The sequence below is a fragment of the Phragmites australis genome, chromosome 9 (genome assembly GCF_958298935.1).
Source record: "Phragmites australis chromosome 9, lpPhrAust1.1, whole genome shotgun sequence".
Taxonomy (NCBI): Eukaryota; Viridiplantae; Streptophyta; class Magnoliopsida; order Poales; family Poaceae; genus Phragmites; species Phragmites australis.
The window spans coordinates 19,813,517-19,885,605 of record NC_084929.1 but is presented as its reverse complement, the minus strand read 5'-3'; the positions used below and the strand labels follow the sequence as shown (position 1 = coordinate 19,885,605).

The window sequence follows — 72,089 nt, the reverse complement described above, 5'->3', positions numbered from 1 at the left end:
ACTTAATCCAAATTCAAGTCTAGTAACTGAAAATACTAAAGACATACAAGTCAAAGCTCAACTACTATGATTATCTTACAAAATGAGACGTAATACAAATGTATCAAAAGTAAGATACAGTATGTACAACTGCAACTCCCCTTCACACAATGCTATAGGGATGGCACACTCCAAGCTATCCCCTCAAATAGGTTTGCATCTAGAGGATTAGTAAAGATATCGGTAAGTTGGTGTTGGGTATCTATGTATCTCAAGTCAATATCTCCCTTTTCATTGTGGTCTTGTAAGAAGTGGAATCTCACATCTATGTGTTTTGTTTTAAAATGTTGGACTAGGTTATTGGCTAAGATGATGGCACTGGTGTTATCACACAAAAGTGACACACTCTTAAAGTCTAACCCAAAATCCCTCAAGGTAGCAACCATCCACAAAATTTGAAAACAATAGCTAGCGGCAGCAACATATTCAGCTTCACAGTTGACTGCGCAACACTAGACTAATTGTGAGAAGATCAACACACAAGATAAGTACCCAAGAAATGACAAGTACTGAAGTTACTCTTTCTGTCAATTCTACAACCAGCAAAATCTGCATCCGAAAAACCACGAAGAAAGAGAGAAAAAGATGGAGAAAACCAAAGTCCATACTCAAGGGTATGTTTGAGATACCTTAATATGCACTTCACTGCTTAGTAGTGAGATGTCCTTGGTGATGCTTGGAAACGGGCACACAAGTAGGCAGCAAAGTGAATGTCAGGTCTTGTCGCCATCAGGTACAGGAGGGAGCCAATCATGCTCATGTACTCACATTGGTCTACCTCCTCGCCATCTTCATCGGTCAAGGTAGCCATCGATGTTGCCAGGAGCTTCGCATCGCTCGTGTCAAACTTCTTCAGCAAATCCTTAGTATACTTCATTTGATGGACAAATGCACCTTGCTTGCTTTGTTTGATTTGTAGTCCAAGGAAGAAGTTGAGCTCGCCCATCATCGACATCTCAAATTTCCTGCTCGTAGTTTCTGCAAACTTGGCCAGAAGAGCATGAGAAGAGCCACCAAAAATGATATCATCCACGTATATCTTAACAAGTCAAAAATCATCACCATGTCTGAGAGTGAACAAAGTTTTATCGACCGACCACATCATATTCCCATGCTCTAGCAAGGACTTAAGTCTATCATACCAAGCCCTAGGTGCCTGCTTAAGCCCATACAAAGCTTTTTGAAGCTTATATACTCTATGTGGGTATTTAAGGTGCTCAAAACATAGGGTTTTCTTGACATAGACCTCTTCTTCTATGAAATCATTTAGGAAAGCACTTTTGACATCCATTTGATACAACTTGAAACCTTAGGATGTAGAAAATGCAAGAAAGATCATAATAGCTTCTAGTCTAGCTATTGGTGCAAAGGTCTCTCCAAAGTCTATCCCCTCTGTTTCAAGGAAACCTTGAGCTACAAGTCTAGCCTTGTTTCTCACTACACACCCATCTTCCCCCTGTTTGTTTTTGAAAACCCATATGGTGTCTATGGTGTGAACATTTGGGGTGGCTCTACAAGGATCCAAAATTGGTTTCTCTCGAAGTTTTCTATTTCTTCATACATGGCATTGCTCAATTTGAATCAGAAATAGCGTGTCTAACATCATGGGGCTCAAAAGAAGCAACGAATGCAAAATCAGTAAAAAGAGCATGATAAGCAGATTTTGATCTTATTAACCTCTCACCAAGGTCGTCGATCATCTATTGAGGGGGATGTTTCCACTGAATATGCCAAGGAGCCTCGTGTTGTGAGACCATCTCCTCCTCAAACGTAGCTTGTGCAGGCTTGAAAGCAACTGAAGTGAAAGTATATGTTACAGGACCCTCTACTGGTGTAGAAGAAGCAGGAGCCAGCTCGAGAGCAGTATGATGGAAGGAAGTAATGGATTTTCCTCATCATCACAAAGAGCTAGAAGGTCGCCATCTACGAAGATGCTTTCGCCAATCTATTTGTCACCTGCACACTCGAAAGTAGAACTAGCACACATGGTTGATTCATCAAAAGTCACATCATAGAATTCCATGATGGTGTTAGTGTCAAGATTATAAACCCTATAAGAATGACCATGAGGTGAATAACCCAAGAAAATCCTATCAGAAGATTGTGACTTGAACTTGTCAAGATTACCATGCTTTAGGATGAAGCAATGACATCCAAAAACTCTCAAATGAGAAACTTTCGGCTTTCTCCCAAAGCGCAACTCATAAGAAGTCACATCAAAATCAAGCACAAGAAAATCCAATTGGAGATATAGCAAGCGATGCTAATAGCATCAGCCTAAAATTTTCTAGGAGTCCTATGCTCATCGAGCATCATCTAGTCATCTCCACAAAAGTGTGGTTCTTCCTTTCAACCACGTCATTCTGCTAAGGAACGTGTGGGGCAAAAAATTGATGCTCAATACCATGTTCAAGGCAGAAAGCATTAAAGAGATAGTTCTTGAACTCGGTGTCATTATCACTGCAAATAGCTTTCAATGCACCTGGGAGTTCCTTGCACAATCTCAAAGCTAAGATTCGAAAGTGTGGGAACACTTCATCCTTGCTCACAAGAAAGAACATCCAAGAGTAGCGAGAAAAGTCATCAATAATGACATGTATATACCACCTCCCACCCACCAAACGAACCCGGGAAGGACCAACAATGTTTATATGAAGAAGTTCTCCCGGTTGTTCAGTCATCACCAAATTAATTGGTGGGTGAGAGGCGGCAACCATCTTGCCATGCCGACAAGGAGCACAAAAAAGGTTCTTCTCAAACTTGAGTTCGGGTAATCCTCGGATCGAACCTAGGGCACTCAAATGAGAAAGCAAATCAAAACTCATGTGCCCTAGTCTCCTATGCCACATCCAAAATTCAGAAGAGGGTTGAGAAATTAAGCATCGAGAAGAACTAAAAAATTCAGAAAAATCAGTTCCAAAGGCTCTCCCTACTCGAGAAATCCAACAAATCAAAGTGCCCAAGGAATCAAGAACTCAAGAAGCATTGCGCTTGAAGCGCATTTCCAAGTCCTTATCTAGCATCTGAGATACAAAAATTAATTTGTATCCTAGATGCTCCACCAAAGCCACATCCTTGAGAACGAAACTCTCACTCACTCTTACCATATCTTTGGCCTTCACTCTACCTTTTCTATCATCCACAAATGTGATGTACTCATGTCACTTCATCGGGGTGAGACTGGAGAACCATGATGCATCTTTGATCATATGATGCGAACAACCAGAGTCAATGAGCCACTTGTTCTTCAGGCCTCCGCCTGCCACCTACATATGAGAAAAATAATAGGTGGATGGCTCAGTACTGGGGTTAGACAAAAAAACCTCTTGGGAATCCCAGTCCTAGGTCATCCGCTCTGAAGCAGTAAAAATAGGTGCATGCAAATCAACACTAGTGCATTGAGGGCAAGTGCCATAATAGAGAAAATATGGCCCGCCAAAGTGTTGTAACTCAAAGCCTCTTACACATGAATCAAAACTAGATGAATCATAGTAAGATCCGCATCGGGCATCACCTCTAGGAGAAAACTGAGGAGCACCAAAATCTCATGAGGAAGAGCAAGGAAAAGGCTCATGTACACCAAAAGAGTGGCAGTACATGTCCCGATTACTCCACTCCCACTCACGCCGCTCATCCCTCCTACGGCAAATGCAAAGCCAAACTAGGTGACCCTCCCTCTGGTAGTAGGTGCAGTGGTAGCATCTCTCAAAGTTGGACTCCGGTCACTCTAAGCTCTCTCACAGGGACTTTTATCTTTGGTTCTGGAGCTCTCTTGTGTTATAGTGTGGGTTTCTTCTTTATGAGTTGTGGTGATTTCTTCTTTGTGGATTATGGTGGAGTATTGATCTTGGATTTCTCGGCCTCAATGGTAGTAGGTGTGGTGAAAATTGTCTTACCATCCCCATTGTAAGCTACCATCTCAAAACCCAACCCCAAGGCTAAACCCGCCTTATTTGCGCACATTTTGGTCTTGACCAAAATCAAGTTCATCTTACCCTTGCCTTCTGAGCATTTCTCCATAAAGAGAAAGGAGATACTCATTCTCGATCATGAGCTTTTCCCACTTTCCCTCTAACCCAGCTAAGCTTATCCTTAAGGATGATGCAGGTGGAACAGTTTGGCTGCACATCCTTAAAACACTCAGCACTCTCCAATCTAGACTCTAGCTCCTTTATGCACTTGGTTTTCACCTCAACATCCTTTGAGAGCAAACGACAATTCTTGCAAGCACCTTAGATAGTAGGTCTAGATTTCTCCTCCAGGAACTTATTCTCCACAGTCTCAAGCTGACTAGTGACTTGAGCATGCAAAGTCTGAAGCTTGGCAAGCTCACTCATGACCATAAGACAACTATCACACTCCTCATTTCTGGCCCTAGACCTAAGCAACTCAAGCTCAGAAGATGAACATTCTAGCCTAGACTTGAGTTCCTTGACTTCATGAACTGCTTCCTTGAGTAATCTGTCCTAGCTAACAAGTGCATCATTCAAGGTATTGACCTGAATAGAAAGCTGGTCTTAGGAGGGTGATACCTCAGAAGAATCAAGATCGGGGTTTGCTGTTGTTGTCATCCGTCATAAAGCAAAGGCCAGTGAAGTCTTTGTTCTTCTTCTTGTTCTTCATGGGCAACTCCTCCTTCTCTGAGCTCTCCTCCTTGCTTAAGGAAGTCTCGATGTCGCTAAGCGCCACCATGAAAGCTCGAGATGCTACCTTGGCTGCCTTCTTGGCCAACTTGTCACAATTATTAAAGAAGGGCTTCTTGTTCTTATTGTGCTTGTCGCGGTCGTGGCCGCGACCTTCCTTCTTATTGAGTTTTGGGCAATCTGCCTTGAAACGAGTGGTATCACCACACTCATAACAAGCTCGAGAGCCATCTCTCATTCGGTCTCTTCATAAGAAGTTGGCCAAGAAGGCAGCCAAGGTGGCATCTCGAGCTTTTGTGGCAGCGCTCAGTGACGTCGATAGTTCCTCAAGCGGGAAGGAGAGCTCAGAGGAGGAGGAGCTACCCATGAAGAATAAGAAGAAGAATAAGGACTTCACCAGCCTTCGCTTCATGGCGAACAACAACGACAGTGACCCCAAGCTTGAATCTTCTGAGATATCACCTTCTTATGACTAGCTTTCTATTCAGGTTAATACTTTGAATGATGTTCTTGTTAGCTAGGATAGATTGCTTAAGAAAGTGCTTCGTAAAGTTAAGGAACTCTAGTCTAGGATAGAATGTTCTTCATCTGAGCTTGAGTTACTTAGGTCTAAGGCAGATAAGGAGTGTGATAGTTGCCTTGTAGTCATGAGTGAGTTTGTCGAGCTTCAGACTTTGTATGCTCAAGTCGCAATCGGCTTGAGACTTCTGAGAAGAAGCTCCTTGAGGAGTCTAGACCTACTTTCTTAGGTGCTTGCAAGAATTGTCCTTTACTCTCAAAGGATGTTGATATGAAAGCCAAGCACATAAATGAGCTAGAGTCTAGATTGGAGAGTGTTGAGTGTTCTAAGGATGTGCAGCCAAACTGTTCCACCTATATCATCCTTAAGGGCAAGCTCAATTGGGTTTGAGGGCAAGTTGAGAAGCTCATGGCTGAGAATGAGTACCTCATTTCCCTTGTGGAGAAGTTCTCAGAAGGTAAGGGAAAAATAGATTTGATCTTGGCCAAGATCAAGATGTGTGCCGATAAGGCTGGGGTCGCTTTGGGTTTGTCTTTGAGAGGGTAGCTTACAATATGAATGGTAAGACTATTTTCACCACACCTACTACCCTTGAGGCTAAGAAAGCTAAGATCGAAGTCACACCACAACCCACAAAGAAGAAACTCACACCACAATCTACAAAGAATAAACCCACACCACAACCCAAGAAAGCTCCACAGTTTAAGATGAAAGCCCATGTGAGAGAGTCTCGAGTGACCGGCAGTCAAGTACCTGAGAGACGCTACCAATGCACCTACTGCTAGAGAGAGGGTCACTTAGTATGGTTTTGCTTTTGCCATAAGAGAGATGAGCGGCATGAGTGGGAGTGGAGTACTCGAGACATGTATCATCCTTCTTTTGGTGCATATGATTCTTTTCCTCGCTCTTACTCACAAGGCTCTCGTGCTCCTTAGTTTCCTCCTAAAGGTGTGCCCGTCGTGGATCTTACCATGATTCATATGGTTTTGGTTCACATGTTAGAGGTTTTGAGTCGCATCACTTTGACGGACCACGGCCTCATTATGGTACTTGCCCTCAGCGCACTAGTGTTGATTTGCATGCACTTGCTTTTACTACTTCAGGGCGGATGACCCAATATTGGATTCCCAAGAGGTTTCTAACTAACCTCAGTACTGAGTCATCCACCTATTATTCAACTCATATGTAGGTGGCAGGTGGAGGCCTAGAGAACAAATGTCTCACTGACTCCAGTTGTTTGTTGCCATATGACCAGAGATTCATCATGGTTCTCTAGCCTCACCTCTACGAAGCGACATGAGTACATCACATTCGGAGATGATAGAAAATGAAGAGTGAAGGCCAAAGGTATAGTAAAGGTAAATGAGAGTTTCACTCTTAAAGATGTGGCATTGGTGGAGCATCTGGGATACAATTTGCTTTCTGTATCTCAGCTGTTGGATGAGAACTTTAAAGTGCATTTCAAGCATGATGCTTCTCGAGTTCTTGATTGTTGAGGCACTTTCATTTGTCTGATTTCTCGGATTGGTAGAGTTTTTGGAGCTTTTTTTTTTAGTCTTTTGATTCTTCTCGGTGTTTAATTGCTCAACCCTCTTCTGAGATTTGGATGTGGCATAGGAGGCTGGGGCACAAGAGTTTTAATTTGCTCTCTCATTTGAATTCCCTTGGCTTGATCTAAAGATTGTCTAAGCTCATGTTTGAGAAGAACCTTGTTTGCGCTCCTTGTCGACATGGTAAGTTGGTTGCCTCCTCTCACCCACCAGTCAATCTAGTGATGACTGAATGATTGAGAGAACTTCTTTATATGGACACTGTTGGTACTTCTCAAGTTCATTCGATGGGTGAAAAGTGGTATGTACTTGTCATTGTTGATGACTACTCTCGCTACTCCTGTGTGTTCTTTCTTGTGAGCAAGGATGAAGTGTGTTCATACTTTCGGAGCTTAGCTTTGAGATTGTTCAAGAAACTCCCTGGTGCATTGAAAGAAACTTGCAGTGATACTGGCACCAAGTTTAAGAACTATCTCTTTGATGCTTTCTGTCTTAAACATGGCATTAAGCATCAATTTTTTGCCCCACGCATTCCTCGTCAGAATGGCGTGGTTGAACGAAGAATCACACTTTGGTGGAGATGGATAGGACGATGCTTGATGAGCATAGGACTCCTATAAAGTTTTGGGTAGAGGCTATTAGCATAGTTGCTATATTTCCAATTGGATATTCTTGCACTCGATTTTGAATGTGACTTCTTATGAGTTGCGCTTTGGGAGAAAGCCGAAAGATTCACATTTGAGAGTTTTTGGATATCATTGCTTCATCCTAAAGTGTAGCAATCTTGATACATTTGAGTCGTGTTCTTCTGATGGGATTTTCTTAGGTTATTCTCTTCATACTCATGCTTATAGGGTTTATAGTCTTGACACTAACACCATCATGGAATCTTGTGATGTGATCTTTGATGAATCAACCATTGTGCTAGCCCTGTTCTTGAGTATGCAGGTGATCAACAGATGAGTGAAAGCATCTTTGTAGATGGCGATCTTCTAGCTCTCAATAATGATGAGGATGATCCACTTTCTGCTATCACACCTGTTTCAAAGCCGACTCCTGCTTCTTCTACACCAATAGAGAGTCATGCAGCCTCTACTTCTACTTCGATTACTTTCGAGCCTGCACCAGCAATGTTTAAGGGGGAGATCATCTCACAGCGTGAGGCACCTCAGCACATTCACTAAATACATCCCTCACAAATGATGATTAGTAATCTCAATGAAACGGTACGATGGTGTTGGGCACGCTCTTTCTGATTCAAATTGGGTCGATGCCATGTATGAAAAATTAGAAAACTTTGCGAGCAACCAAGTTTGGATCCTTGTAGAGCCATCCCCAATATTCACACCATATGCACCAAATGGATTTTCAAAAACAAATAGATGGAGGATGGGTCTGTTGTTAGAAACAAAGCTAGACTTATGGCCCAGGGTTTCACTCAAATAGAGAGGATAGACTTTGGAGAGACCATTACAGTAGAAGCTAGACTAGAAACTATTAGGATCCTGCTTGCATTTTTAGCATCCTAAGGTTTCAAGTTGTATCAAATGGATGTTAAAAGTGCTTTCCTAAATGGTTTCATAGAATAAGAGGCCTATGTCAAGCAAACCTTAGGTTTTGAGCACCCCAAATACCCACATAGAGTATACGAGCTTCAGAAGGCTTTGTATGGGCTTAAGCAGGTGCCTAGAGCTTGGTATGATAGACTTAAGTCCTCTTTGTTAGAGCATGGGTATGAGATGAGGTTGGTAGATAAAACTTTGTTCACCTTCAGGCATGGCTTTACTTGTTCAGATATATGTGGATGATATCATCTTAGGTGGTTCCTCTCATGCTTTTGTAGCCAAGTTTGCAGAAACCATGAGAAGGGAATTCAAGATGTCGATGATGGGTGAGCTCAACTTCTTCCTTGGGCTTCAAATCACGCAATGCGGGCCAAATGAAGTACAACATGAGTGATGCAAAGCCCTTGGCAACACCGATGGCTCCTCGATTGTGCTTGATACGGATGAAGATGGCAAGGGGGTGGACCAGCAGGAGTACATGAGCATCATTGGCGCCCTCCTGTACTCGATGGCGATAAGACCCAACATCCACTTTGTCATCTGCTTGTGTGCTCGCTTCCAAGCATCACCAATGACATCTAACCGCCAAGCAGTGAAGCGCATCTTGAGGTATCTCAAACACACCATCGATTATGGTTCCACTCTAAAGGAGTATACATTTCGCATGGTGTTGGAGAAGAGCGTGTTGACAGCCTTGGGTCTTTTGCCAAGGGTTTATTCTTCTGCTCAATCATTGGACCAAAGGCACGAACAACAACATCCTGATCTTGGATGTCGACCATTGTAGATAGGCTTGCATCAACCGCCAGCATGCGCCACTGTGAATGTTGTGGGGAAGATTGCACATGAGGCATTGGGTGAGTAGAATGCTCCAAAACTTCATTGTCCTGGGCCAGCCTACGCGGAGCACGGGACTGAGATGAACCTGAAGCTGGATGCCCAATGCAGGCAGGAGACCTAGAGCAAATGTATGACCACTCGACACGCGCTTGGGATTGAGGGTGCACTCGTGAGCACCCACGACATGTCGGATATTGAGGTGTCTTGTGTGGTCACCCACCATGCACCGTAGTGCGAGAGCAAAGGCAGACATGTTGGGCCAGGAGAGAGGTAGAAGGCATCATGCAGCGTGTCGAAAGGAAAATGATGTTGCCTAGAGGGGATGAATAGGCATTTTTGAAAACTTTATCCCTTCATTCAATAGTTGGCCTAAACTGGCAGCGAAAATAAACTAATGGATTTTTTCACAAGTGAAAAACCTAAATATGCTAAGCTCAACTAGTGCACAATCACCATAAACAAATGTGAAGGTTACAACCGTAGGGTGACAAAGATTATTCAAATCTAGCAAGATATGCAAGAAACTCTAATCGGAAGGTCTGAAACTACTGATCAGGTGTTCTGATACTATTTATAGGATGTTCTAATACTATTCATTGGATGTTCCGATATATTTAAAAACAACTACATTGAACCTCATGAAATTAACTCAATGCGTATACAAATAAACATATAAGCAATTAAATCAATGTAATACACAAGAGTAAGAAAATACGGAGACCAATGATTTGTTACTAAAGTTCGGATATCCACCAATATTCTACATCTCTATTGAGGAAGCTCGGTCACACTTGAGCCGGGTCTCTTTCAACCCTTTTCCTCACAAGGTTGCACACATGCACTCCTCGTCTCTACTATTGCCAACTCTTCCTCCATTCTAGAGACGGTGAGTTCCGCTATCACTCTAGGACTCCTCACAATCTTCACTTGAGGAGATTGTCGGTAATGCACCACCGAGACATCTAGGAGACGGCGATCTCCAAGAGAAACAAACTCCCAAACTCACGCACGATCAATGTCGAGTGCTCACATAACTAACGTGCCAACCGTGGGCTACCAAAGCACCACATGTCTCACACCTCTCTCTCTCTCTCTCTCTACTCACTAAGCCACAAAGGCCATAGATATCACAAAGAAATCCTAGAGAGAGAAAGGGAGCACTCAAAGGTGGAACACCAAGTTCTAACACCTCTTTAGCATTTGCAAGCACTAGTTAAACACCTTCAAAACCCTCCATAGACTTGCTCTAACACAAGAAGGCAAAGGGGTATAAATACCCCAACTCTAAAAACTAGAAATTTGAAAGATTTTGCAGTGATCGAAACTTTTGATCCCTAAATCAGAACATCCAATCCTTCAAATCCCAACGGTCAGATCTAGAAAAAATAATACATCAGAACATCTGATGTATGGATTGGAACATTCAATCCAAAATTGACTTGAAATCGAGAACACCAAGTTTCTTAAAATATTGGAACATTCGAAGTCCGGATTAGAACATCCGATCAACACAGGTGACACTCAGAAAAACAGCGATAACTTTCAATCCCGATATCCGATTTCGGTGATCTTGGACTCTATGAAAAGATTATTCAAATGGCTACACATCCCTACTAAATTTAAGATCTCAACAACATTGTATCAAAACTAGGATTAAACTATTATACAAAGCTTAATCCCCCAAAGATTAAACTAGGTACCATATGGAATATACCAAACACCACTAAAGCTTAGCCATAACCACTTTTTTCCACTAAGGCCATCAACAATAAAGGGTTAAATCTAAAACACCTTTTAGATACCTTAGACTTAAAATGAACTCTTAACATAAACTCATCACGCACTAAGCATATGATTTGAGCACTCGACACATCACAAGAGCAACACTTTTAGTAGCCTCTCTTGATAGTACAACTATCGATCCTATAACCCAGTCTCCCACCAAACTTCTTAAGACTGGAAAAACTAGAAAACCTATTCTAGTTATACCTTTGCCTTGAGCAATCCCATCGGAGTTGACGAATACATCATCCAACCCCCGACGCTTCGCATAGCTCTTCAAGGCTCATCATCAACTCCTCTTTTCTTGATGACAATGATCATCCTTGCTTCCATCTTGATCTTTACTCGATCTACAGAAGCTTAATGAAGCTCTCTTGATAGTTCCCATGCACCAAGAATAGGAGACTTCACTCTTTGCGTCATCTTCATTTGGTTCACCAACAAAGCATGAACCACAAGCATTAAGCATATAAGTTCTCCACTAAGCCTATCTTAGTCTTGATCTTCTAACTTGTCATATTGAATATCTCAATTCAACTCATGCCTTCTTATGGAACCTAACCCCAACTTATTCTCAAGCACAAAAGCACATGTGTTAGTCCATAAAACATAATTGACAACTTTTATACCTTAAGTCACTTGATCTTCACAAGTAACTTAGCAATCACTCTTATTATCAATTTTTATATGGAACCTAACCTCACTCACTTTCAATCACATAGCATATGGGTTAGTCCATAAAACTCATTTGAATCTCATATCTTTAGTCACTTAATCTCCACAAGTGACTTAGCTTTCACACTTATTGTCAATCTTCTTGAACTTCTCCTTTATCTCATGATCATCTCATAGTACTCATTCATCTTGATGCATCTCCCTTGATCACATGGCATTCCTCAATGAATTCATGCTCAATCCTCCATGCATCACATATGGAACAAACTACTAATAATTCTCAACACAATTGTTAGTCTATAAGTATTATCATTAATTACCAAAACCAAACTTCTAGGGTAGATAAACCTTCACATTAGACGCACCATGCCAAATGGTGGCCATATGCAAAGCAGAGAATGCAGGATGGTGGGTCATGGCAATCTACCACTCTGTGATCCTTGGCCAGGCATCTTAGACATCTTTCGTTAGACTTCTTCTTGAAGAGAGCTTGAATTGTTGCAACATTGAGCCCGATAGGTGGTGGGGAAATGTGGGACTTTATTGATCTATTCAACATTTTCCTTTTTGCCACCAATATCTCTCTTTGACTTCCACCCAATTGTCCAAAATTATATTGCAGTGAGCGGCATTAACAAAGCGTTCCTCTGCTCCGTGGCTGGCAGGCTTGAACCCAATCTGTCCTCGGCTGCCATCCTCATTGATGCGCCCTTCCTGCTGCTGATGATGTGGACTCTACTAACTTTTGTCTTAGGATCACAAACACGCCTGACCATGATCAGTACATGTGCAATCAGTTCATGCACGACCATGACCAGCTTACGCCCGACCACACGAGCAACCAGCAATGCGTGCTCGACCACGTAATCTCTTTACCACACAGGCGTTCGACCACCCGGGCGCTCGAGCCCACGACCACCGAGTACGTGCTCGTGTAGCCACACACGAGTTGCAACCTACTTGGTGAGATGCAAAGACAGATCGAACACGCGCAACTCGAACTTGACAAGAACATATTCATGCAATCTTGTTGAGAACAAGCAAGACTCAGGAGCATATCGAAACTTCTCTGGAGGAAAATCTAGATTCTATTAACTTGCTACAATCAAGGGGTTACAATTGAATATTTAAAGTGACTACTAACCGAACTAAACTGAATCAATTATGATTTGAACTCTAACTATACTTACTCCTGCACACATATGACATTCAACCCGTATATGAACCATATACGAACTAAAGTTTCTGACTTGAACATGGCTCGCTGCTTCCACTCCACATGAAACAAGTCCCCGAGGCCCACGCTGGGATTAGTCCAAGATACTCCCCCCTAAACCTGACGTGGGCTAAGATCATGAATTCCCAGTAGATGTCACATGACTACCAACTTCACTGCCGGCAATGCCTTCATCAGAGCATCGGCTCGCTGCTCCTTTGTGCAGATGAACTCCACTTCAATCTGGCCTCCTTCAACACTCACGAATGAAATGAAATTTGGTGTCAATGTGTTTGTTGCGGCCGTGAAACACTAGATTCTTCATCAAAGAAATTGTCGATTCTTCTCTTGTTAGCTCCTCTAACAGACTTCTAAGCCACAAAGCTTGGTATGACACCACCGTTGCTGCTATGAATTCAGCCTCGCACGAAGAGAGAGCCACCATTTTATGCTTCTGCGAGTTCCATGACACCAAGCTATCATTGATATAGAAAGCCATACCTTCGGTACTCTTTGTGTCATCCATGTCACCAGCCAGATCACTATCAGTGTACCTAGTGATTATTTCTTCTCTTCCTCCTCTCGAATACACAAGACCATAATGAATGGTGCCCTTCAAATATCAAAAAATCTACTTCAATGCCTTGTTATACATCACCGTGGGCATCTCCATGAATCTGCTTGCCACCCCGATAGCAAATGAAAGGTTAGGTCTTGTATGGATTGAATTTTAGGATCGAATATATGCAAAATACCCAATCAGAGGGGATGAATGATTGTAGAAACCAAATTAAAAGATTAACTCACCCAAATCGATACTCGATTTAAACTCGGTATTCCACTAAAAACATATTGCACAAGCTCTAGTAAAAATGATGTAGAGAAAGATCTGTTGATCGGGTTGCTCTTAATTTTGGTCAGCAGAAACTAGATTCAAATATGAAACTAATACCACAAAAATCGAATAAATCGGATATGTGGATCAAGAATTATGCCTAGTCGAGCAGACTATGTCAACCGGTATCGAGTAGATCAAAACTTAGTCGAGTTGACAAAAAGCTACTCGAGATCAAACCAAATCCACTCAAAATTTTCTCAGATCAAACACTAGATATTCTGGCAAGGTTTTGGATGTATGAAACCAAGATGAAACTTCATAGAATCATGAAATTAATTGAAAATCAAAACTGAGCATGCAGAATATAGAATAGAGAGAAAATTCTGAATCAGCAACTCATCAACTTACGAAACTTGACTTGATTTTCATTGCATAGAGGAGTTTACAAGATGCCTCTCCAAAGCATCCAACAAGGATTTCCACAAAATCCCAAAACAGTTTTCTCCCTCGAGTTTCTCTATCTCTCTGTTGCGTTGTGCTGCCCTATTCTGCACTTACCTACCCAGTACAACAGACCTCTCTATTTATATGGTAGCCACACGCACAAACATTACCGAATCAAACTACAACTCCCTGTCGTATTCAATCTGGTCTCTATCCTCCTCTAATCACAAAAGGACAAACAACTTTTGCTAATTAAGCTAATTAGCCAACAACTCTTACGTAATCATGCATGCACATCTCCCATGCATACATGCATATACGTAACCAACTCAGATTCTGTCTCCGACACTAACTCTTGTCACAAGTCCAACCACCACACGACTCCCTCGTGCCTGGTCCGACTTGAACACAAATTAGTCTTCACGTCCTCTCACGATCAGCTTGCCTCATGCGTCCATCGTGAAGCCTTATCTCCATATGCATTGTTTTCTCAGCTCGAACATCCCGCATGACATCCCTGATCACCACAACCTCAGTTCCTCCTAAACCTAGTCATCAAACCTCAGTTCCTCCCTAAACTTAGTTCATCAATCCATTATCGATCACGTTCACCTTCGAGAAACACCTGCATATGAATCAAACAACAATCGTGTACGAGCACAAGTCCTTCCTAACTTGACTCAAGATCAGTTCACGCAACACCACGCAAACTCCAAGCAAAACCAACAAGCTAACATAAGCATATCTTAGCAACTCATGAACATCAACCAAATGCAATTTTGCTAAATCACTTTGCTCTACCAATTTCATCAATCAAACCAAATTTTCATCACACGATCTCACAATCTCCCCCTTGATAAAAACATTGGTAACCCTCATGTGAACATTGGCAATCTTTTAACAGACATGATTTGATTTTAAAATCAAACGCGAAGTGAAATCAAAAGATCAACAAAATCTTTTGAAAAAAAATTGAACAAAGAAAAATCTCACAACTGTCTCCAAAAATGAGCAACTTTATCTCCCCATTTGGCAATGATTTCATCAAAAATTCAAAAGAGAGAATCAAGTCTTGTTATTTCAATCATTTCAATAAGAATAAAAAATCATCCACATATATAACAAATATTGGACCAAGCCACACTATCAAGAATATTTGCACCAACCCGTCTACACATGTAAAAATATAGTGTGAGTACAACTTATCAAGTATAATTAATGATTTATTTGCAAGGCATGGTCTCCTTATCTCAATCACTCGAATGCTCAAAAACACGAATATCAAAAGTATGTCATTGTTTTGATTAAAAAGACATATAACAAGATGCCAATTTTGATGTCAAGAACTTCTCATATTATTTTGCAAGGAATTATATGCACCATCAGCCTTATTCTATCCAACCATGCTAAGCATATGTAAAAAAGACAATCAGAAGCTTAAGACAATGATTATGGTCATAGACGACTTCTTCAAAGTTCATATCAAAGTGCAATGATAAGCAGTCTCGAAAAGTAGAAGTGCGACAGTGCATACTTCCTTGATCTTTATCTATCAACTATTATTTAGTACTTCTTCATTTCTTTGATTCTTTCACATATAGCATTTTTATCAAAGATCAAAGGAATCAAGAGATTCAAACCATGACAAAATTTAATTCAAGTTGTCATTCGATTTAAAAAGTCATGACAAAAACTACACAGTTACACATATAGATATGAAAGTGCAAAAACTCCTACGTAGCATAAGCACTAGCTTCAAAAGTCACATATGTATCAGATATGATGCTCATCATATTTCATTGTTTTTCCATTTTTATAAACTTTGACAAGTTTCAAGATATAAGAACGCACCCTCAAAACAATCTCATAAGATGAATAACCCCAAGTTCTCCCCGAAGAAAAGTAAACCGAGAAGAATCTAAAGGTTTTGTGAAAATATCTGCCAATTGGTGTTCAGTATTCACACAAAGAAGTTCAATGTTTCCTTTTTCAACATTGTCTCTAAGAAAATGAAATCTAATGTCAATGTGTTTAGTTTGATTATGTTGCACAGGATTTTTAGCAATAGTTATAGCACTAGTGTTATCACAGAAAAGTGAAACACTCTCTAAATTAACCCTATAATCTTTAAGTGTAGCAACTATTTAAAGAGTTTGTCAACAACAACTAGCAGCAGCTATATATTCAGATTCAGCAGTAGATTGTGCAACAGAGGACTGTTTCCTAGATGACCATGCAACAAGAGAATTACCCAAGAAATGACATGTACCAGATGTACTTTTTTATCAATTCTACAACCTCCAAAATCAGCATCAGAAAAATCTCTTAAGCTAATAGATGAAGAAGCAGAAAGTCAAATGCCAAAATCTTGAGTTCCATTAGATACCTTAGAATTCGTTTGACAGCTTGTCGATGTGAAGCACGTGGGGAAGCTTGAAATCGTGCACACAAGCATATAGCAAATTGTATGTTTGGCCTTGAAGCAGTGAGATACAAAAGTGATCCAATCATACTTATGTATTCTTTTTTATCAACTGGCTCACCATCTTCATCAAGATCAAGTGTCGTTGTTGCTCCAATAGGTGTCAGGATCGGCTTGTTGTTTTCCATCTCAAAACACCGTAGCAGGTCTTGTATATACTTACTTTGATGAACAAAAGTACCTTCTTTGGTTTGTTTGACTTGAAGTCCCAAAAAGTATGTTAGTTCACTCATCATACTCATCTCAAATTCCCTGCTCATCGTTTCTGAAAGTTGGGACACTAGAGCATGAGAAGAACAACCAAAGATGATATCACCTACATAATTCTGAATAAATAGTTGATCATTACCATGCTTGAGCACAAACAACATCTTTTCCACTTCTCCCATTTCAAAACCTTTTTCAAGAAAAAAGGTTTTAAGCCTATTATACCATGCTCTAGGGGCTTGTTTTAAACCATACAAAGCTTTAGACAACTTGTATACATAATCTGGATATTTAGGATTTTCAAAACCAGGTGGTTGCTTAACATAAATCACTTCATTTATGTAGCCATTCAGAAAAGCACTTTTGAAATCCATTTGATATAATCTAAAGCCTTTAGGTGCAACAAAAGCTAAAAGAATTCTAATGGCTTCTAGTCTAGCAACCAGAGAAAAAATTTCCTCAAAATCTAGCCCTTCTACCTGTGTAAAACCTTGAGTTACAAGTCTAGCTATGTTTTTAACAACAACACCGTCCTCACTTTGTTTAATTTTGAAAATCCATTTAGTACCAATAAGTATATGACCCGGAGGAGGTGTGACAAGCTTCCATACTTTGTTGCGTTCAAAATTTTCAAGTTCCTCATGCATGGCATTGATCCAAGATCCATCAGTTAATGCATGTGAAACATCTTTGGGTTCAAAAGAAGCAACAAAAGTTGAATGAGCATAAGACTTAGAATCAATAAACCTGGACCGTGTGACTCGCTCATGCAAATCTCTAATCATCTGATCAGGTGGATGACTCCACTGAATGTGCAAAGGAACTGTCACTCAAGAAGCAATATCTTCTTCTCCTTCAATACGCATAGATGATGTAGTAGCTTGAGGATGTCCAACTGTAGCTGAAATGATCGAAGGTGTCAAGGGATCTACAACTGATTGTATCATCAGAATTAAAATCTCATCCTCATCGACCTCATCATCGTCAACAAAAATACTCTCGAACTCCCCCTGAATATGTGTACCTGTACCTGTATCACTTGATCTAGTTCTAGGACTAGTCTCATCAAAAGTAACCTCACAGGTTTCAACAATTTTGTTATTCTCCAAAACAAGCACTCGATAGCCATAAGTATGAGCAGGATATCCAAGAAAAATACCATCAGTTGATCTGGACTCAAATTTATCCAAATTTTTAGATTTCAGCACAAAGCACTTGTAGCCAAAAACTCAAAAGTGACAAACACTAGGCCTATGTCCAAATCGCAGCTCATATGAAGGTTTACTCAATTTAGATCTCAAGAAAACACGGTTTGAAACATAACAAGCAGTCGATATAGCTTCACCCCTGAATTTTCTAGGACTAGAAAATTCATCTAACATGGTCCTAGCCATCTCGACAAGAGTTCTATTATTCCTTTCAACTACACTATTTTGTTGAGGAACTCTAGGTGATGAAAATTGATTTCAATACCTTTCTCAGCACAAAAGTGATCAAAAGAAGAATTCTTAAATTTTGTTCCATTATCATTTCTAATCACTCTCAAAGATCCTGGGAGATCAACAAATAATATAAGAACTATACTTCTAAAATAACCAAAAGCTTCATTCTTAGATGCCATAAAGTAAACCCAAGAATATCTAGAGTAGTCATCAACAATAACAAGCACATACCATTTACCTTCAAAAGATTGTACTCTAGAAGGACCAACAATATCAAGGTGTAAAAGTTGATCGGGTGCATTTGTCATAACCATGGCAATAGGTGGATGTGAACTTAAATGCATTTTATGATATCTCAAGAAGAGCAAACTAACTCGCTATCACCCTTAAGCTTAGGCAAGCCACGAATAAGATCTAAACCACTAACTCGAGTGAGATGATCTATACCAACATGATATCATCGATGTGCCTATAACGATCAAGCCCTTCATCTGCGTTGTTGCTGTCACTCGGCAGTAGTGTAGCCTAATCATCAGCTGGTGATTCAGGGGTTGGTGTCACCATCTGTGTGGCAAGAGATGTCGGAGCGGTAAGTGTTGTGCGTGCTACAGCCCGCGCCCTAGTAAATAGTCTTCTCGGTGTCACCTTGCCGACCAGCGGAGTCAATGAAGGAGCTGGATCGACTTGTGCCGCGGGCGGTGGCACACCTACCGGGCCACACCCATGAGGCACAGAGCCGCCCACTGCCAGCTCGGTGCTGAACTCCACCTCAACAACGAAATCCGATGGATCACCACCTGCACTCCAACTCCACCCCACGCTTTCTTAAAATTTGACATCATGATTTACATGAATTTTCCCGCGCCATGGATCAAAGAGACGGTGTGCCTTGCAGTCGTCCTCGACGCCAAGATACACCATCGGTTGGCTTTGATCATCGAGCTTCAAGTGTGGCGTCGTCACTTTCGCATGTGTCGTGCAGACGAACACACGAAGGTGTGCTAGATGTGGCTTCTTTCCATTCCAGATCTCGAATGGAGTGCTATCGTCCAGCGCCTTTGTCGGCAAGCGGTTCAGCAGGTACACCGCGTGCCGCACGGCCTCCCCCAAAAATCTTTCAAGCACGTTCATGCTCTTGAGAAGGGACCTCACCATCACCATCACAGCCTTGTTCCTTCGCTCCACCATGCTATTTTTTTTTGGCGTGTATGACGCGGTGAGGTGCCGCTCGATCCTAGCCTCCTCTCATAGCCAGGTGAACTCGACAGAGAGAAACTCCCCACCGCGATCAGTCCTCAATGTCTTAACACGCTACCCACTCGTGTTCTCGGCCTGCAGCTTGAACCTTCTAAACACAGAGCAGGTTTGGTCCTTTGACTTGATCACATACACTCAAATCCACTGTGAGTAATCATCAACAATTAACATAAAGTAACTATTATTGGCGAGAGTCGAAGGTGTGATCGGCCCACGGAGGTCAGCATGTAGCAACTCGAGTGGCTTCTCTGTCCTGAAATTTGTCACTACGGGGAACAACTACCTCACCTACTTCGTGATCGGCAGCACTCCTATTGCCATTTCCTTGTCAACGAGCAGCTTCATAGCAGTGAAGTTGACGTGACTGAACCTCGCATGCCATAACCATGCTGGGTCTTCAAGGCTGGCTAAGAGACACACTGGCGTCGCTTGATGTAGCTCGATCTTGTAGAGGTGATTTGGAGGTTGCCTCACATTCACTAGCAATTATGCAGGACTGCTATCATATACACGTAGATGTTCAACATCCATGATCACCTTGTGTCCAACATCGGTGAGTTGTCTTAGGATGATGATGTTGCTACAGAGTCTTGGGATGTAGTAGACCTCCTGCAATAGCCATTGGTAGCCATTCTTGAAGCTGAACAGGAAAGATCCTAAGCCCATGATCTGCACTGTGGAGCCATCACCGAACTTCACCCTGCCAGTGACACTTTCGTTTAGTACTCTGAACTTCTCTTTTGTCACCGATCATGTGATTAGTAGCTCCATTGTCCAGGTACCAGACCTCAGAGCTGGAACCAACCTCTGTGGTGTCGCGTAGCTCTGGCTTCAACTTCTCCTCATTCAACAACACGGCATCCCACCTTTACTGCAGTCCTGGTACCGTCTCCTCTAACACTATGAGCAGTAAGGCCAGCTTGATGTCATCGGTGCATGTGAGATGTGTCTCACCTTTCCCTTCATCCTTCTTATTTGGCACCTTGTATTCATTCGCGTAGTGCCCCATCTTATAGCAATTATAGCACTCGATGTGAATCTTGTTGCGGCAACCACTGCCTGAGCCGCTCTCCTCATCACTATGCAACGTATTGCCATGACCACCTCTACCACGGCCTCTGTCGCATCCACGACCACCCCTGCCGTGGTTGCTATCTGCAAGAGGGTGGTATTTTCCCTTGTTGCTTGACGAGGAGTCGTCGCCATCCTTTTTCTGTCATGCCTGCCACTTGGCCTGAGTGAGCAGAAGTTGGCCATCACCAGTGTTGTTGCTGTCGGATGCACATGGGCGAGCACATTCTTCAAAAGCCTTCAGCTGCCCCCACAGCTTCCCCAAACGACATCTTGTTGAGGTCATAGAACTGCTCGATTCTAGTGATCACACTCAGGAATCGATTCAGCATGTTGTTGAACAGCTTCTTGACTAATGCAGCGTCATCGAGCGTCTCCCCCAGATTGGTGTACCTCATGGACATTGCGTTGAGATTTTCGGCGTACTAGTCTAGAGTCTCTCCATCCTGCATGCACATGGCATTGAAGTCACTCTTCAACATCTACAATTGCATGTTCTTAACGTGATCTGCACCAATGAACCGTGCCTTGAGATAGTCCCAGACCGCCTTTGCAGTTTTCTTCCTTTCCACCTGCATCATGAGATCCTCTAGGAGCGCTTGGAAAAGATGCGACCTTGCCTTCTTATCCTTCTTCTTGTCGATAGCCGCTCCGGCCTCCAACTCGATTGCATCCCAAATGCCTTGATCTTCCATCACAGAATTACCCAGCTAGTGTAATTCATCACCGTCAGCTGCGGGTAAAGGAACAGCCCACCACCGCTCTCCCGCGCTGCCTAGCTTTGAGGAACAATCGACATCTTCATGAGTTAGTGTCGGATTCATTTCAGGCTCTGATACAAGATGTAGACTTCTGCCTTAGGATCACATGCATGCCTGACCACAATCAGTACGTGTGCGATCAATTCATGCTCGACCACGAACACGCCTAACCATGATCAGTACGTGTGCAATCTGTTCGTGCCTGACCTTGACCAGCTTACGCATGACCACTCGACCACATGAGCGCCCAATAGTGCATGCTCGACCATGTAATCTCTCAACCACATAGGCGTTCGACCACGCGGGTGCTCGAGCACATGACCACCGAGTACGTGCTTGTGTAGCTACACATGAGCCGCGACCTACTCGGTGAGATGCAACGATAGATCAAACACGCGTAACTCGAACTTGACGAGAACATATTCCTACAATCTTGTCAAGAACAAGCAAGACTCAGGAGCATATCAAAACTTCTCTGGAGGAAAATTTAGACTCTATTAACTCGCTACAATCAAGGGGTTACAACTCAATATTTAAAGTGACTGCTAATGAACTCTAAACTGAATCAATCCGATTCGAACTCTAACTATACTTACTCCTACACAGATATGACATCTGACCCATATACGAACCATATACGAACTAAAGTTTATGGCTTGAACACGGCTCGTTGCTTCTTCTCCGCGTGAAATGAGTCCCTAAGGCCCACACTGGGAATAGTCCAGCATACTCCCCCCTAATCTTGATGTGGGCTGAGATCATGAATTCCCAGTAGATGTCGCATGACCGCTAGCTTCACTGTCGGCAATGCCTTCGTCAGAGCATTGGCTCGCTGCTCCTCTGTGCAGATGAACTCCACTTCAATCTGGCCTCCTTCAACACACTCACGAATGAAATAAAACTTGGTGTCAATGGGTTTGCTGTGGCCGTGAAACACTGGATTCTTCATCAAAGCAATTGCCAATTTGTTATTAACTAACAATTTCACTGCTTTGGACTCCTCTCCTATTAGCTCCTCCAACAGAACTCTAAGCCACAAAGCTTGGCATGCCGTCGTCGTTGCTGCCATGAATTCAGCCTCGCACGAAGACAGAGCCACCGCTTTCTGCTTCTGCGAGTTTCATGAGACCAAGCTATCATTTATATAGAAAGCAATACCTTCGGTACTCATCCATGTCACCAACCAGATCACTATTAGTGTACCCGGTGATAACTTCTTCTCTTCCTCCTCTCGAATACACAAGCCCATAATGAACGGTGCCCTTCAAATACCAAAGAATCTGACTCAATGCCTTGCGATGCATCATCGTGGGCTTCTCTGTGAATTTTCTTGCCACCCTGACAGCAAATGAAAGGTCAGGTCTTATATGGAGTAAATACCTTAGACAACCAATGATGCGATGATATTCAGTTGCATCCACCGACTGCCCATCTGGATCCTTATGCAGCTGAGTCCTCTGTTCCATGGGGAAATTTGTGGGTTTGCAATCCAGCATACTGAATTGACCAAGGACCTTCTTCGCATACGTTGTTTGCTTGGTTGTAATTCTCTCATCTTCTTGCGCTACCTCAATCCGGAGATAGTAATTAAGCAATTCGAGATCAGTCATCTCGAACTCACTCATCATCTGCTGCTTGAATCCCATGATCTCCTATGGACTTTCTCCTATCACAATGAGATCATCAACATATACTCGAACTATCATACCTGCAAGACCTGATCCTCTTATGTATACAGCCTACTCTTGTGAACATCTGCTGAAACCAATCTATTTCAAGCTCCTGTGAAGCCAAATATTCCATGCCTGTGGTGCCTACCGGAGTCCATACAGTTCCTTGCTAAGTTTGAGCATGATGTGCTCTTTTTTCTTCACTGCAAATCCCTTCGGCTGGGCCACTTATACTTCCTCTTCGAGCTCACCATTTAAGAATGCTAGCTTGACATCTAGGTGATGAACCTGCCAACCTTAATTGGCTGCTACAGCAAGGATAACGCGCATGGTGTCCAACCTAGCCATCGGAGCAAACACTTCTCCGAAATTGATTCCTTACCGCTGCACATATCCTTTCATGACCTGCCTCGCCTTGTGCTTGATCATGTCTCCTTCAGTAAATCCATTTGAGTCCAATCAGCTTATAACCAGCCGGCAGTGCCGGGAGAGTCCATGTGTCGTTCTTCTCTATGGACTCAAATACCATATCGACATCTTCACGAGTTAGTGCCGGATTTGTTTTAAGCTCTGATACCATATGTAGACTTCTACCTTAGGATCACACGTACACCTAACCACTATTAGTACGTATGTGATTAGTTCGTGACTGACCACGAATATGCCTGACCACGATCAGTACGTGTGCGATCTATTCGTGCCCTACCACAACCAGCTTATGCCCTACCACTCGACCACGTGAGCAACTAGCAATGTGTGCTCGACCACGTAATCTCTCGAAAACATAGGCGTTTGACCACGCGGATGCTCGAGCACACGACCACCGAGTACATGCTCATGTAGATACACACGAGTCGTGACCTACTCGGTGAGATGCAAAGACAGATCAAACACGTGTAACTCAAACTTAACGATAACGTATTCCTGCAATCTTGTCAAGAACAAGCAACACTCAGGAGCGGATCGAAACTTCTCTGGATGAAAATTTAGGCTCTATTAACTCGCTACAATCCAGGGTTACAACTCAATATTTAAAGTGATTGCTAACCAAACTCTAAACTGAATCAATTACGATTCAAACTGTAACTATACTTACTTCTGCACACATACGACATCCAACCCGTATACGAACCATATACGAACTAAAGTTTCTGGCTTGAACACAGCTCCTTGCTTCCGCTACGCGTGAAACGAGTCCCCAAGGCCCACGCTAGGATTAGTCTAACAGACTCGAAGCACTCGTGACATGCAGCGACATAGTGAAGAACAGCGATGGGCACAGCAGCTTCTCTCCTAATGGCCCGAATGGTGGCACCAAAAGCACCTGACCGGTGCCCAACAGGCGTGAACGCGGTGGTCGGACGTAGGGTAGATGAAGTAGCAGCCATGAGTCTTTTTGGATGTAGAGGAGCGCCGGAGATTCTAGTTGGTGCGGACATAGTGGTGACATGAAGCCGGTCTGAGTGCATGTCGAGGTGCATGCCGTAACGCTCCGGTGGAAGCCTCTCTCCTCCACTAGTAGTGTTCCTTGACTTGAGTGCAAGCTGGATCATGCTGAAACCTCGTTGGATCGGTGGCCGTTGCACGCAGCGGCACTCTTACTAAGGCATCGGCTAACGAATGCGGAGCATGTCGAGGTGATAGAGCGTTGTAATCAACCCGCGAGGGGCTAGGAACGAAGAGAACACTCTTCCCCTTGGCCTCCCTGGTTGGCACTGCAAAGGTGGAGCGAAGCCATGGTTCGGGAGGTTGGTGGTTGGAGATACAAGTGGGAGAGGGTGCTTGATGATTTCAGTGTAGGAGGGAGCTAGGCTGGTAGCGAATTCGGGTGTGACTGGCACCATGAGGTTGTCGATGTGCTCCGGTGGGTGGGATATGGGCGGAGGTGGCAGCGAGTCAACAAAGTATCCCCTGAAATCTAGGACCGCTTGGGAGGGGGTTGAGGTTGGGTGGTTTGGGAAGTTTTCGATCAGATGCTAGAAGGCTGCTGGGGTGGTGGCTGGCGTCGAAGAAGCATGCGCGATGCGGCAGCTCTGATGGCCACGGGGGAGGGTGGGGCATTTTTGCTTGACCTCTTTGAATGGTTCAGTAAGCTAACCCAAGTATATAGAGCAATCGCCCAAGCAGCAAAAAGTACGGATGTTTTCCGATGACAAAGACTAGCTGATGTCGAGAATTCGCCATGCCCAAACTCTTTGTTCAAAGCCTAACGTCGGTCACTGGAAGTGAAAGATTCTAGTCATTTAGAGCTTCGACCGAGATATACAATTATTTTTTGTGTTGTATGAACTGTCAAACCCAGCCTAGCCTAGGACCACATGACATGTTCTTGAATAATCATTGTTTGCTGCCACGAGAGATTGGAGTCTACACATCACTGGGATAGTTTAGCTCAGCAGGAAGGGAAGCCCAGGCTGTCAGATGCGACAAAATATCAGCGATTATGAGAAATTGAAGTTCATACACTCGATCGCTTTTAGGAAAGAAGCATACGATTATCTCATTCTCAGGTCCATGCCCTGCGTGTAGTTCTGCGAAATTACATCCAAGTTCAACAGTCACCAGCTACTGAAACCGCCGTTTGCATGCCACTTTTGCCTAGTTGACAGATCTCTTACTCTGAAGCCATAAGTAGCAAACAATTCCAGAAACAATGGAGGTGCAAAGCATAAGATACAGCAGATAAAAAAAGGACGGCTAACGGCATCTTTCATAGACGGATGTGATTCTGCTACTTACAGTGCTGCACACGTTAGATACAACACACTACGATACCTGTACAAGGTATTTACAATATTTACATGCTACTGCTTGCGCGAGAGCTCACCAAAACGGGCACCACCTGTGGAACAATGTAGAAACAAGCAGCGAACAGTGAGTAGCGTCATGAAAACTAATGACCAACTCCAGAAATATATAAAACGACAGTTGCCAGACATGGGGTAAGGCAAAATTATAGGTGCATACCCAACGTAATTTTGGCACAAGTTTTCGTGTGAAGTCGCTTGAAGTATGAGCTTCTGAACCTGGACCTTCACGGATAAACCAGGTTCCACATCCCGGGCATCTCCGGAAGCCAAGTGTTCACTGCCATGCTGGGTCGAGCTGCCTGCTCCGGAGAGCGCTGACCCAGAAGAGAAGTCACGCCCTGTTAGCTTGTGACTCATCCGTGCCATTACGGCAACAGCACGCTCGTTCAAAACCTCATTAGCGTCACCAAGTTGATTCACCGCCTGCATGGGCAACATAGATGGTTACTTACTGCAACGGGGACGTGGCTAAGATAGCATGTAATCAAACAAGCATGGATGGGAAAGAACAGGCAACCTGTAGCAGCTCCTTCTCACGGGCTCCCCGTGGAGGTTGCATGAGCTCTCGATTAGTCACAGCTTCTTCGCTACTGACAACTGTGTGGCCGTGAGAATTTCCATAGTTGGAAACTTGAGGAACTTCGTTGAAATTGAACAAACGCCAATTGATTAGCGGGTCATGTACAAATGCCTGGGGAGAAAAGGAAGAAAATTAAGGAATGCCTAATGAACATACATCGGTAAGGTCAGTACAAGAGTGTCACACGACGGAACATTAATTTAAGGAAAAATTAGGGTGTCCCAATGTAATAGTTCAACACTGCCGATCTCTGCTTTCAACATCAAACTTTTCAGGAAACATTGAGAACATCAACTAAAAAAGGATATATCAGAGATGAAGCATTCATGACAACTACTTTCTGCTAAACAGGAATATGGTGCCAGGACAAATTCAACAAAATTAATCCTCGGAGTTTGTGAGGGAAAACTTGTGTTATTTAATCAAGCTGTTGATGTTTCAGGCTTAAGAAATGTTAGCTTGAGCCCCTAAAAGCTTTTTTCCTTTTATAATTTGTAATAAGACTTAAAAAATCTATCTGTGCTAAAATAAATAAAAAGAACTTGTTATTTGTCCACGATAGATGCCATGTGCTATGTGATAGCCCCATATGAACAATAATGCAATCATCTCACCTCCATCATGGCCATCACACTGTCTCTGTTTGTTCGAAGGACTTGCATCACATTTTCACAAGTTGTTCTGAAAGTACCCTCAATACCACTAACTTCCATGGCTTTCATAAGCATTCTAGTCAAACGGAATGGTACCTGTACCATATATTACAAATTGGTAAGAGACTGTCTCGAACAATAAGGCAATGGGTAAATCATACAGTAACAAGCCGTGAACGAGAATCTCGAGGAAAAATGTATTGGAGAGGCAAGAACGCGAGAACTATAGCATTGAGTTATCCAATAATTGACACGGCATAATGTCCTGAACAAAACCAACTTACTTTTTCAGGGAATTTCTCTCGATTCATTGAAGCCTCAAAGCAATCCCCAAAGTCAATATGTAATATTTTTCCACTGAAGAAAAACAAAGAACTCCATTATTAGACTCCAAGACAATAAAAATAATTGCACAAAACATATAGTTGCTTGAAGAATAGTTCTGTAGATGTACCTGTAGCGATCTAACATAAGATTACTTGGATGTCGATCCCCTAAACCAAGCAAATATCCAACCTGAAAATTTACATTTTGAGTATCTCAATGTGCAAATGACGATTCATTTGAAAAATGATAACATGACAGTAACTCGTACCATGCTCATAACAGCCAGACTTCTAGTGTAGTTTGTACGGCGCTCAAGCCATACTTCAGAAGTTCGACTTTTCAACCACAGAACCTGGTTTGTTTAAGTAGAATGATGTTACAGCATTGTCAAAACGAAGGGTTTACTGTTCATTGAGACAGTACCAACATAATACCTTCGCAAGGTCATTTCCTTCAGTATTCAGCAAAGCATGCTGAAACACTTCCACCTTTGCAATGAGGGGTAAGTGATCATAATCGGGTGCAAAAGCCAACATAAGTCTGTGCTCCTGATTTAAGAAAATCTGGGCAAGAAAGAAACATTAATTGCTAAATAATAGAAAGCAAAATACTTACAGCCTGTTTCAAATAAAAACAAGTGATTATAGCAGGCAAACCTTCCTCGCATCTCTGTATTCACGGATCAGAGCATGAAGTGTGTCACAGTTGGGAACCCATCCAATTAAACCACTGTTAGGTGACAACGGTATAACAGCGTATCTTTGGATTGACAAATCTTTCTCTGATGTTTTCCTGGAGTTCTCTAGGAGGGTATTCACCAGACCGAAAAGCTAAATTGGAGCAGAAAGATATTTAGATACAGAACAAGAATAAATTAACAAAAAAGGTTGATGGCAAGTAATATCTATGATTTTTCCCCCAAATTGCAAGAAAATCAAAATTAGAAAATTCTGCCGAAGTGATAATCATTGAATGCCCAAGTGGCTCCAGTTACTCCAAGAGTCCATCGGTACTTCACAATCATACCGTTGAGGCAAGACAGTGGTATTTATGCTCAGATCATATATTTTCTAATGGTTTCACTCAAAACTGGGTCAGTGGAGCTGCCTGTACAGTTTTTACCTAGATTCAAACTGAGTATCACAGTATAAAATTAATCTTAGGGTTGATTGGTGGTTTTCTGCATGTGCACCCAAACAGCCTTTGACAGATTCTGGATTTGTGGTGTCACTCCACTTATTTTAGATTCAAATTAAAGAGTACTGAGGCATATGCTCAGATGTAATGCCTCAACCCTCAAGGGTTTTGGGAGCTTTTTTTTATAAAAGGGCCGGACTCTGTCACAACTGTATGGACACTATACAAAGACTGCTACTCAACACTATATTACTACCAAAATACTACCAAAAAGAATCTAAATCAGTATAAGAAAGGATTTGCTATCAAAATACAGACCTGCATTACACGTTCATCTTGCCGCAAATCTTCATGACCCTTAAGCAAAAATGCATAATCATTGCCATCACTTCCATGAATTGTCAGTTTTCTCGGTCTTTGTTTGGATGTTATCACAATCAATTGGGGAACAAAATACTCAATTGTCACAATTGGTGAATCTGGAAGCAAAATTTATTCTGAATGTCAAAACTATATTATTCAAAAGGAATTAAAACAAAAGAAAAAAAACAACAGTTAATCTAAGCATTGCGATTAGAAGCATCTTATTCTATTATTGAAGTCAATTGCCCCAAATATCACATAAAACTTGGGGAAGCAGGATCAATAAAAAATTAGGATTGCTTTATAACCATACTTATGGTGTGCTATGTTAAAATTGCTATCAAGTTTGTGCTAACTTGGGCCGATATAACTGTGAGAAATAGTGGAAAAGTGTGGTGGGATGGTTTGTGATATCATATTCACATATGTGGGTGTCGACAAGTAGAAACCAGTTTGTGAGGGCATGTCAAAAAGCAGGTGATTCATTTAGGGTTTTTTTTAGAGTTTTCCATGTAGTTTGTAATGCATGGTAACAGGTAGAAAATCAAAACAATAATGAAGCTGAGATATGTACGGTACCACTTATCCATCGACAATTGTGGATTAGAAAACAAAATCTAGGGTACTTGAAGCTCAGTGATGTAAGAAACACAGTACAAGTTCCCCCAACAACAGAACTAGAATAAATATAATAATCAGTAATCGAATAACCTGCAACATAAGTTCCTGGCACAGCAAGTTCCAACTGTCGACATTTGAGTAGCTCAGGTGAAACAGACTGAAAGAAACATTATCTACTTAATCAGGGAAGAGTCAGGGCAAAAAGATTGCTTGCTAAAAATAACATTTATAATGTGCTTACATGCAAATCGAGAGTTGTTAGACTTGGAAGCTGTTTGTCGATTCTTCTGAAAACATGGTAATACAAATCCCATGCCTAAAGAATATAGTAGTCATCCTCATCCAAATTGTCAAGAAAAGATAATACAAAAGTTATCAAATTGACAGTCTTTATGTACCTTAGTTAGCTCAGCATCCTCTCCTGTAGCCCGGTATTTTAAACAGCATTCATGGGCTTCCAGTAATTCATGTCCATAAGCCTGAATGTTGTTTTAATCAACATAAGTTATAATCATATTACATAATTAATTTGATTTGAGATCTGAAATTAAGCTTTGCTAATTCAATAGGTCAAGGTGCAGAATGATCTATTGATCAAAAACCAAAACAGAATGAGCTGTTAAGATGCAGTAAATATATTCTCATGAAAGACTATCCAGACGTTAGGGCAGAGAAGTGGATTTACGTCACACACACAGATGAAGAAGTTTCTCTGTAAAAAATACCTGAATGAAAGCGTTCTCTTTAATTGTCTTCTCATCTCCCGTCTCAAGCATTGCGTGCAATGGCTCAAGTACTGCAAGCATTCCCTCAATATTGTGCTCACCAAAATACATCCTGCTAGCTTCCTCAAGAGCTTCATGCCACATCTCATGCCACAAAATTGCGACCCGTATCAATTCCTTTGACACAAGCTGTGCCTGGAACAAAAAAAGTAGAATTAGACGTGCTGCGCATCTTCCTTAGAAGTTCCAAAGTTAATGATGCCACAAAGTTCCTTAGAGGTCCCCAGGCGGGTCTTCAACCGACGGACAGTCCACGAGGCGCTAACAAACTATGGTGGGTCCGAGACTTTATGGGCGCTCTGTCTACTGAGGCCCTAGTACAGTACCTCCAAGTTTGGTATATCCTAGGTGAAGTTTGGCTTACTCCGGGAGTGGATGATCAGCACCTATGGACACCCTCGGCCTCTGGACATTTTTCTTCCAAATTGGCATATGGGCGTTTCTTTACTGGTGTAGTGTTGTTCGAACCATGGAAAGAGATTTGGAAATCTTGGGCGCCTCCGAGATGCAAATTTTTCATGTGGTTGGTGGTCTTCAATCGCTGCTGGACGGCTTACAGATTGGCACGACGAGGACTCGACCACCCTGAGCGTTGTCCGCTATGCGATCAGGATGATGAGATGATACAACATCTATTGACTTCATGTGTGATGATTGCTAGGGAAGTTTGGTTCTCAGCACTCTCTCTTGTTGGCCTGCAACACTTCACTCCTAACCACGATAATGTCAATTTCCAAGAGTGGTGGCTCAGAAACCAGCATGTAGTGCCCAAACAACATCAAAAGGGTTTTAACTCGTTAGTCATTTTGGTTGTTTGGTGCTTGTGGAAGCATAGGAATAGGTGTGTGTTTGAGGGAGCTTCTCCTAATACCTGCTCCATCCTACAAGATATTCAAGACAAGGCCAAGTTGTGGTGTATGGTGGGTGCAAAAGGGCTGAGCAGTATTTGGCCTTGATGCTTTGCCGGAGTAGTTAAGGTCGTGTTTTCCCAGCTGGCGTTTGTTGTCCTCTCTTTGTTTGTGTGTTTGTTTCTGTTTTGTGTTTGTGTAGTGTGTGTGTTTTTCTGTGCTTGGCCCGCTTTGGTGTTTTTTCCTCCTTAATATAACGATGCATAGTTCTCCTGCATGTTCGAGAAAAAAAAATGATGCTAACCTGGTCAACAAGACCTCCGCTATGCTGGCGGATCTTATCAACGACCTCCTGTGCTGCACGTTGTCTCAATATACTTATTGATTTGCAGGCAACCAAGAGAGGGTACATCAATGCCTGATTGAGATGTCACCAAAAAGGAAAATTAGAAGAACTAAATGAAACTGACAAAAACAGGGTTTGATTTCCTGTTGGGTGCCAGCCAGTTTCCAGTCATACTGGCTACAACCAGTAACTAAGGCTGATACCAACCAGTATTATGGTATAGAGGGTCTGTTTCGAAAGAATATAAGATCTAGAACACTAAAGAAATTCATTAATTTAAGGAAAAGAACAAGGAAATGGAAGAAAACAGTTGTTATTGAGGAATAACAAGAGAACTTGGTGGAACCCAGTCCATGTTTTCCAAAAAAATAGAAAAGGGATAAAGGAGGCATAGAAAAAGCTAAGCATGAAACAACATTCCTACAATGATGGAGAAACACAAAATACTAGTAACTTTGTGATCGTCTTGTGAAACCATGTAAATAAACAAAGCATATTGAAAGATCCTCATTTCAAATATTCATCTAATACAAGGATTTTTAGTTGTTTCTCCATATTGCTGGATATGGATGACAGATCCTCTTGCACCTCTTTCACAGTTAACAGAAAACTATACTTCAGGTACAGTACTAAAGTTGATGTAGTAATGAAAAACTGTAAAAAATTACATTAATATCATGCACGGGTACTCTTATAGAAGAACACAATCACAGCAAAAGTAGCTAATTTAAAAAGAAAATACAAACCTGTGGATGCCCCTTTCCAATTCGAACTAGCAACGATTGTATCAGTTCTCTAACAACTCTAGTGTTTGAATGTATCCTTGCAATTATCTGGGGCAGTACAACCAACCACATTTCAATCTTGACAAGTGAAAAGCCTTTCTGCAACGCCATTTGAACTTCTGAGGTAGCCCCATGGTTGAACCAAAGAGTCAAGAGACGAAGGATATCCTACAAACACAATTAAACATAACTCGTTTTCAACAGCTAAAATGTATCTAAAAAGTATTAACTAAGGCATTAGGGAAGACTATTATTCTACAGCCATAATAGCGGGTAGAATAGTTTCATGCCACCGAGAAGTTGCAATAGAATATTTTTTTTTTTAAGAGTTGGTCAGCAGTTGATAGTTTAGGCCAGTCTCAGCCAGTTCTAAGTTATATTCTAAGTTACCATCAGTCTCAGCCAGTCTCAGCCAGTGCTAATCCTTCTAAGTTACCATCAGTCTTCAAAATCATTCATGTGTGCAAAATTTCCACTTAAGCTGGGAAACATTTAAATAGAGGGACAGCAACAATGAACCAGCTCAAGGTAGAGAAAACATTCCTCTAACTTTCATGTGATACATGTACTGTATCCCTGCATTAAATATTACACAAAGACATACAACAAGTTTCTGGAATGCTTAAAGTGTGCTCTCTACCACAATGAGAGCAGTTAGCTAGCTGCATAATTTTTTCTGAAGCTATCATTGGAGACTTGGAATCTTGGGCCTACTATTCAACACTTCGAATACAGTATGATGGTGACAAACCAATCAAAGTATAATGATTTAAATTTCAGGCTTCTAGCCAATCTTAACATTTGAAAGGGTGAGATAAAAGCGGTTTAAAGGTGCTCAAGGATGAGCTCATTTTCTAAAAAACCTTTCTTAAAATAAATTTTGCAGAACAAAATCAGAAAATAGCAGATTCACCTGTAAGCTATCATCAACCCCTTTGGTTGTAGATGCACAAGCAATAGAGTAGAAATATCCAGTTACTGCTGAAACAACGTATCTTCCTGCAATATCCGGTCGGCCTCGCACTGTATAGCGTGACATGACTTCTGTGTTGAACAAAGCCCAGATGTGCCAGGCCTTGCCCCAATCATTGGCACTTAGTGTGGCATTTTTATAGGAAATCAAAATTTCTGGAGGGGAAAAAACAATTATTTCAAGTAAAAGGGAATGGGAAAAAATGTGAGAGAAAACTGAAGTTTTTCATACCTTGAATAGCATCATCATCTAACCCAGGTGACAGTGCTCTCTTCCAGCTACCAAGTGTCAAATAGACACGAGCAATAAGTGGTACTCCAGCATTTGACATGGTACCATGGTTTGCTGACATTCCAGAGAAAGTACTCATGGTGGTAGAAAGCTGCACAGACAAATCCTATCCCCCCCCCCCCCCCCAAAGAAAAAAAGAAAGTATGATGTACTTGGTACAGCACTTAAAATATGTATATGCACTGCAATGTACCATCAGAGTAAATGGAGGAGAACAAGCTTACTTGTAACCTAGAAAATGCATCCCTCCTTTTAAGCTCATCTCCGACAGCATATTGGTATTTCAGAAAAGCCAGAACTACTTGTGGATGTGCATGATACAGTGTCAATTCAGGAGAAGATTCAGGATCAAACTGCAAGTGGCATAAGAAATTAAATTGGTCATAGGGAGGGGTCTGCCACATGCCAATTAACAATGACTGCTAAGTGCTAACCAACCTGTAAAAGTTTGACTAAAGTGGATCTAGCCTGACTAATACGACCATTCTTCCAGCAAAGTTTAGCAAATTTTATCCAGGTGTCTCTGTCTTCATTAGGAGGAAGAACCAACTCTCTGACAGCGAGCAGGGCTTGCCACACCTGAAATATTTTCAAGTCAATACAAACAATGAACGCAGCACATGGCAAAGGCAGCATTCATTAGCAAAAAATCATATTAACCTCAACATTCCGTTTTGTTCCTTTAATGCGCTCATTCCACATATTGCGAATAAGTTCTCTTCTTCCTTCAGCAACTGGGCTCTCCACTGGAAGAGTGCAGTAATCAATCACCTAATTTACACACCACTCATTTTGTTAGCAAAACAGCAGCTGTATTCAGAACGTAACCTAGAACAAGAATACCTCTTCCAGTTCTGAAAGCTGTTGAACCCGCACCATGTTATTATAAGCACGCTCATAACTCTCAAGTACCTGACCACAAGCAAGTATGGGGTCATTTAAGGAAAATATAGAATTGTGATACAAATAATGAACTTCTTAAAGCGCAGGTAATCAACACTAAAAGCATTAAACTTTTATTTCATAAAGTACTTAAGTAGAAACAACTCAGAAAAAGTACACAAAAAAGTAGTATAGATTATGTATACCAGTGCTGCAAGTTCTGTAGCCAAACACCTTCGAGCTCGCTCAACATAGATCTTAGCTTCATCATACTGTCAAAGAAAAGACAATTGCCACAAAAGAAAGTGTGATAAATTTATGAAAGCAATACGATGACGAATCGCAACGGGCAAATACCTTTTTGCTGCGGACTGAAAGAACAGCCCGGAAGAAAGCACCATTGCTGCTTCCATCACCACTAGCTGTTGTGTTACCCAACATACGGAGCTTGTTTTCATCCCCGTCATCCAGACGAGAAACATATTCTGCCATATAGTCCCACTCACCCATATGCCAAGCAGCATTGGCAGCCTATGGAAATAAAAAGAAGTTAGAAGAAATTAGATTACAGGTTACAAATATACAATACATGGATAATCAGATATATCCATAACCATTGGAGCCATTTCCAGTCGAGCAGATGGTTCTGCACCAGTCCATTGCTCTCTGCACAAGGCACTTAAATCTTCCCAACGAGCCAATGCCGCTAGACACCTCATTCGACCTAACATAAGCATAAATTTAATTTAGCTACCATTAACTTTGAGAGAGCCAAAAGAACAGAAACAAAATTTTGCACTACCTAATGTAGCATCCAAGTTTTGTAATGGGCCAGATGCTTGAGATGACTTCATGGTGTACGCTCTGAGGGCCTCATCCCAACGGTGCAATTTTTCATACCTGCATTGTGCAAAATTTAAACAAGTGTCTGGACAAGCATTGGTATCGAAAGCACTGCTGTTGCTGGAACAAATTAAATTGAAGGGCAAAGAATCTATACCATGATTCCTTCAATTGAACTTCTAAATGCTCTTGTGAGTAAGTCAATATCCCAATAGCTGCCTGCAGAAATAATGGAAGTTGTTAACAAACTATGAAGATAATTCTTTTAACCTAGCATAAGACACAGGAACCAACCTCATGCTGGTGCAGTTGATTGTTAATATGAATAAGGGATTCGACCACAGTAACAGGATTTGCACCCATCTTCTTGGTGCATACAGCTTCAAACTCCATTTCTTTATAATGGAGGGCTTTTGCAAATGCTCGACACTGATAATAGTTGGAAAGATTAAACAAAAAGAAATAAGTGTCATGAGATCACAAATACTTGCCAAACCACACAAACAGCACAAACAAAATTCACCTTCTCAGCAAGTGCACCAAGCAGCCTGGTATCAATTGGAAGAGGCTTCTCATCATGTTCCATAAACTCTGCCTACTTACAAAAGGGAATAATTAAATAAAAGAAACAAGCCAAAACAAAAGTAAGAGTGAAAACAAGACCAACTTACCAAGTTCAGCAGCGTGGCAAGAATTTCGGGAGGTATGTTTTGAGATGAGAAGGCTGTCTTGAGACTTCTCACTAGTTGTTCCTGGGACGATTCACTCATTTGGGCCCAGCAACTTGCAAAACCCGCAGCAAACAACTCGCGACCAACAGAAGGCTGGACAATTTGTGTCAGAAAATACATTATAAGTTGAGTGACATATTCTAAAGAACTACATCACCTGAAGCTGAGCTAGCCTTGCACAAGTGCGTAAAGCTGGAGATGGTGACTCTTTGAGAAGTGCGATACTAAAATGCCTCATCCATTCAGCCCAGTCCTCCCTAGTACTCCTTTGAGAAGCCTCACCGGCACTTCTCAATCGAACATCATTGACCTGTAGCAGTCCAAAGTCTTAATTATTATAATGTAAAGATAGACATTTGAGATGCGTAAGAGAAAAATAGAACTACATGTAAGAAATTATATGAAGAACAATCAAAGTGGAATATTGATTTTAAACTAGAATAGTTGATGTTACGCACAACATTCCAAAAGTTTTTTCACAGATATTTGCTTACTGGAAGCAACTTCTTTCGTAATTATGATTTATGAAGCATCTCTCTTTATCATCACAAACTAACACATCAGGAATCCTGTGTATGGTCGAAGCACTTTCTAGTATTAAGAAGTCATCACACATTAGAGACGATGTGTCATCACACATTAGAGACGATGTGTCCTGGGCTCCTGGCAATATGATCAAGTCAAAGCCTAAGTAAGAGGTGGAACTATATGCTTTTCTGTAATACCCCAATGCAATGCCATTTTATAGTTCGTTAAGACATAGTTTATATGCTAGTGTATAGTTTATAGCCATTTTAAAGTTCATCAAGACAAAATTAAATATTCTAATGTATGGTCCAGTTCAAACATGTCCAGTGTTCTAAATAGTAGCAAGTGGTGTACAAGTGGTCAACCCATCTTTTAAAAAATATGCAAGTAAGGGTCGGTCCTTCATATGCAGAAAAGATGGGATCTACCATAGCACTTTAGCATATGCACATGTTCTAGAACACTGAACAGGTGCACTATGATTTCATGATTTCACAAAATGAATTGAAGGTCTTCACGGATATTATATATGGTTTTACAGATTGTGATCATAATATACCCTACAAATTTTACACAAACCAAAATAATCAGCAAAGCTTTTGGCTGGCACAAGGTTTGGGAAACATTTTGGGGTCGAAAACAAGAACCTGTCCAAGGCCAGTTTTGGCCCCAAAAGCAAAACTATCTGGTAGGTTACATTTTGAATTTGAGAATATTAACAATTTTCAGTGACAGAATTTTAACGATTTTCGGTGACCATAACAATATTGGCCGAAATACCAGGGCACCACCAAACACTTTAGTCTTTAACAAAGTCAATAGGTTCCTAAGAACAAATGTGAGCTCTGAGGTCTTAAGTTAAATGGTCAAAAGAACAATTAAATTTACAGTTAAAGATGCAGGATACAAGAGAGGAAATATGTAATGACTCAAAGGTTAAGCATATTACTTGATGACTTCTTGATTGTCGCTGTGTTTCATCAGCTGCCGCAGAAGGAACACCATCAAAATCATCAAGGGGGTCACTAATGACATCAGGTGGACATTGTGTGTACTTTTGTACAGACAGATTTTCAGTGATGAGTGGCTCGCGCTTTAGTAACCGATTTTCGATCTCATCCCATTTTATATACTGTAAGAAATGACATGATCATAAATTAGACAAAGACATCTAAAATGGCGTATGCACGAAATCAAAATAAGATACCCGCAAATGGTGCTTCACAAGTATTTTGTGTATTGATGGTATAAAAATCGTAAATTCTTCTCCAAGAGCATGTGCGAGACAGCAAAGCGCCTCTGCAGCATCTTTCCGCAGATCATCGTTGTTGCTACTCACGGGAGGGACAAAAAGAACAGTTTAGTTAATAACAATGACTGGACAATAGCAAGTCAAAGAAATGCAGCAAATGAAGTAGATGCATAATGAAGTATAAGCTAAAAAAACAAGACCAACCTAGGAGGAACTAGGCGGCTTTTTATTAAGAAGAAATAGGCACCCAAATTCGAGTCAAAGAGGACTTGAATCTGGGTGCTCTAGGCATACATCCACACCCTCAACATTGCATGCTTCCAATTATTTTGCTCATGCCTAACATTTAACTCGAAAAATCTGAACTTGTCTCTATTTATGTTTACTTTATCACATTTTTACACAACTAAAGTACTTAAATGCTTCTTATGTATGATTTCACAGCCAATTCGTAACCATACAAACTTTTAAAAATTAAGATCTATCACAATTTATTTGGCTGATCCCAAGTCTTCCCCTTTGAATAGTCAAATTTAAATAGCTCATGTGCTCTCCATAGCTTAATGTCACCTAGTTAGTCCTAATGTTATACTGTTACCAATAACTATATGATAAAGATAATCAGGACTCTAGACGGAGACCAATATGATACTGGACTTAATCCAACAAGTCAGTCTAATGCTCTATAAAATGATAATCAATGGCCCGTAATAAAATTATTTTTATTTTTCCCCAAGACAGACACGCTATAGAAGGAAAAAAATAGGTTGCTATAACCATAAATCTTACCCATCCAAGACAAGCTTCAGATGATGCACCAAGGCTGAAACATGAGTACCAACCTGAACAAGGTATGTAAAATACACATGATGTGCATTATAAAGAATTAGAAGCTTCTAAAAGGTATATAATTTTGGTGAAAATTACATTGATACATCAACCCCGATAAGAACATCAACCAACCTGCACCTTAGGTATAAGCTTTGTCAAAGTGACAATGGCACACCGCCTGATATCAACAAGCTCAACTTTAAATAAACGAACAAGCACTGGAGCAACCAAGTGCATGTGCTCATCCAAATTTCCTGAAGGACACCATTCGATTCAACATACATTGTAATCGACATAACATCCATTATACATATGAAAAGAAGTGGGAAATGGAGACAAACCGCCAAAAACTTCAAGTGTGTGTAATATGTCACGAACATAGTAATAATCATTGCATCGTTCAGCATCACCTAAGACTTGAATACAGTTTGGTAGAATGCGAAGTAAATACATTCTGAACTCATCGTTTAATGCTAGGCACAGTTGCTCAACAAGGTGAAGGACCTGAAGAGGCAATATAGTTAAGAAGAGTAGAAAACCATGGTTTGAAACACCAGAGTCAGAAAATGTAGGGTTGTTTAGTTATTTGCCACTCAATCCGCATGCCTCTTGGAGGCTACCATTAATTTTGTATGCAATTCATTATTTGCCACCGTACCCAATTTGTGTGCCACTCTAGGCATGAAATGACTCTTCTGCCCCTTTCATCTTCCCTCCTGCATCCATACCTAGCTGCTGCGCCTCCTCTGGCCTTGAGCACATGGCGCACTTGCTGCTGCTCCTTTGCGCCGTCGGCCCATGCTCCTCCCCGCTGCACGCCCCTCTGGTCCTCACCCGCTTCCACCACTCGTCGTCCCATGCGCGCCCGCAACTTTGCTCAGACCCACCTCGCTCTGCCAGCTGTTTCCTCATCTTCCTCGGTGCTCGCCACCCAGTTGACCTCACGATCGCAAGGTCATGCCAGCAGCCTATGATGGCGACCGCTTGCAGCAGTGGCAGCGGGTGCAAAGCTAGGGTTCTACGATGTTGGTGGTTGAGCAGTAGTGGGCACGGCTCGATGCTCGAGGCCACCGAGCTCGGCCATCCACAGGCCGACCAGAGCACAAACCAGAGCTAGAGACGAAGACATTGGGTGGGAAAAGGAAGAAGAAAGGGGCAAAATTGTCCATAGTGGCATGAAATCGAGGAATTCCCAAGCCCGATGGCAAAAAAAAATTGCACTCATATTTAATGGCAATCTCACATAAGCATGCATATTGAGTGGCAAATAAATAAATAATGCGAAAATGTAATCCTTCAACACGTAATCAAAGAGAATATAAAGGCAAACATACAAATGTGAAACAAGTGAGTGATAGCTCGGTTGGTAGAGCCTCTAGTTGAGAGACCACCAACCTGGGCTTGAACCTAGGTGCTCCCAGGTCATGTGAGTACCTCCCTAAAGGGTTTGGTACTCTCCTCTCTTAAGACAAAGCCAAGGGATGTCTTCTCCCCGTGGTTGAGTTTTTTTTTTTTTGTGAAATGAATTAAGCTCCAATTCTGATTGACCACAGTCCACGCACAAGCAACCTCACAAGAAAGGTGCAAGAACTCGATGGGCTTTGTTCTTCTCAGCATTAACAATCAACAACCATTTTCAAAAGGGAGCATTATAAAGTGATGGAATATGCCGACTCATATCTCTTGTCTTAGCCTCATAATTGTCTTGTTGCCCACTAGTGAGCTTGTAATGATTTCTAGCAATTACCAACAAGCAAAAAAATAGTTTTTAACAGCCTGAAATGTCCTCAGTAAATTTCAAGTTAAAATATGAACTGAATCTGGTCAACATTCCAGCACTGAATCTGGTCAACATTCCAGCACTATAGGTAACTACTTAAAAGTAAATACGCTTCTAAAGATGCATTTTGGTTCGGCACAGGAACCAAGGAGCTTACGGATCCAAGAGAATAGAAGACTGAAATGACTGTAGTGCCCAAAGTATTAATGCCACGGGAAAAAGAGGGAGAAAAATGTGGGTGTATAATCATAAATGTCAAAGAGAGGAAAGACTAATGAGGGCAAATGAAAGAAAAGATCATTAGAACTACATGCACACCTTGATTTTGAAACAAGATGGCAAAAATTGTGTGCCCAATAGTTTGAAAATAAGAGAGTTATCTGACAACCACATCTGAAGTATCGGAATTGATTTGGAGAAGCTATAAAGTCATTTTCAACGTTCTGATAGAATGTGCGAGATATAAAATGAGCATGTGAAAGTTAATTTACCCCCACCACCTCAAGAGGAAGCTGTTAACATAACTCTTTCTCCATTTCAAACATCGAAAACAATCCTAAAAGATTGTCAACTGTGAAACCTAGAGTGAGGATGATTACTCACAATCATCACTTTATTATATTCATTAGCAATTAGCCATATATATAAAAGAATCTCATAGGCCAGCCAAAGAATCAATTTGGGTGCCGCTGACAACTGTTGTCAATTTGGGTGCAAGAAACATCAAAACTATACTGAAGTCACAACACTACATAGTCAAAGCTTAACCAAGCTAATTCCAAATTTAACAACCAAGGCCAGGTTCGGATATACGGGATTATTAAGAGTCTGATTAATAAGGTACGCAGAGAATAGGGCAAGTTGACAGGATTCTCCCGTCAACTATAGGCTCTGATCAAACCGTTTTAGATGGGTAAAGCCCTTACTGTATTACATGATTGATTCTAATGGAGAACATGGTGTTACTTCTATAGGGTGGACTCACATACAAAGGGGAGGGTAATTAATTAAGCATCTAGACGATAGATATCCTTATTTTGGAAGGTAAACCCTTCTAAAGCCCTATTGTGACATATCAGCTACCCTAACAGCCCATAATACTGATGCATATATTGCAGATAAAAGATCATAGGATGCAATTATGCTTTCTGTACATCTGATTAATAGTGGCGATATTATTCGATTTAAGGACAAGAATGCACATGCATGGAAATATAGATTACATCAAAAAAAAGTGGGATAAGTGTACTTGAGCTTCATATTTCCAGCAAGGTAGTTCTAGAGAAAACATTTGCAGGTGATTGTTCTCCTTTTCTACCGTACGATAAGAATGTTGATAGTTAAGAGATCAGAGTCTGCTACGACAGGATCTACTAATAAACATAGTTTGCAGACATGGTTCTGTGCTTTGCTAGCTAATGGAATGATCTAAATACATTGGCCCACTGTAAGCATTGTGTACAAAAAGCTAGAAGCCAGCGGAACATAACAACAGATAACAGCAAGGAAAAAGTCTAGTACAATTACCGGTGAACCCTGTGGACTTTGTATGGTCCGGTTTGGTGCAGGCAAGCTGAATGATGAAGTCCACAATTCAGAGATGAGAGAGAGTATGTCTTGTAAATATTTCCGAATGTGCTGCAAACAAGTAAATTTTAATAAAATATGCTAGACATCAACTGCAAAGAAAAATCTACCAATAATTGCAATATGATATGAACAAGAACTGCAGCACTAAAACGACAGATTACCTGCCGGACAATAGATACCAATGTCCCAAGCTTCCAGGTTATAAACTCTTTCAAACAACCATCCTCGCACATGCGAACAGCACGGAATAGCTCAGGGAGAACCTTTAGAACCAAAAGATAGAATATTTCAGAAATTTCTGTGCACTTATTCTATCTTTTCCAAGAACCACAAATGTGCCTAATAATTTGTATTAGATCCAATACCCAATTATAATTCTAAGCTTAAAACTACGAAGGTCTAATTAATTACTCAGCCTCTGTATATTCTCCTAAACAAATTGTCTGGACAGGTTGTGTATGGCCATTGTCATTCCTTCGAACAAGTAATTGGCAAAAGAGGAAGGGCAAAACAACACACCTTGAACATCGTACAATGTATATATTTCTAACAAATCAAACAGAAAAGATGTATTAGCCTAAGGTTTGAAGATGTTTTGCCACATTCTGTGTTCCAAATACTCTTGGAATCACACAAATACACAATCATGAACTAGTCCAAGGGATCAAAACACAAAGACTTAGGGAATCACCTTGTGGTGGGGTGTGACACTGCCCACCAGGGTCCAGATCCCTGTGTCCACCTATTTACACACACACGAGTGCATTCAGTGTTTTAAGTGTGTGTCCGTGGTGACACCTGTGTTTCTATTCATGTGATAGGAGGCGCATTCGCATGTGGAGTGAGTGTGGTGTCTGTGTACTGACACACAAAGACTTCAAGAATGCAACAAGATGTTTGTTATCCCAGAACAGTTACAATTCCAAGCTTCAAGGTCATGCATGTATCTTTATTACTTTAAATGTTGACATAACTGAAGCTGACATGTGATTTGATATCAATTAGAGAACATAGGGCACATCTGGATCCTACTGTGGTCGGCATTAGTATGAAAAAATATAGGTAGCAACTGAAATGAAATAAAGAATGCTATAACTAGCATAAAATTACAGTAAAGGAAACTAAATTGAGAGGCTCTCACCTTTGGTAAATACGGAACACAACCAAGGCCCATTGACTATATCCAAATTTATCATAGAGAAAAAGAAACAAAAACTAAAGTGATTACAGTCCTGAAGCATAGAAGATTGTTGAAGAGAATAGCTATTTAAATTAGCAAAATAAATATATATATACCTTAAAAATAAAGATAAGAGAGTGAACCACCATTTGATGATAACTTGAAAGGGAAGGATCTCGAAGAATCCGCATGAGAGAACTAATTGCAACCTAGCAATATGGGAATAAGGTTACACAGGCTAATATTTGGATCTCAGATTTCTAATAAAACAACACAAAACCATACTGTTGAATAGTAGTCCTCAGATGCCGAAAAAGATGGCCAAGAGTCAGTCGGTAACTCTTCCATGGAAACAATATGTTGTGCGGTCTCAATTGTTGGCCGTAGGATCTCTCTATGTTGACCAGGTAGATTATGTTGATTGCGCTTATGTGCGTGAGGGTCCAATGCACCCATAATCCCTAAAACCTGGAAGAAAAGAAAGTTATTGCCCTATTGCTTGATCAAGAGCATTATGTAATTTCATGAAATAATAATCGAATCAAAAATTACCTTCAACACTTCTAGTCTAGTCGACCATTCCAATTCACCATTCAGCAACTTCAAGAGTAAACCAAGCAATGGCGGATACTCATTATAAGGAGCAATAACATAGCTGGTGGATCACACATGAAAAAGAACATATGTGATGTCTAAACTGCAGTAATGCACTTTAGAATAAAATGGAAACAATTACAGAGGCTTTATCACAGCGCTATCTTGAATATTTTTAAGAGTCAAGAAACATATGAGACAAGGACACATAGGAAAGCATGTAATTAGAATAAATGTAAATCGGAAAGAGAACAAACACACAAATGGCAAAAGCAAAACCCCTAAAAAAAATAACTATCCTTGTGATGCCTGAGATTAATACCACATCAACCTCAAACAGAGAATCAATATGATTGCCACAGTTCTAGGAAAATATCTAGCACAAGAAACCTAAAATCCGCTTCTTCCCATCAAACAAAGTAAAACTGGTGGCTAACAGCTTGAGTTTTGAAAAACAGCTAGCTACTCTCAAAGACACCAGACGTGTTGGTGTCATAACGATTGTTTTAGCCTCAGAATTCTATATGTATACCATAAATAAAAAAACTCCAAGAGGCAACAAACTTCAGCATACAAATCCATTTCTTTTTATAAGGCGTGCATGCATTCCAAGATTCAAACTTTGTGATCTTTGATCAACAAGTAGCCCAATGACATGTGGATTTTGTGATACAAATATGGTACCATTGGATTCATATAATAACGTACTTCCTTATGATCATGATTTTGTTGCTAGGAACAACGTATTATAGGAGAAATTAACTGTCAGCCATTAGTTTTGAAGACCGCGCCAAGTTAAACCATGCCTTATATTTTGAAACGGAGAGAGTAAACATTAGCAGCAAAAATCTTGCAAAAGGCTATGTTGGGAATATCAAATACATGCAACTCAATATGCACGCAAAATAGAGAACACAAGAAGTATCTACCCTGTGCTTTGGATAATTTGTCCAAGGGTTGCTACTGCCACTTCCCTTTTAGTAACAGCACCTCCGTCCAAAAGAGCATCCACAACTACAGGCATTAGCTCCGGAAGATATTGCCTCATAGCAAATCCGCCCTATAATGAAGAGCATAAACTATCACAAGTTGTGCCAGTTTCAAGGTCATTAACCATGAGAAATAGATCTAACACCACAAGATGGAAGAACTGATGAAGACTTACCACTTTGGCCAGTTCTCCAACAGTGGCAAGCACTCCTGCAGCTAGTGCATTATTAGCATTTGGTCCTGTTCCTTCACAGAGTCTAGTCACTAGCGCCTGAAAGAAAATACAATGTAGGAAGCAAGATTTGCAAAAGAAACACTAACACTGATCTCATTTCTTACTAACCTTGTGAATAGGAGCAATGTAAGGAAGTATTAGCCGCGCGCAACTCCTAATTAAGCAACCCAATAATCTAGCACTTTCCTCTCTACACTTGCTATCCATACTGCAATTGACACAAAAAATTTCAGAAGCATGATGCCAGAGCAACATAATATAACTCTGGAACCCAAATTCATTATCAGATGAAAACTTTGTTATTTAAACCTCTGGTCAAGATATGTGAGCAGCTGTATAAGATAGCGACGAAGGGCAGGCAGTACATATGCAGGATTTTTTTCAGACAATCTGCCTGCAACCGAAATTGCCAATTCTCTGACATTATATTCCTAAGAATTCAAACAGTAAAAAAAAGAGAAAACAGTCAGAGTTCAAAAGGGCCGTTGTGTTTTAGAAATTTACTTACCATAAGAAAGAATACACGGAATGTGGATCGATACTGCAATAGTGTGTGTTAAGTGTATTTCAGAATTTAAGACGCTACATGTACTATAAGAAAGAATACACAGCATGTGAATCAATACTGCAATAGTGTGTGTTAAGTGTATTTTAGAATTTAAGACACTACATGCAATTGAAAATGCCACCTTATGGAATGAACCATAGAGAGCATCTTTAACAATTCCACTCTTTCTACGAAATTGGTTAGTCACCCCTTATACTTGGTTCAACAAAATCATACTTTACTACTTCCTAATGCTGGGACTTCAAATTCCAAACCACTATCTGCAACTGAAGATCAAAAGGAAATAAGCCATGTAACACATCTAAAGACGGAAAGTGCATGATTGGTCAGGCCAACATCCTATCATGATAGAAGTACACACAAGGGGATCCTCACAACCTCTGATACAGAGCTCGAACAATACTTTAATAAATCCCTGTTTCGAGGAACTTGTATAAGGAAACGAAACAGTAAGTATAACGGATAAATAAATGTGGTGTGGAAACAGCTGGTAATAGATCTAATAGGCTTACTCTATATAATAAAGATGTAATTCAGAGTACCTCATCATTTAAGGCAACAAAGATTGAAGTCAAGATGTCTGCTTGGGCCAAAAAATCATCGAAAGTCGGATTGCGATACAGGGCCTTGAAGACCGAACTTCTAACACCAACATCAGCGTCGGCGACTGCAGCAATAAGAAGTTTTTCTACTATCTGCAGATGAAGGAAAGAATGCAAACAGACATAATCAACATAATGCCAATCAAAATGTATCATGGGGATTTATCATTATAGAGCAACTATGACACAAGAACATAAAGTGCAGGACTGACAATGGGATGATTGATTAAGATGTTCTACAGATCCACTGATAGACACATGTCCAGTGGGGCCAATAAGTACCACACAACAGACATCAAATTTTTTGAAGGGATAGATGTTGCCATGTTTTACAGCAGAATAATAATTTACAACTTCTAAGCCATGTCAGGATATGGTAGCCAAAGGGCTAGATCTATTATATGACTCTTCAGAACACTACTAGCAGCTCAACTTATAATTTTTCAAACAGGACCATGTTAAACGAATTGGCTATGTCTCTGTTTCACAGTAAAACAAACAATTGCTGCAGTGCTGCTCCATTTTTTCTGCTAACGGTTTATAACATATTTATTTTGGAATGTCAAGTGAGAGAATGTTGCCTGATGAGTTCCACACGAGATTAACGTCACCTCAAATACAAGTCTTGCAAAGCAAAAATCATAAACGTGCAACTTTGCAGAATTACCAAGGAAAAAAAGAAGAAGTGTAGGCAGTACTGAGTTCAGAAATGATATTTAACGCAACGATACTAAAAAGTGTGAATTTTCAATGAATTAACATCAAATAAATAAAAAATCAATCTAGGAATGTATGCTTCTATGCTTCACCATATGTTTACCTAATTAACGAGATTAATCTTAAGTATACCCTATGAAACTATTCACCGTAATGTTATGTGTGCGAGTTATGCGCTCTTCCCAAAAAGACAAGCTACTGAAAACACATCTAATAAGAATAAGAGCGAGTAACATTGCTTAAATACATGTCACAAAATCAATGCCCAAAATACAAATCTTTGAGACGAACCTCCTCTACAAGACGGCGGCGCTTAGCTCCTCCCATACGATTTGACCTAGTTGAACTAAACTGTGAACTAGAGGAAGCAGAAAGGGAGTGTGCAACTAATCTGCAACAGCATACGGAGGCAGCTTTTCTGGTACTGCTATCTTCATCTTCCAGATAAAGGATGACACTCTCTCTTGCAAATTCCAGGAGCTCGTGACCCTGAAACAAATGCATACTTCAAGTTCGGAAGACACTACTACAATCAGTCAGCATACCAGCGCATTTCCAACCTTAAAGTTGAAATTTGCGAGAGTCCGTAGTGCAAGTAGCACAAGAACAGGACTACTAGAATCCACAAACTGCTGCAAACTGTTTGACCTGCTTGTTCGACCAACAATAGCACTTGGTCTCATAGATGATTTAGGAAGTGCTTGAGATATACAATCCAATAAACGCTCCTGTATTTTGGGCAGTAAAGACGGGATGCTGTACGAAATGATAAGGTTACATTATGACCATACAGAGAATAAAACAAGAGTAATTCAGGCAAGGACAACTTGCCTCGTGCTTATAGACTCAAGTGCTTCTACAAGTTTATCAGAAAGACCAGCAGAAAACATGGCATCAAGTAGTCCACTACGAATATGAGGTTCCATGGCAGGACCCATAGCTTTTGCAAAGCTTCCTACACAAGAAATTGCCTCAAGAGATGGCCTACCTCTGCGAGGAGCAATCTGCAAATACAAGCAACAATAAGGCAATAAGCATGACAAAGTTCAAGTAAAGAACAGAGTACAATTGGGCTGCTGAAGCATACTGCATCTTGCAAGTGTGAGATAATTGATGGCAAATACTGCACAAGTTCAACACCCAGAGCGCCAGCCATCTCTCCAAGAGCAACAAACCCACTAGCACGCTCGTCCGGTGTACGTAAAACAAACAGGATATGATCCATGCAAATCTGGGAATGAGAACAACATTTGTCAAGCAACAGCATAGTTTTAACATTCCTATCTTTCTATTGTGACATTACAATTAAGGGGTAAAGGAAAGCTACATAAAAACAAAAGGAGATGTAAAGGCAAAAGACATGAACATATCTGAATTCAAGAATTGTGGTACTGAGAATAACCTTCAGGTAGTTAGTCACAAATCTGTCACGCAAGAAGTGGGCGATTCGAGGAAGAAGCGATGTTATACTACGGCGAACAAGTGGATCTCGGTGCCGTAAATAATCGAGGACTATATCAGCAACTTCTCTGTACCTAGACATCATAAACTCCCCCGTATTCCTATAATGTTTCATGCAACAAATTAGAGGATGAGAAGTTGTGCATTGATGTCAAAACTAAATTATATTGTTTAAAACCTTCATGCCGTCTTGATAGTGTTCAAAAATTACATAATTAGAATACATACCATAATTTAAGAAATATAAAGAGAATTGGACAGAATCGAACAAGGGTGAAACATCCATTTTCGGTAAACTATTAATACTGTGACAAAATTTAAAAAAGAAAAAGCCTTCCAACAAAACAGTAACTTACCTCAGCAATTCTCCAACAGCCAATAAAGAGCCGTGAATGCTATGAACGGAAGCATTCTTGCCGAGTCCAACTTGTGCTGCTTCACACATGCGGTAATACCTAATAAAATCATGAAATGAAAAATTCAGACAGACAATGGTATTGCAAAAATACATGAGTGAAGATGTGCAACAACTGAAGTGCTTTGGACATCACCACTGACAGTTAACATAAATAGGCTGCTGAAAGCAGATAATTATTCATAGCCTATAGTTCCAAGAAAAGGACCATATAATTCTCTCTAGAATAGGTAAAACCTCATACATCTTTAGTTATCTAGATGGGAGACATTAATTGTCACATGCTCTTGAATCTTGACAAGTGATTACAGATATCCAGGCCAGTAGAATGAAATTTTTTAGCTAAAGGGATCCGTTTGAGGCTGGCAAAGATCAGATAGTCTTACGAGTAGCTGGTATGGATCACATATGGGATTGCATGTAAGTTACCAAAAGCTGATATTATTTTTGTGTGTACTGTGTACTCAGTGTAAAGTATACATACTTAGTACCTGAGCCATTTCCCAGCAATACAAAACTTCATTATTAAAGTAGTACCAGTTTGGAAGCTAACCGTCAAAATTGTGGTTAGTATTCATGGACTGTGGTAGCACTTGGCCAATAATAAAGTACGAAGTACAAACATATTTCTATTACAAGACAAAGGCAGTGATTCCAGCAAAAAAATGGAAGCTACTAGGACAAATAGCACTTACAAATTACAACGCACAATAATTGCAACACATTGGACATGAGGTACCAAAGCATAGAGAAGTTTCAAAGCATTTATCAGCACTCTCCAACCACGAAGAATTGATGCATAGAAAAATGCAAAGCCTGTATTAATGTATTCAATTATTTCTTATTTGCTTTGACAATTATGGGGTTCAATTATTTATATTGGTCAACTATTGATTAATAATTAAATACAATATGCAAGCAAAGCTCTCGTCGTAGTTTTCCAAAACAATGTAATTCTAATTGCCAATTTTAGTTCATTGGCAGAAGCTTCTTTCATTCAATAAGTTCTGAGAAAAGAAAATCAGATTCATTACTTCAGACATAGTTCTCCATAAACTGACTGAAACAGTCGAATAATCAACCAAGTTAAATAATGTGTAAAAAATAATTGTGCGAATATGAGTGATCAACAATTTGTTCATTCAAACCATAGCTATCTTAATAACCATTATACAGTTTAAAGCGAATTAATTTATATACTGGTTCCATGACACATAGATATCAAATCTGCAGAATAATTGAAAAAATAAAATTAGGCTTACCATTGTACACGCCAGCGTGTCTCCCGTTTTTCGATAACATGTAGACAAGCACGTAAGGCTTCCACTGCACTTTCACGAACAGCCTGTTTGGGGTCTCTCAGTGCTACCCATATAGCATCAACAAATTCAGGAACATGAACATTGAAAACTGTGGATGCATTTTCAGCCATCTCCTACAAAAAGAAAAAACATAGATTTTATACAAAACATACTGTACGGCATCTGGGAGCAATATTTGCATAAAGTTCAATTATACCATCAAAAGATAATACTAATAAAATACAAATGCATAACTTGTCTTTTTCCATGATATGTAAAGTGTTACAGCCCATGACTCTATTGGTGGAACGGTTCTTTTCTGAGCAGACACTAGTAGTGGAAGGGTTCTTTTCTACGCACCTATGGTGGAAGAAATGGTATACATGGTAAAATTAGAAGTCAACTCCTTCCCCTCTTGGTCCCTCATAAACTCTTGCACATATTCCATGTTCCCATAGACACTATCCGCTAAAGGTCAGAACAACCAAAGGAGGAATGTGGGGAGCATTGGAAGCACTCAACCACTCACATAACTCAACTTTTCATTGTGCAGTAATAATGGGTTCGGATAAAGCTCAGGCCGAAAAAGGTTGGTGTTGGGTTTTATATGGTGAAAATAAGAATATGGGATTCAGGTATGGCATGGATGTAAACAGCAGCATGCGCATGAAAAACAGAAGCAACACTAGTAAGGATACATGTTTGAAGGGTGCATGATGCTTCAAGATGTTTCCTGGGTTCTGAATTGGACTTTTTTTTCTTCAAAAAGAACAAATCATGATATTCGATTCGCTTGATTAGGACCTCTATAGCTCCAACAGACAATTAAGCAATATTCCATTTTCAAAAGGATAAAGAAAATTACCTTGGCTACTTAATGCACAGTGTTTTTGGTGACTGATTTGACATGTGAAAAGCTCCCTAAGAGTAATTGCCTCGGCGCTCAGTTGTCAGTTGAGACTAGGAGGTTTACAGGGATGTTTGTCGATATTAGGAACAGGGATGCAAATTTGGAGAACTAGATGTACTACCCATGCAAACTCATGGGCCAGCCACCTCAACTGGTATTCGTTTTTGGTAACCATGCAATCTTCCATTACATATAATTTCTGATTATTTGTACTAATGTTAATTCTGGTCTGACAAATTTAGGATCAAATTCTCTTCAACACAATTGAATATCTGATTTAGGTTATATATAAATTACTCTTATGGTTTGTGACACATTATGGTCCTGGATTCGTCATAACAAAGACCCTCCAAATTGAAAATTATATGCCTTTTTTAGTGCTTCTATCCAAAAAAAATCGCGGACAGCTTTTAAACCCACATACATGCTTTTTAAGGGCTGAAGCTTGTGTTACATGGACACGGGTGCGGGTGTCGGAGTCCGACTCGTGTAGAGGCGTCCGATTCAGCAAAAAAATTTGGGACACACCAAATACCACTTGGAATCCGACACGGGTGTCGGAATCCGACACGGATACGCGAGTGTCCGACTCAGCAAAAATTTTTGGACACGGGTGTTCGGGTAACACAGGCTGAAGCGCTGGCGTCGGCCTCGCCTTGCTAGTAGAGAATATGGTGTCCGCCTTGGCGTCTGAGGCGTCGCCTAGGCACGGTATGGCATCGCTATGGCGCCCAAAGGCTTGAGGAGGACGCCATTCGGCCGGCCGAGCAAGCAAGCGCGCAGGAAGAGCCCAACGCGGGAAAAGTAGAGTCATCGCGCGGGGAAAAGAGAGGTTGGGAAAATAGGCGTCGGGTATTAGAGGGAAATAGAATTAGAGACAGACGGAGGGAGGGAACCTCAACGACAGAACTCCTCGACGGACGGGCGAGCTCCTCGGCAGGTGGGCGGTCCTCGGCAGGCGGGCAGAAGTCCTCAGCGGGCAGGTGAAGTCATCGACGGGCAAGCGAGCGGAACTCCTCGGTGTGACAGCAAAAGGAGGCGACGGCGGCGTGCAACACCAAAAGGAGGCGGCGGCTCGGCAGCGGAAGTGCGGCTCGACTCCGTTTCTGCTCTTCTCAATGGTAAGTAGGAAGATGGAACTGTCTGCTCTTCTCCGTTTCTGCTCTGTTTGTGTTGAATTGTTGATTGTTTAGCTTTGTTTTACAATTGAGCAGTGAGTAGAGTAGATTCAGATTGGTTCTTGCAATTGTTTTGTTGAATTCCTATTGCTAGTAGAAGCTATTGACTCCTATATGTGATTGAGCAGAGAGAATTCCTATTGCTAGTAGAAGATTCAACTTGTATATGATCTGTTGACTCCTATATGTGATTGATCAGAGAGAATTCAACTTGTATATGATCTGTTTTTGTTGCAATGTATTGCTGCAATGTTCTCTAATTGCTGCCTTGTTAGCTATGTTGGCTCTGTTTTCTTGTTTGCTGCAATGTATTGCTGAAATGAACCAAGTAATCATTATGTAGGAGCATCTTGTTAGTAGAAGCTACTGAATACTACATGGTTGCTTACTTGCTTAACTGGCTCAGTTATCTCTATTTGAGATGATTGAAGTCTTGCTACTGAATAGAACAGTAATACAGTTCAGCTACACATTGGGATTGTATTCCATTCTTCACTTCTATGCATACTCTACAATTGAGCACAGCAGCAGCATCTCTGTCTGAGCTGATTGAAGCTATATTTTAGCACAGCAGCAGCATTTTTGAAATTTGAGCTTATTGAAGCTGTTGAGCTGATTAAATCCTTCTATTGTTTGTATGCAACACAGCAGGAGCCAACATTGCAATGGCGAGTCGATCTTCCGTCATCGCTGAGTATGATCCAGGAAGGCAAAGTCCAAAGATCCGAGCTGACAGTATGGGTATTGTGCAGACCTAACAAACAGGGATGAGGTGACATGCACCCTCTGTGATGTCAAGGTCTGTGGAGGGATAAAAAGGCTGAAGCAACATTTGGTGGGTGGCTATGCAGATGCAAAAAATTGTGAGAAGGTGTCTAGTGCAATCAAAAGGGAGATGGAAGCATACTTGCAAGCCAACAGGAGAAGAAGGACATTGCTCTTGGATGAGGAGGTTGGAGAAGATGAGGTGGAGGTGGGAGCAGATGTAGCAGCTTCTGTTGCGCACACAAAGACCTCCAGGGTGCAAGTGCAGCCAAGTTCAGGGACAGCAGCCAAGAGGAGGCATGTGGCAGCAAACAAGAGAGCACCAACAAGCAAGACCATAGCAAAGCCAAAGGCAACCAAGTCGATTATTGATATGCTTCAAAGAACACACGAAGAGATAGTTGATGAAAGATGTTCAGTGCATTTTCAACCCAGACATTTTCAACCCACAATTCAGTCTAGCAGAAAGACCAACAAGGAGAAGCATTATGTGGATATGCAATGGGCATTGTTTTTCTATGAGTGTGACATACCATTTAATGCAGCAGCCAGCCACAAGATAGTTTCATATTGCTATTGAGGCCACCGCACAATATGGTTCAGGGTACAAGTCTCCTTCACCCTATCAGCTTGGGGAGCCATTGCTTCAGGATGTTGTGAAGTTGACAAGTTCCTTAAGAGAGGACCATGAGCGGGCATGGAAGCATTATGGTTGCACACTTATGTCGGATGGATGGACCGATAGGAGGAGACACCACTTGATAAATTTTCTGGTGACCAGCCCTGAGGGGACTTACTTCTTGGAATCTGTTGATGCATCAAGTGATGTACATGATGCAAACATGCTTGCTGATTTGTTGCAGAAGAAAATTGAGGGTGTTGGAAAAGACAAGGTTGTTCAAGTTGTCACTGATAAGCTTCTAATGGAGAGGATTCCTACATTGTTTTGGAGTCCATGTGTTGCACATTGTTTGGACCTAATGCTGGAAGACATTGGAAACTTGAAGGAATTTAAGAAGCCGATTACACGTGCAAGGCATTTCACAACTTTCATCTATAGGTATGGGAGGATTCTTAGTGCAATTAGGGAGAAGAAAGGTGGGGCTGATTTTGTCAGACCCGCAGCCACTCGATTTGCCACATCATTTCTTACTTTGAAGAGTTTGCACAAGCATAAGGATGCATTCAAGTGCTTTTTTGTCAGTGAAGCATGGATTGGGAACAGATTGGCCAGAACTAAAGCCTACGAGATGTGCATGACATTGTGCTCTCAATAGGGTTTTGGAATTCAATTGACGATTGTCTTAGAGCTTCAGCCCCACTCCTTATTATGCTTAGGGTGGTTGATGGTGATGAGAAGCCTGCAACGTCGGAGGTTGCAGCACTAATGACTCATGCAAAGGAGAAGATCAAGCTAAGCTTTGCTATCCAATCCAAGAAAGCTTTGCTCAAGAAGATCATGGATATTATTGAGCAACGTTGGGTGAAGCAAATGGATCATCCATTATATGGGGCTGCACTGTATTTAAACTCAGGCAAAGTGGATCCCCTCATAAGAGCTGATGATGATGCCACTGTTGGGCAGCTAAGGGGTTGCTTCCTTGATGTGCTTGGAAGAATGGTGGAGGATGAGGAAACTCAAGGCAAGATTAATGCTCAAGCCATGGACTATGAATTTCTTAGGAGATACATTTTCAAGTAAAATGGCTAAACAAAATCTAGAGTCAATGAGCCCTCGTAAGTGCTGCATTCGGCTTTAATTTCAGCAAGTTTACATCTCAATAATTTAATTCCAGAAAATGTATTCCATTCCTAACTCCAAATATATGCTTGTATTTGCAATTTTAGTTGATTGGTGGCATTCAAATGGTGGTCGTACTATTGAGATACAAAGGTTTGCTAGGCGTGTTGTTAGTCTTTGTGCTTCAATATCCGGTTGTGAGCGAAACTGGAGTACTTTCGAATTTGTAAGTTACAAAGCACCATCCTTGTGTTTTGATGTTTTCCTATTTCTTGTTCTTTTGACCATATTTGCTATTTTGTAGATTCACACTAAGAAAAGGAACCGGTTGCTACACAAGAGATTGAATGCTATTGTCTTTGTTTCCTACAATCGGAAGCTGAAAACTAGGTTTCAAAAAAGACATGAGAAAAAGGGGGAATTTTTGACCCTTTGTTCATTGAGGAGTTTGATTGGAACAATGAGTGGGCTGATTCATTGCATGTGTGACTGGTGTGACTGTGACATTACATGGGAGCTTGTTGATGAAGTTGTTGGTGCTTCACATTCACTTCAAGGTCACAACGTTCGCTTCAGATTTGTCACTTACATCATTACATGTTATTCTCAGATTTCAGACTTGTGTTGTGCTAACTATTGAGCTCCATTTTTGTGTAGGTTGCTGCATGGGACAAGAGAAAAGCTACGAGAGAACAGAAGAGGAGATGAAATAAGAGAGGTCAGATCATTGGCAGAACAAAGGTAAGTATATATGCTAAACTGCTACTAAAATCTAGAGTAATTATAGGTTAGGATGTGAGTATGGTGTCGCCTCGCCACATGCCATACTCGCCTAGGCAGCTAGAAGGGGTCGCCGCCTTAAAAACTATGCCCACATATAGCTACTTGTGTTGCTCACACAACTATGTATTTACTATTATGTTAAAGCGGTTGTAATACCTATTCTTGAGCACTCCCCCCAGTACTGAATTAAACAAACATGCTTTGATTCTCTTCCTTCTTGGATCAGGGGGCAAAACAACCTTAAAACTATAGAGATCGAAGTATCAAACTGTAGCTCATAATCTGTAGATGATCTCTACAGCTAAATTTAAGCTTATGCGATTGCATCAATATAGGATTCTTTCTTTTGAATGAGCATGGACTCTATGCATGGATGCTTTACTTAATTTCTTATATTTGATCTTGCAGAGGTATAAGGGAACCAATAATACTATATTCTTATTTTTCTAGTGCTAGTTATAGAAAACAAATGTGATCGCCTATCCTTTCGGCCACACATGCACATCACAAAGATTAAACACACGTACAGGCGTACAGCTCAAAGATTAAATTCAATACGTACTCAACTACAAGTTATGCTCATGGTTCACAGATAGTGTTAAGGTTGCTTCCAACTAAACGATAACTAAAACCGTAGGTGAGCCGAAGTAGCACTTTTATTACCACTAAATTTATAGTGGGACTAAAACATAGTACAATAAAATTGTCACTGCATGCCACGAAACGTGCCAATTGATTCATTGATATTCACACCAGAACATGGGTTAATAAAACGTATAATACTTTACACATCCCCCATGTTTGGTCGTTGGCTAAACATTGATTAATGTGATCCATCAAGTCTGTGTAAACAGTAATTCTATAATCCAAGGTGTACAAACATCAACATAAGACGTAATACCAAGAAAATAAAAAATATGCCGAGTAGGAACAGAAGAAGGAGCTTGTTTACCTTCATGATAGAAGGTTTATTTGAAGCATGCAAAGAATAAAAAAGCTGGTCAGTTAACTTACTTTGAGAATAAGTACAGCTGCAAATCGACGATACTCCACTCGATCCCCACCAAGCCAACCCAAAGCCGTTTTAATCTTTAAAAATGGAAGCTTGTTAGCAAAATGAAAATTTTATTTTCAAAGCAAATTAGGCCATGTTTGTTTGGGCTGTGGCTTTTCCAAACGTTGGCTTCTAATAGTAAAGACAACATTTGCTTCTCAGAAGCCATTTCCAGAAGCTGGTTGTTTGTTTCAGCTTCTAGCTTCTAAGAAACAAAAGCCAGCATAAACCCAAACAAACAGGGCCTTAGAACCAACTATGGATTACCTGTCGCTCCACTTCATCTGCAGTCATTGCTCCCCCAGCTTTTGCTAAATGACCCAGCACTGTGCTTGCTGGAACTAGGATTTCAGGGTCACGCTTTACTTCAAATACATTCCTCAAGAAGCTAGCGAATTTAGAAACCTTAGATGCACCTTCCCCAAAGGGCATATCAATTAAAGCATCGATAGCACGGAGAGCCAATAAATTTTCAGCAACATCATTGCTTTGCAATAAACTGGATATTTGCTCATAAAGCTGCTCCATAAACCTTAAAAAAGCTTCACCACTGAGATCTCGAGCTTCCTCCTCAACATGTTTACGCAGGGCAGCAGCAATAACATCCTAGCAACAAGCAGCAAATTTAGTTATAGATGGCTACAGAATCCATCAACCTACAAAAGTATATCATAGCACTAGTTGACTAAACAAATGAACTATGTCAACCACCAAACAATTCAGATGCTTAACATCCAGAAAGCTTAAGCCTGGAAAAAAAAAGGTACAAAGGCCATTTAAGGTGCATTACAATCAACACGCAAGTCATATTCGAGACCCATTCACTTCACATTATTACCCTCAAGAGAATAGCAATCGTTCCTCGTTTTCCTACTACATCTGACAGGAAACCTACAGCGGGAAGCTACAGAACTTGAATCCTCTAGGCATGAAAACACGGTAATGCAAATATCACTAGTACAAAATTGAAAAGAACCAGACCAAGCTCACAAACCCCTATCTCCCCCATTATCACTAGTCACTACCAATACAAGCAGATAGAAGCAAAGCAAGTAATAACAACAAGTGATCCAGCCAGTTTCCAGTAAAAAATCAGATCAGAAACCCACGCCCATCCCACCATCACTAGCCCAACACCGTGTGCCCTAACGAGCAACGACCAGGCTAATGAGCGCGCTCGCCTAAATCAACCAAATTAGCACCGTATCCCCACCCGAACCCACCACAGCGCAAAACCGAACCAGCCTCGGCTCACAGGCGAGCCCCAATCTGGCACAAGAGAAGCAGAATCTTAGGAATCCGGGGAGGAGGAAAGCGAGGCACGTACCGCTCCCGACGAGATGTAGGCCGCGATGTTGAACCCGTGGTCCTTGGCGATCAAATCTGCGCGCGGAACGAAGCGAGATTACTTTTGTTTTTTAGCCGAAGGAACCAAGGAAATAGTACTCCGAGGGCGGAATCGACGCGGAAGCCAGGGGATTTGCGGGGAGGCAAGGCGGGCGTACCTTTGGGCTTCTTCCCGACCTCCGGGAAGAGCGGCGAGGGCTTCATCGCGGCGCCCCCAGAGCCGGCGCAGCGGCGAGAGGCGGAGGAAACGGAAGGGGAAGGGAGGGTTTAGCTTCGCGTCCCCGCGCGACAGAAATGGACTGGGAAGGGAAGGAACGCGGACGATGAAAATGGATGGAAAACCCTTAAAACGGAATGAGTAGAGCCGGAAAAACTTAGAAATATGACATATTGAAAACAAATTAATCTCAACGAAAATATGTCGGCTCTGCTCTTTTGTAAGAGAACTATCGCGAACAAGTTTAGATGTGTTGGATGTATAAGGGATCATATAAAGTCTTGACATTGTTTAGCAACACCAGGACTAGTAAAAAATGCTTTGAATTATGACTTGCAGCAGATATATTATGAGCATTGGTTATAATTAAAGATCCTACCGAACCACCTAATCCAAACCGTTAAAAGACAATCACGAGTAGTGACTTTCCTTCTTCAGCTAGCATATACTTAAAAAACTCACCTAGTCGGTATTTAGTACCAAGCTATGATCAATATCTCAAAAGAATGTGGATGTTTCGTTAGAAGTGTGCATCAATTCAGAGCAAATATTAGGGAAGACAAATTTATAGACACAGTAGTTAGATCGAGCACTTACTGGACCGACGAACGTTTGGCGACAAGGGTGACACGTGGGGCGAGGGCGACGCAAGCAGCGATGGGAGCAAGAGCCCAAACTGCTTAGCAAATGGGCAGCACGTAGGGTGAGGGAGATAGGCAGAGCAGGGACGACACAAGTAGCGGTAGGGTAAGTAGGAGCGTGAGCTCAGGTTGCTAGCGGTGGGTTGCAAGGGCGAGCAAGTGACACGCAGGGGCCAAGGCAGGGGCAATAGCTAGGGTTAAAGCGAGGCTGATTGGAATTCAAGTGAAGAGATGGGCCATCAGGTGAAGTAGGCCACTAGGCTAGTTTGGGCCTTTGGGCTGTGTCATGTGGGCTCAATTGAAAAATGGGAATCTCGAAATTCCCGATTAAAAATAGGATTTTAACAATTCGATTGGAAAATCAAGTCATCCGTTTATAGCTCTGTTTTTAATTAATTATCATGTTTCCATCCTGTTTCTATGTAAGCTATGAAAATCTAAAAACAGTCCAAAGAAATATAGAAAATAGAACGGGACTAGATTTCTCCGGATTGTTTTTGTCCCTGAGGTGGCAAGATGTGACCATATGGGGTGTCAGAGAATGGGACCCGCACGGCAAGAAGGTATTATGGGCCTCGCTTGACCTTAGCCACTCCCAATGCTTCACATTTACTTATTTTTAAATATTAAATGATCATGTCACATTTGCTTTTTAATGATGTGATAAAAAATTAAAGAAAAGCTAGAGTCTTCCACAATAGATATGCTCTGGTAGGGCTCTAGATCCTAACTCCACATCAGATTTTAAGTTTGTTGATTAAATAAAGTAGTTTAAGTTTTTATTTTTAATTTGAAATAAAAACAAGATGTCTCATCTAACCATCAATGTTGTCTCCTTAGCTCTACCTCTATAAATTATTAGAGTTAGGAATATTCAGCTCTAAAATTTTTAGATCTAGAGTTCTATCAAATAGACTCATAAGCTAAGCACAAAATTCAACACAAGAAAATAAATTAAGAAATACATTAAGATGGTTAATGTTCATGTTCATGTGCTGCATGAAACAAAGCAAATAAATATGAACCAAGATGTGGCGCATTTTATAAAAATGTGGTACATGAGAGATAATTTCTATACTAGAATTCATATGAGGTGGAAGGAGATACACCTGGCCATGAGACATTTACATTGGGAGTGACCTTACCACCTAGCTTCAATATATGTCAATGGGATGGCAGAACGAGCGGGATCACCGTCTAGATCGACGCCTGTGACGTGGCTCGTCACCCTGGAGTTGTTGCTTTGCCGCTCCCTTGCCTGACACCCTGGCCCCTGACGCTTCTAGCTCCCCGTGTCGCTCAGGTCCCTACGCTAGTGCTAATCCCTCTCCCGCCCAATGTTGTGCAGCATTTGGAGATTGGATATGAGCGGAGGTTTGAGATGATTAAGAATTTGAAGGAGCTGAGGTGGCGGTAGGGCTGCTGCAGTAGCACGGTGACTTCGCTCGAGGAAGGTGGTAGTTACCAAGTCACCACGCTAAGGCGGCAGTTACCAAGTCACTGTGCTACAGTATTTTGAATAGTAGCATGGTGACTTTGCCCTGTAAAGGTAGAGCATCTCAGTCCCCAATAAGGATCGCTCGAGGAAGGCGGCAATTACCAAGCATCCTGCTCAGGGGAGAGGAGAGACTGTTATCTATTGAATGTTTGTAGCTCCAATGATCTATGACAAAACCTCAACCTTCTGAAGCCAAAATATCTTACACCGCTTTCAAAAATCTCCCATCTTCATGATATTGTCATACGCTTTCAACTTGGTCCCCCTTGAGTATTTGCATCTTACTTTGGATATTCAGAATAACCTTCTCCGACACTTCTCGATCTTGGACACGGAAGAACTCGTCATCGCTATATGTGTCGTGTCACTAAATAATGTGCTTCACATGTATGACAATTGATATATACAGTATAATCACTATAAAAAGGGTTATCCACGTCCTCTCTTTACTGCCGGTTCAAAAACAACCGTCAGTAATAAGGTATCATTGTCGGTTCACAAATTCCAACGATTGATTAATCATTGAGCTGTTAAGAACCAACAGTGGTACAAGCTATCATTAACACTTTTTGTTACAAGCCAGCAGGATTGTCACTGCCTGTTAGTGTTATCACTGCCGACTGGTGTCACGAACCGACAGTGATAAAGAAGTATCACTGTGTTTGGTTCCTAAAACGGTAGTGATGTGTCATAGTATATAATTATTTTTCTGGCATTATTTACCATTATTTCGTATTATATTCTATTTTGTTGATAATGATTAATTAAATCGATAGTTATTTCATATTGATTTAATGAATTTATAATAATTGATAAAATTACAAATGGACCGAATATGAATATATGATACTGACCGTAGCGGTTTATTAACGTCATGGGAGCTTTTTTTAGCATCGTCGCGGCGTACAAGTCAAATAATCGATAACTATATATGTTGTTCATACACCGATTGTAAGTGTAAGAAGTAGTTTTTAAGCATAGAGCAGATCCGTGCACAATTGCTTCGGAGGGGTTTGAAGTTTTGCTATACCCATTGGACCAAACACGGTAAAGATGAGGAGTTTGAGCATTAAGGGAAACCCACTGTCGAGGAAGACAGAGGCAACGATATGATGACTGATGAAACAACCATATGCCAGCGTTCGAAAATACTTTAGTCCACGATGATGAATATGTCATAGGTCACATATTGCGTGATAGGGAGGGGGACTTAACTAGTGAGAGATAATATTAAAAGTTCCAGTGTACGATAAATGACTATAAAACATCATTGTTCGTGAACTATAAGGATAAGCACACAAAGCTGCATTCGGTGCTGATACTACTACAATTGAATGCTAGTAATGGTTTGTAAGATAAGAGTTTCAACAAATTGTTATGGTTCTTGGGTAACTAGCTACCAGAGGTAGACGTGTTGTTGAAACCATATACCAGGTCGAGCAGGCTATATGCTCGTTGGGATTAGAAGTAGAAAAAAATACATACATGTCCAAATGAATACATACCGTAGCATAAAGATTTTGTAGAATTGGATGCATATCCGGTGTCCGGAGCAATACGGTACAAGCAGCGCAACAATGATGATGACGTGGGGGTGAACCATACAAAGAAAAGACCCTGCTAAGGTGGTATGGTATTTCGCTATAATCCCCATTTTGAAGCAATTGTTTGCAATAAAAGACATACCCAGTTGATACGATAGCACGTCGAAGAGCGCAAGAAAGACGGAATGCTCTGACACCTTACTGATGGTATGCAATGGAGGAACATCGATAGAAAATACAAGTAGACATTCGTACATAATGTGAGGAATATAAGGTTCAGAGTACAGATGAGATGAAACTTTTTGGTAATAAACAGTAGTCATAGCACTTGGTCTGTGACTCTATGTATCTACAACATTTCACCTTATATGTGCATGAAGCAAAAATACCTTATGATAGCGTTGCTGATCGAAGGGTCAAGTTAACCTGGCAACGATATCAATGTGTACCTCAAACCATTGGTTAAAGATCTTCTTATAATGTGGAACGATGACATACGTGTATGGGATGAATACAAACCTGAGAATTTTACCCTACGCGCAATGTTATTCGAAACAATATAAGATTGGTCTGTTTTTGGTAACCTATCGGAACAATCGGTAAAAAGGATACAATAGACGCGCCCAGTGCTTGGAAGATACAATGGGCTGGTGGCTGAAGAACTCTCAAAATTCTTTTTACATGAATTACCGTAGGTTCTTTCACCCAGACCACATCAAGGCAAGAGCTATTGATGGGATAAGGGAGATTGGTCAAGCTCTAAAGATTGTCATTTGAAAGGGATGAGGATGTACAAAATTTCCGAGTGGAAAAGGAGCTCCTATGTAGAAAAAGAAATCAATATTTTGAGATGTACCTTATTGGCAGGACCCGGAGATCCGACACATACTTGACGTCACGCACATCGAGAAGAACTTGTTTGACAGTTTGATTGGTACCTTACTAGATATACCAGGTAAAACAAAAAATACACTCTAAGCATGAATTGACCTAAAAGATATGAAATATAGGAAGGACATACATCCTAAAGAATTGGATAATGGGAGAAAGCGGCTTCCTACGGCTTGCTACACTCTAAGCAAGGAGGAGAAATGCAACCTGTGTGGTTGCTTGTATTTAGTCAAAGTTTCGTTCGGATACTCCACCAACGTAAAGAGACTAGTATCGATGAAAGATTTGAAATTAGTTAGCATGAGTCTCATTATTGTCACATGATGATAAAACAGTTGTTTGCTATTGCAATAAAGGGCGTTCTGCTGGAGAAAGTCTGAGACACAATTATAAAGGTGTGCTCATTCTTCAACATGATCTCATAGAAGGTCATGGATCCATAAAACTAGAAAACATGCAGGATGATGTGGTCCATACTTATGCCAGCTTGAGATATCTTTCTCTCCATCTTTTTTTGATATCATGACCCATCTCGTTGTTCACATCATATAGAAGTTGGAAGAGAAGTAAACAAGAAATGCAAGATGTCTTGGCTCTTGTACAAGAAGCACTCCAACAAGAGAGACATATGATGGAAGCCCGTACATGGCAAGCCGTACAAGAAGCCATCGGCCAGTAGCAAGTACAAGATAATGTTGTTGTTATCCATAGACTTGGTGTTCGTCGGAGTAGCTACGCGTCAACGGGCATTCCCAAAGATGAATTATGTCATTATCCCATGGACAATATCAAAGAAACCATATAGTACAATCTTGTCGTGCCCAGTACAAATATTACCACCAAGGTGGTTCTGGGCTTGGCTTGGCCATACATGGAAGCTAGGGTTCTGATCAATAATTGTTCGATACCGCCGGGATACGCTAGGGTCCAAGTGGATAGTGTACTATCTGAGTACTGTAAAATGGACATGGATATGCCCGGAGAGACATGGTAGAAGAAACTGAGATCAAACATTGGTAATTTTGTCGTATGGCACAAGGACTACATATTGTTTGTTGAAGACACAAACAATGAAGAAGAGGAGATGGACTCCCGAATATACCTCCCTTCACCTAGAACATCTCCGACCCTTGAGTCACCTCATGTAGAAGATCTCTAACTCCTCCACCACTATCACTTGCAACAACAAGAGGTCTGAGTCCTCCACCAGCAGCACCTACATTGTCTAAGAAGTAAATTTTATCTCAGAAAATCACTTTCATTTAAGCAATCGCTTTCATCTTAGAAGCGGGTGCCACCTAAAATGTCAGCAGCACTGCAGCAGTCAAAGCAAACTCCTGAGAAATTAAGGCAAATAGTGAACGACAGTGTAACTGCACACTTCAAGCTGGCTCAGCCTAAGAAGAAGCACATAAGTTTCTCATATCCATGGCAAAATAAAAACAGATCGGTGCGCCGGATCCAAAGCCTAAATCAGACTACGAGCACATTAGGGATATGCCTTACTTGAAGGATGTCGTGATCCAACAGTTCCATCTTGGACTTACATCAGACCAAATTGATGGGGACGTTCTGATTGACACTGCATAGCTTAGATAGTCGTTTAAGTTGGGTACACCACTGGTCAAACCAGATGTGATGGACAACATGTCCTATCAAGTGTGGAAATTCCATCAATGGAACATGATAGAGTCGAACAAGGGTAGAATAATGATCGGTGCCATCTGCAAAGATGAAGATTTACTCAATGGCGCCAGCGTATTATGGCTGGAATTCAAGGACATGTACCAGCAAGATGCCCTCGATGGGTATATCATGAGTTGCTGGACATTGTAAGTGTCTTATATATATATATATGTATATATATAACTCATGGTTTACATTCTTCTACCATTTAATTGCATCTCTAACTTATTTCTTATGTATGATGAAGATACAGAAATGCAAAAATGAGTGCATTTACAAAGTAGGGTTCCTTGACCCATCAATTGTCAATGAGAAGCTTGTCAGAGATAATCTAGTCGAAGTCGACAACAATGTGTGTAATACTATTGTCAAGCAACAATACAAGACATACATACTTTTACCCTACAACTTTATGTATGTGTTTCCATATATACTCATTCTACTGTTTTTATGCGAACTTGATGTTCGGACTAATTAGCTATAGTGACACACACTAATAGTGCAACTTGTATATCCAGCTCGTGCTTGTCGTCTACCCTGACTTCAACACTCCGATGAACAAGACCATCCTTCTAGAAAAGGCCCGTGTGCCCATAGAGGCAGAAAGGAAGACAAAGTTCTCTGACCAGGGGCAGCAGGGAAGTAGGTCCCAGGGGACAAGTCTCAACCGTAGGCAGAGATTACAATATTGGCAGCAGCAAACTATGTAGTATCAGACTCCGGGATCCACATCCCGCACAACAGCATCCGCTCCCCACAATTCCAGTGCAGGGCAATCCCAACAGAGTAGCACCCCAACGCCAGCAGTTACGTAGAGAACATGCTACATCTGCCATCAGCCAGGTCACTACATGAAAGATTGCCCAAGTGCCAACAGGAACAATGCCCCAGCTTGTTCAGCCCCCAGAGCCCCAGGGAATTAGTCAACCGGATAGTCACGGAACTATGGACGAGACCGCATGAACCACATTGACATGCAGGGGCCCCAGGAAGCACCGAAAGTCATACTCAGTGAGTTTTCCATCAACGGAAAAGGGAAGATAGCCAGCCCTATTGAGAAATGCAAGGCTGACAGATGTCCCACTGTGCCATAACCCTTGCAACAATCTTATTTGATTCTGGAGCTCCACATTCATTTATTTCTTCAAAGTTTGTTGCACTACACAAGTTGCCAACTGTTGTTCTTAAAAATCCTAAGCTATTTCGATCCCCTGCGGGAAATATCTTCTGTCGTCTATGATGCCTCTGGGTTAAACTCCGTTTAAGGGGGTAGAGTTCTTAGCAAATCTAGTTATCATGAATTCAAATTGAATAGATGTCATCCTAGGAATGGATTGGTTAACCAAGCATGAAGGCAATATAGCTTGTGCTAGTAGAAGAGTTACCCTGATCAATCATAAAGGAATCAAAGTGGAATTTGAGCCTAAAGGACCCAAGTCTGACCGAATAGCATGCAACTTATCTACCCAGTCAATAGAGGGTGTGCCAGTAATATGTGAGTACCCAGATATATTCCCAGAGGAATTACCTGGTATGCCACCGGACCGTGACATAGAGTTTGTTATAGATCTCTTACTTGGAGCAGCCTTGATTACCAAGAGACCTTATAGGATGGCAGTCAATGAACTGGAGTTGTTAAAGGAGTAGATCAGAGAGCTGCTAGCAAGTGGGTTCATTAGACCTAGTTCTTCACTGTGGGGATCACCAGTACTGTTTGTAGAGAAGAAAGATGAAAGTCAAAGGATGTGTGTGGATTACTGCTCATTGAATTAGATGACCATCAAAAACAAGTATCCACTACCAAGGATCAATGATCTGTTCGATCAACTAAGAGGAGCCAAGTATTTCTCCAAGATAGATTTGAGATCGGGATACTATCGATTGAAGATCAGGAAAAGTGATATTCAAAAAACTGCCTTTGTAATAGTGTATGGATTATATGAGTTCACAATCATGTCATTTGGATTGACAAATGCCAAGCATACTTTATGAATACGATGAACAAGGTGTTCATGAAGGAACTGGACTGATTTGTGATAGTGTTTATTGATGATATTGTCATCTATTCAAGGAGTGCTGAACAGCACGAACAACATTTGAGGGTGGCTATGGAAAGGTTAAGAGCACACCAACTCTATGCCAAATTCAGCAAGTGAGTTTTGGCTTCAAGAAGTGAAATTTCTTGGACATGTCCTCACAACAGAGGGAGTATCGGTGGACCCTTCAAAATTTGAAGCAGTGGTTGAGTGGAGTCAACTAGTCAATATCTCATAAATCAGAAGCTTTCTTGGACTGGTGGATTATTACTGCAAGTTTATTGAAGAATTTTCAAAATTGGCTAAGCCAATGACCAAGTTTCTCCAAAAAGATGCCAAGTTTGAATGGGATGAAGCATGTGAAAAGAGTTTCCAATAACTCAAGAACAGAATGACTACCGCTCCGGTGTTAAAGTAGTCAGATATCCAGAAGGACTTCATGGTCTATTGTGATGCCTTACGCCAAGGTTTAGGTTGTGTATTGATGCAAGAATGCAAGGTTGTAGTTTATGCATCCAGACAACTGAAGCCGCATTAGAAGAATTACCCAACTCATGATCTGGAGTTGACAGCGGTTGTGCATGCACTTAAGATATGGAGATACTATCTTCTTGGAAATAAGTGAGAGATCTATACAGATCACAAGAGCTTGAAGTATATTTTCACTCAGTCAGAGTTGAACTTGAGGCAACAAAGATGGTTAGAGTTAATAAAAGATTAAAATTTGAGTATGCAATATCACCCAGGCAAAGCTAATGTGGTGGCTGACACCTTGAGCAGAAAAGTTTACTGCAGTAGTCTTCCAGTACCAGAGTTAAGACCAGAAATTCTCTCAGAAATACATCAATTGAATCTACACATAACACAAGGGCAAGTTCACATCCTAATGTTACATCCAACACTGGAAGATAAAATCCATGAAGCCCAGTCAGAAGATGGAGAGGTTCTGGAAATCGAAAAGAACCTCGGTTTAGATAAAGCAACAGGGTTCAGAGTGGACCAGCAAGGAACTGCATGGTACAAGGATCAGTTGTGTGTACTGGATCGGGAAAACCTAAGGGAGTTGATCATGAATGAAGCCCACAACTCCCCTTATTCTATTCATTCTAGATGTACCAAAATGTTCACGGATCTAAGGACCAAATACTCATGGACAGGAATGAAGTTTGACATAGCAGGTTCTGTTGCTCGGTGTGACACCTACTAAAGAGTCAAGGCAGAGCACCAAAGACCAGCAGGATTGCTGCAACCACTGCCGATACCAACTTGGAAATAGGATGAAATTTGTATGGATTTCCTAGTTGGATTACGTAGAACTCAGAAGGGTAACGATTCCGTATGGGCTATCGTGGATCGTCTGACTAAAGTGACTCACTTCATACTTGTTAAGATAACCTATAGTGGAGATAAGTTGGCTGACTTGTATATTGATAATATCTTGAGATTGCACGGAATCCCATGCAGGATAGTCTCTGATAGAGGCCGCTAGTTCACATCTAGATTGTAGAAGAGTTTGCATATTGCCTTGGGAACTAAATTGGATTTCATCTCTGCTTACCACCCACAGACTGATGGTGAGACTGAAAGAGTAAACCAAATTTTGGAGGATCTTTTGAGAGCTTGTGTGATCATCTATGGAAAAGACTAGGAGAAAAGTCTATCATTCATAGAATTCTCTTATAATAACAGTTTCCAGGCTAGCCTAAAGATGTCACCGTTTGAGGCATTGTATGGACGGAAATGTAGTACACCTCTACTATGGTCAGAAGTAGGAGAGCGATCACTCTTCAAACCTGCGATAATAAAAGATGCAGATGAGCAAGTTGCCAAAGTCAGAGAGAATCCGATAGCATCTAAAAGTAGACAAAAAGGTTATGCAGATAACCGAAGGAGGAACTTGACCTTCGAGGTTGGGGACTACGTCTACCTCAAGGTATCCCCAATAAGAGGCACCCGGATATTTCAGGTTCATGGAAAATTGGCACCTATATATGTAGGACCATATGAGATACTCAAAAAGATCGGAGTAGTGGCTTACAGGTTAGCACTTAATGTCCGATGTGCACAATGTGTTCCATGTATCACAATTAAAGAAATGCCTGAGAGTTCCAGAGGAACATGTTCCCCTGAAAATCATAGATCTATAGCAAGATCTTCAGTATGAAGAGAAACCCATCTAGATCTTAGATGTGGCAACACGTCAGAACAGAAGAACAACAGTCAGGTTCTGCCGAGTACAGTGGAGTAATCACAAAGAAACCAAAGCTACATGGGAACGCGAAGAGGATCTGAAGAAGGAATTTCCAAATCTCTTCGACGAACTTTCCGAATATCGGGGTTGAGATTCCGTTCAAGTGGGGTAGGTTTATAACATCCTGGGTTTTAGCATGTAAATTAATTACAGATTTCACTCCACATTAATTGTTTTCTAATTATTAAACCAATATAAAACCAAGGAAATATATATTTGATGTATATATACTCGTATGTATAGATTCAAATATATTATTTGGGCAAGTATTCCAAATAGCACCAAGACAATTTCTGAATTAATTGTTGCAATAAATTTAGCATATGCATTTTTGGTTTAATTGTTTTTATGGTTCTTTGTGTGGAGATTTGAAATTGAATGTCTCTCAATTTCAAATCTACTCTTAGGTTCTATTCAACTCAAATCCAATTCAAATTCAGATCCTTTGATTCAAATCATCTTAGGAAGCTCAAAATTCAAGTTCAAACCATAATTCAAATACGTTAGTTGAATTTATCTCAATCCAAACTCAAATCCAAATTCAAATCACACATTTGAATTTAATCCGAAATCCAATTTTCCTTCCTCTTCTCATATTCACCCCGGCCTCAATCTCTCTCTCCCTCCCTGTTTTGGCCCAAGCGCAGCTGGCCCAGCCTTCTGTCCTCTCTCCCCCGCGCGCTCTCACAGCCCAGCCCACACTACGCTTCGACGGCCTACTCCCGCGCACTCTCCTAGCCCCACCCGCACCGCACTGCGCCGGCCTGCTCCCACGCGCTCCCGCGCCGTGCGTAGCATGTTCGTCCACGTGTCAGCGATCAGACGAGCACGCCCACACCTTTCCTCCCTCTCCTCCAGTGCGAGCCCGCGCCACGCCTTCCTGTCTCTCGCTACCACAACGGCCGGCAAGCCACTTGCCTCTCTCACCCGTCCTGTCGCGCGCTCCCGCTCCCTTTCCCCTCTCTCATCTCTCTCTCTCCCGCAACCCAAAGCCCCTGGGGCCCACGACTTTCACGACCGCACATGCGCATGGACAACGCAGGCCACCCATACCACGGGGAAAATGATGGGCACCATCTGCCACCTCGCCATGACACTGCTCGCTGACATCCGCCCGACGTCAAGTGCGTGCACCGTCTCTCTGCAGCTCCCTTCCCCACTATAAATAGCATAGCCTCGGCCTCTCTTCTTCCCCTTTTACCCTCATTCCACCGCCAGTGTACGCCACCACAGCTCGCCATTATCGATCCATCGACCACATGCTACTGAGGAGCCTCAGGCCCTTGCTGTCGTCCCTGTGCCGCAGTCCGTTCGCCGAAAGCCTAATGGGATTCTGCCCAAGCCAGTAACTGAGCAGTGTCGTCACCGCCTCAGCGATGAGTCACCAGCCGCCGCCTCACCCGTCGCCATTCTTGCGCTCGGTGAGCCTCCCAGTCCCCTCGTGCGTCCGCCTAGGTAGCGTATAACTACCCGAGCTCTCCCTCTTAGCACGTAGCCGTGAGCCACCGTGCTCTTGTTTCCGCCATCGTGCAATTGCTCGTTGCCGGCGTGCGTATGCATTGTGTGTGAGGGTGGCCTTCATGCCATGATGTCCAGGGTGCCTTTGGCCCATTTTCTTTGCAGGGAGATAGCTCATTGTAGTGGGGAGGTGCCGCTCGAGCTTTCTCTACCGCCGTCGCCCTCTTCGGCCGCCGTCTGGTACTGATGAGAAATGTTGGCCTGATCTTCTGATAGGTAGCGATAAGTCGGTGGGTGGAGAACTCGACGTTGATGATCCAAAGGCTTCGACTCGAACATACCATCTCCCTTGCAATCACTACACCACAGCTCCGTTGGTTATCAACCGTGTCGCGCGGTTGACCTCGCCAAGAAGGCTCAGTCCCTGCAAGCGTACCGAGAACGCAAGCAAGAACATAGAAGATGCAATCTGAAATATTGCGAATAGAATTCAAGCACTCGAAGTTGGGGTTCCACAAACACTTGCGGTGGCCTAGTCGGTCCGGAACAAGAGCGAAAATCTCACAACTGTGTGTAGATCAATATCTAAGCAAAACCCAACCCTAATTAGAGCGGCGGCTACTGTAAATAAAAGATTAGTGTCAGCCAAGGACCCCTAGATGCGTCCCTAATGGACTCCAACATGTTACACGACCCAACGGCCCAAAAGATGGTGGCGCAGCACCCTGACAGATTCTGGATGTCCACTTGTTTCGATGATTCCTATTGACTCAGAAAGAATTTGGACATGGGACTAGTCCCGTTGGAAAGCTTATCTCCTTAACTTTCCAACCATGTGTAGAACGTCAAAAACGGAGTCCGTATGCGTCCTGGGCGACGATTTTAGTGCAGACTAGTCCTGGACTCCGAAACGGACTCGAACTTGATTGGACCTCCACCTTGGCTTGGGCGCCCTTGCTGTTCTTCTCCCGTGTTCCTAAGTAACAATACATCACAATTATTCAGTAGCATCCCATTCTCATCAAAATATAAAGGAACACTAAGGAACGAGCTCACCTCATGATTTAGTTGACGTGCACGAGCTCGTGTCAATGGACCTATTGTTGGAGGAATACTCGGTGTGTGTATCCGAAAAAGTGATGTCCTCATCAGGTACTGCTCCGGCCACCGCCGGCCATCGATGAGCTCCTAGCTGTGTTCCCCGTAGTGCCTAGGAACCCGGCATGAGCTTCCAGTCGAGGAACTTCGGTGGGAGCGCATCTCTAGTGAGCCTTCCGTCGCAGCTCCATCGGGATCGCTCGTCGCCGGCCAATTTTTCCGTGCGAGCGCGCGCGCGAAAACGGTAGTTGGCCATGGCTCAACCCAGTGCCCTGCTGGCCAGCTAGGCCGGCCCAGCCGCCAAAGGCCGCGCCCCAGTGGGTCAGCCTAGCTCTACAACCCTCTAAGGTAGCACTATGCAGCCCAGTGCTGTGCAGCCCAAAGCCCAGCCCAGCCCATCCAGGCCCGGACCCGGCTCATCTAAGCCTTATTCGGCCCGATCTAGTACTATTCATGTGGGTCCCACCAAATCACTGTTCATGTGGGTCTAGGATACTATTCGGTGGGCCTCACCTATAAATAGTGCTATTTCGTAATTTCCCTATTTAATTTTAGATTAAATTTTTCGAGAGCCATAACTTCTTCATTCTGACTCCGATTTCGATGATTCTTTTTGTCGAAATTCATCTAAAATCAAGATATGGTCATCTATCACATTGTGATATCTATTAAAGCTCATTTGGATTTCCATTTGGTGTTATTTGATTCTTCTCTAGTATAGCCATTTGTTGATCATAGTTGTAATTGTAGAAGCACACGATTTCTACGAGTTTTGTACGGGAAGTGTTAGGAGCGAGGAACATCCTGACTACAACAAATAATTCCAAGAAAACTTTGGAGAAGGCAAGTCCTATTTTCTTGATCATATTGAACTTATATTTTCAAATAATCTACATGATCAACTTAAAACTGGACTTATATCGCATGTGCTATGTGTTGCGCCTTTACAAACTGCTTGTAGTAGTTAATC

General features: G+C 41.5%; 1 protein-coding gene across 1 annotated transcript; it reads right to left on the bottom strand.

Moving 5' to 3' along the window:
- Positions 1–25,476: 25,476 nt before the first annotated feature.
- Positions 25,477–58,133, bottom strand: LOC133928748 (serine/threonine-protein kinase TOR). Its single transcript, XM_062375211.1, has 58 exons — positions 57,958–58,133; positions 57,780–57,835; positions 56,720–57,058; positions 56,413–56,487; positions 49,983–50,155; positions 48,662–48,760; positions 48,247–48,406; positions 47,932–48,075; positions 47,676–47,848; positions 47,405–47,600; positions 47,136–47,333; positions 46,068–46,220; positions 45,267–45,388; positions 45,066–45,165; positions 44,898–44,993; positions 44,662–44,792; positions 43,691–43,793; positions 43,424–43,606; positions 43,255–43,347; positions 43,100–43,135; positions 42,120–42,221; positions 41,896–42,006; positions 38,930–39,092; positions 38,721–38,842; positions 38,547–38,599; positions 37,713–37,836; positions 37,455–37,637; positions 36,135–36,287; positions 35,918–36,070; positions 35,770–35,841; positions 35,541–35,675; positions 35,404–35,465; positions 35,206–35,303; positions 35,018–35,127; positions 34,761–34,934; positions 34,610–34,675; positions 34,365–34,433; positions 34,182–34,292; positions 33,960–34,100; positions 33,746–33,874; positions 33,462–33,627; positions 33,171–33,385; positions 32,219–32,425; positions 31,431–31,544; positions 30,219–30,413; positions 29,892–29,972; positions 29,735–29,809; positions 29,584–29,650; positions 28,828–28,988; positions 28,029–28,202; positions 27,807–27,935; positions 27,641–27,724; positions 27,500–27,561; positions 27,330–27,402; positions 27,007–27,141; positions 26,330–26,503; positions 25,970–26,235; positions 25,477–25,844 (listed from the first exon to the last, which is right to left on the bottom strand). Exons 1-58 carry the CDS (start codon positions 58,001–58,003, stop codon positions 25,826–25,828), a joined length of 7,404 nt encoding a protein of 2,467 aa, XP_062231195.1. The 5' UTR covers positions 58,004–58,133; the 3' UTR covers positions 25,477–25,825.
- Positions 58,134–72,089: the final 13,956 nt, after the last annotated feature.

Bases quoted from the DNA above. Each gene is read 5' to 3' on its own strand.
- LOC133928748 (XM_062375211.1), bottom strand. From the start codon at position 58,003: ATGAAGCCCTCGCCGCTCTTCCCGGAGGTCGGGAAGAAGCCCAAAG. The intron at 47,601-47,675 runs GCAAGTTGTCCT...CATTTCGTACAG, and splicing joins CTTGAGTCTATAAGCACGAG to CATCCCGTCTTTACTGCCCA. The intron at 28,989-29,583 runs GTTATTCGATTA...TTTTGCTTCCAG, and splicing joins GCCAGGAACTTATGTTGCAG to ATTCACCAATTGTGACAATT.